The sequence below is a fragment of the Solanum dulcamara genome, chromosome 4 (genome assembly GCF_947179165.1).
Source record: "Solanum dulcamara chromosome 4, daSolDulc1.2, whole genome shotgun sequence".
NCBI lineage: Eukaryota > Viridiplantae > Streptophyta > Magnoliopsida > Solanales > Solanaceae > Solanum > Solanum dulcamara.
The window spans coordinates 74,694,734-74,766,822 of NC_077240.1; the positions used below are offsets into that span (position 1 = coordinate 74,694,734).

The window sequence follows — 72,089 nt, forward strand, 5'->3', positions numbered from 1 at the left end:
ATTATAATTCTATATATGGAAGTATCTATACAAGTAGAGTACATGTACTAGTAGAAAGCCTAAACAACAAATGTAATTAATTACAAACACTTCTAGAAAATAAGAGAATATTTAAAACATATTTTTTCATTAATAATAAGTTAAATTATACTAATATTTCAAAAAACATATCTATCATGTCAACATATATTAGTTAAATCATTTTGAAAAATCAATATCTTAAGCCAATCCATGATCAACAAATGGCCAGTATAGGTCAATTAATGGATTTAAAGATCGTCAAATACCCATACTCTTTTTGTATCTCTGCCTTTATGAAGACATCTTAATCGTATCACTTATTCAATTTTGTTGGATTGACTAAACCTATTAGTAGATATTTAGCTCCTACCTTTTTTTTCTAGTTAAATTCATTGTCTCAAGAAATTTTGATATGTTTCATAAAAAAAAATACTATCACTTATTTCACACTACATTGAAATTAAAAAGGCTAGGGCATAATTATCTTCTATATTATTTTATGAGTTTTGAATTCTAAGATAATTATCTCGATGGCTGGTAATTGATTAATTTTTAAATATATTTAGTGAATTTCTTCATATATAAGAAGTTTGAATAAAAAAATAATTAGGTGCATAATATTATATTTATAGACGAATTTATGAATTCCTGCGAAGACGCATGTTCAGGGGCGGAGCCATCTTACGGTCAGAGGGTTCATCCGAACATCCTTCGGCAAAAAATTATACTATTTATACATGGTTAAAATAATTTTTTATGTATATATAATAGATGTTGACCCCATTCGACTAGTTCATTAGTCTATTTTTTTAGATTTTGAATCTCCTTACTAAAAATTCTGGCTCCGCCATTGCGCATGTTATCGGCCCGGCGAGGGGTATGGAGAAGGAGCTAGGTGGTGTAGGAGAGACATGCCAAACTTTATTCCCTATATATAGTAGTTGGTTTTATTATAAGCTTTCTTTTAATAATTTGCATCCCAATTGAATTTAATTAATTAATTAGCCTAATACTGATCATTTATGTAATAATGAATTAATGAAAAAGGCAAAGTGAAGAGCACTAAGAAATAATGGAATTAGTTGATAGGTAGTTGAATACAATAAAAGATTCATTATATCCAAATGAGAATAAAATAGTTGATTTGATATATTGATTTTTTTTTTTTGGGTATTTCCAACTCTTGACAACTCAAAGGGGTCATTATGAAGAAAAAGATTAATGAGGTGGGCATCCCACACTCCTTTCTCAACTTTTCCTGCAATGTATAATATGATTTTAAGTTAATGGGTGCAGAATTTATTCCACTTGATTTTTTATTTTTATTTTTGTAAAAAGAGTAATTTTTATTTTTATTTTAAAAATAACAATTCTATTACAAATTTGTGATGAAAATGACGATGTATCACAATTCTATCACAAATTTACGACTAAATAAGCATTTGTTCTAATTTTGTTACAAATTTTGATAGACATACTGATCCTCATACACTTTTCATTAGTTTTTCATGACGAACAATTTTGTCACAAATTTGACGGAAATAAGGGTTCTGTCACAACCTTATTTCTGTCAAAAATTCATGTGATGCGTATATGCATGTGATAGCCAAAAATCTATCACAAAATTAAATCTTTGACGAATTCTTCCATCACAATTCTTGTAGATATTTGAAATAAACATGCGTGTAAATATGTACTATATGTGTGTTTTATTTTTATATATATAGTTAGAATTAAAAGCCTATACGTCAAATTGTTGCCTTTCAATCTATATTTATCAATTGTCCCTGTACATAGTTAGATAAAGATGGAGATGATAGAGAAATTCAATACCAAAAAAACCACAAGAATCTTTTTGGCACAATGAAATAAATTGAATGACCAACGTTATTTTTTACCACTCGATATCTGGAGTCCGCATTGAAATTCCGATTAAGTTTGGATCGTGTATTGTAGGGCTCATTCAAGAGTGACGCTCCTAACAAGATTTTCTTCATATTCAAAGCTTGTACTCAAAACTTTTGATTAATGATAAATCAGTCACATCACTGCCCTACAACTTATGTTCGCCAATGACCAAGTTGTTTGCTTGGCTGCAGCAAGCTCCCACTTTTTGTTTCTCTACGGCTGGACACGATTTTGCTACCTATAGTAAATACATGTTTCGTAAACGTCTTGTCTTTTTCCTTTTCTTCTACTTTCCTTTTTGTGCATACCAAATGCTTCTTTTATAGATATAATTTAATTACTACTTAGTCTAATAATTATCTAGCCCAACTTGTGCTTATCCATGCTTACATATTAAAAAAAAATTAAGATTAAAATTATATATTTTTTATGTATCGGAATATATAGTATATGTTAAATGCTTGAATTGAGAGTCTATAGAAAACAATCTATTTATATTCATAACGTAGAAGTAAGGCTGTGTACACATCATCATTCCCAAATTCTATTTTTTGACTATATTGGATATGTTGTAATTGTTGTAGTATCACTACTAGAAAATAAGGAATTAGTGACGGACAAAATTCTATAGCTAAACAATTTAAATTCTATGCTAATCTCATTTAGCTACGGATTAACGACAAATTGTAAGAAAAATCAATCTGGTAGGAGTTCTCTTAATGATGGATTAACTAAAAATTACCGATAAATTTCGTAGCTAATTTCATATTTTTAGTAGTATATATGTTGAATCAACTTGACTTTATATGTTTATGTCTCTATATTTAGAATCTCCTTAGTGAAAATTCTAACTCCACTAGTATTGTAGTCGATATCCACTTTGAAGTTCAACTAATCGAATTCGTATTGAAAAAGCCTTACTATGTGGCATGGCTTAAAACACTCTTTATCAAAGATAATTCCTTTTCAGGATTTAAATCTAGAGCAAATAAGACAAATCCCACTAGTTTAAGATCTAATTATGTGGCTTAACTTAACTTTTCGAAATTACCTTCTGTACCACATTTACTTCGTATTATCTAGCGCACTCAGATACATGTATTTCGGATTAATGCGAGTCAAATTAGGTGTAATTTACTCCAAATACATTGTATCCAAGTGTGATTAGTATGTATCTGGAATACACTAACTCTCGCTCGCTTCTCTCTTCTCTTCCTCCCTCTCTATGTATCTGTATTTCAGAAACATGTATATTAGTGTGATTTGCATGTATCAGGGAAACTCTGACTATCTCGCTCACATCTCTCCTTATGTATATGTATTTTAGAATATATCTGATATCCGAGATACATGTATCTATTATCTTTGATACATGTATCTCACTTGAATTTGAAGGAGTAGTGTATCTGACTTGAAATCTGGTATGAAATTATTAATTAACGAGATAATATGTAATTATTTCAAATTATAGAGTAAATTAGTATTTATGGTAGGAATGTCTGTGTAATTAGGTAATTCTTTCTTAGATCTAGGACTCTTTATTAAAGATTGAGGAATACTTATTATTTTATCGCAATATTTGATGATACATTTCATCTTGTTTATGCTTCCTATTAGGCATCCCTTACACTCGGTTTAGATGGTTGTTACGTATTGTTTCATAATGTATCATATTTTATTATATTGTAGTTACTGTTTTAATGAATACAATGCTTTGATAGATTATAGCGTTCTTTGTCATTACACAATATCATACAAGAACAATTTGAATGATATACCTACAAGAAAAGTAGGGTACGAGGTAAATAAGATTATTAATAATAAGTAAAGATAAAATGAGAAGAAAATATTAAGGTAATGACCGATCACACCAAATCATTACACAAAATGAGACTTTTCGTCATTACCTAACGATGAATTTAAACGATACGATACGATACAACAAAACCTAAATAACAATAAAAATAAATATTATATTTAAATTAATAATATTATACAATACAATGGATAACAACCATCCAAAACAAGGCGTTAGACGTCAACAATTACACCTCGTCTTTCTATAAACAAAAATATAGTTTGTATTAAACTAAAGTTTGTTTCGATTGACTTTTAACTTTTGATTTATAAGTCAAAAGTCATAATTAGAAATTCTAATTTATGACTTTTGATTTATTTTTACAATTTTAATTTAAAATTAAGTGTTTATAAATAATTTTTAAAATTATTTAAAAATTATTTTAACTTAAAAACGATTACAATAAGCCAATTCAAACCGGCTCTAAGTATCCTTTTCGGATATTCTGATAGTCAAAAGGGGTCCAGGTGAATATATATATATAACTAAGATTTTTTTTAAAAATCACATAAGAGAAGCTTCTACTGTAGTAACAAAGGTGGTTCAATATCTTTGAATGACAAGTTTGAATTTTCAGTATAATATATTAGTGTTATTTTTTAAAATTATTTGTTAAAATTCTTGACTCCACTAATTCAATTAGTTCTGATTTGAACTTCTACATATACAGCTTCTTGAATGTCAAAGGATGTTCTTTCCTTTATTTGTTTACCATGATTTGGGTAGGGTTGGGGCTGGGAACAGACATACAATTTTAATATAGACAATTCACATCAATACTTACTCAGAAAATATAAATTACATGGAGCTCGAAATTAAGAAAATCAAGTGCGTGTTAGAATTAGTTGAACATCTCTAATTTGAGTACACTAAATTTTACTGGTCCAATTGCACAGCAATTCCTTTTTTATTTTAGGGAAAAGGGTCAAATATGCCATCAAATTTAAAAGAAGGCTTATTTACGTCATCCATTAAAAGTTTGATTTATCTATGTCATTGCCGTTTGAGAAAAAACTCATCTATGTCATTATTTTTTAACTCTAGTCTTGCAAAACCACCCAAACAACTTTTAACACTTTTCTATTGGAATTTGTATCAAATGTACTCTTTTAGCTTCTTCTTCTTCTTCTTCTTCTTCTTCTTCTTCTTCTTCTTCTTCTTCTTCTTCTTCTTCTTCAAGAACACCAAAAATACATGAAGAATATCAAAAACTCTAAATTTTCAACTTCTTCAATTTTTTACGAAATCACTTCATATTTCAATAGCAACAATCCTCCGACCTAGATATCAAAATCCAATATATTTTGAGCTCGAATTCAACCTAATCCAACAAGACACACTTAAAATTTCTTCAAAAGTTCAAAAACTTAAACTCCTTTAATGGTAGAATTTTTGTCACAACTCCAAATTTTTCTTGAAATTTTAAACATAGACTCAAAAAAAACTATGTTAAAGTTTACTATGTCTATGTTCTAAATTTCAAGTAATTTGGAGTTGTGGCAAAAATTCTACCATTAAAAGAGGTTAAAGTTTTGAAATTTTGAAAATTTTTTAAGTGTGTCTAGTTGGGTTAGGTTGAACTCGAGTTCAAAAGATATTGGGTTTTTATATCTAGTTCGGAGGGATACTACTATTAAAATTTGAGGTGATTTCGTGAAAAATAGAAGAAGTTGAAAATTTGAAGTTCTTGGTGTTCTTCATATGTTCTCAGTGTTCTTAAAGAAGAATGAGCAAAAAAGAGTATATTTAATTCAAAACTCAAATAGAAAAGTGTTAAAAGTTGTTTGAATGGTTTTACAAAATCGGAGTTAATTAAAATAAAAAATAATGGCATAGATGAGCATTTTCTCAAACGACAATGGCATAGATGAGACAAACTTTTAACGGATGACATAAATGAGCATTTTCTCAAAGTTCGATAACATATTTAAACCTTTCCCCTTTATTTTATATACTGAGTCTGAAGAGGATAGAGTATACTCAAATTTTATTCTTATTTTGTATAAGGTAAAAAAGCTATTTCGATAGACCATTAGTTAAAATAAAAAAATATTTTAAAAACAAGCTAAGCTTGAAAGATTGGAGAGTGAAAGAAGCTCTAATGAATGTACTAAGAAAAGAGAAGTATTGACAACAAAAATAGTAAGATAATCAAAGTAAAAGCAATGTCAATAGTCTAATGAAGATACTGATTAAGAAAAGAGAAGTATTGATAGTAGAGGTGGCAAAATGGTTAAATTTTAAAAATGTGTCAAATATGGATCGACATGCATTATCCAACATAAAATATGGATAAGCCATGAGTACCACCAACTACACTCTTCTTTATGTATGTAACCATATAAGAACTTTTAAAAAGTGCACTTATTAATGATGTGTTTGGTATGAAGAAAAAGATTTTTTAAATTTTCTCATGTTTGGTTGCAACGACATATTCCCGTCGTTATGGATAAGCTAATGGGAAAGGAATTTGGGCCAGAAAACTTTTAAGTAGTAACTTGGAAATTTAGAACCTATGTCAAACTTGGACGAAATCTGAGTCAATTGAGGTTTGGGGTAATCCGGTAATGGATGGATGATTAAATATGAGTTTGATAACTTGAGTTGATAACCAAGACATTAAGGAGCTTGTACGGCTTTAAAGAATCGAATTCGGGTGAGTAGAACTTCCGTAATTGATCTTGGAGTAAAGGATTGATTTTAGAACATCAAGGTTTGAGGGTGTGCTGCAAAATAGGGGCTTGGGACTCAAATCCCAAGCTTCTGCTCTAGTGTATCCCATCACGGTGGGATTATTCCAACTATGGTGGGGTAAGTGGCGCCATGCCGGGACAATCGCGAATTTAATTGGGAAAAAGCCCCAAAATCGTCTTTATTTCCCCCATTTCGTTCTTGAGAGACCAGAAGCGGCCGAGGGCGATATTCCTTCAGTTTTCTACCAATTTTCATGCTAAAGGTAAGTTAATTGCTCCCCTAACTTGTATTTTTATTCTTGGAATATCACAACCCAACCTACCAGGTCGTGCGGGCACCTACTCTATGACTGAAGTAGGAGAACTCTTAACCCTTTATATAAAAAATTGCGGAATTTAAATCAAGAACCTGAGTAATTAAGCCAAAAATGTATAAAAATCTGAAGTAATACACTTGTATAAGAATAACACATAAAAAATCCCATAGATACTAGTCTAAAACAGGTACAAGAGCTGCTAAGGGTAGAAATAAACTAAAAGACCAATAACCCAGCATCCACCAAGAGGAAGGAAAAATAGAAGCTGCTGGAGGATCGTCTTCGTCTTCACCTAAAAGACGTAACTGACCCTACAACCAGACTATACCAAGTGGCATAGCAAGAGTAGTATCAGTACAAACAACACGTTCTGGTGAGCGTCATCGTTCAATCTGATATCCACCGCATAATATATGAACAGAAAAATAAGAGATATCATAATAATTAACTTTATCACTTTATCCACCCTAACCAAATAAGTACGCTCCTTACTCCTACCTAAGGTGTTCACTACTCCAAACTTCAGAGATCCACTATCACCCTACTTATAACGTAAGACCTGTGGGTTATGATCTCTACCTTACTGTTGCTCAATCAATTAATAGTCTTCAGCTAACAACCTCAGCCACTCAATGGTTCCACCCAACCATCACTGGTCTTAGACCAACTGTCTCACGACATAGGGCATTGCCCTCCCACACCCACAATTTCTACTCAACTCGATTTTAGGTAACCACTATTACTACCTCAGTTACTCGTTGAAGTCTCAATGATAAGACTCTTGATCAACAAGTATAGAATGCGTTTATAACACATATTTCAGATCACGACTCAGTACAACCCTTACTCTTACCCACCAATAAGTTATTCAAGCTCACAATTCTTTATAACCAACACCTTAACTCAAGAGTTCGTTTATAGGTTCTTAATCCATGGTGTACTTGCCACTAGCCTTATATTACATGGAATTACAGATATCATCAGGTCCTCTCATGGGACCATTCAAACATACACATACTTGTCCCTCTCAAGGGATCCAATCTAGTCATATTTGTGTCGGAATGTGACACCCAATCCAAGAATTGTGTTAGAACGTGACATTCGATCCAAATATGTGTCGGAACGTGATACCCGATTCATATATGTATCAAAATGTGACATCCGATCTAGTTATATAAACCAACCATAAAATATGAACAATATATCACATTATATCAACAGAACAAGTTTATCACAAACAAGCCAGCAAATAATCATTTATATAAGAACTAACTTGTTTCCCCTATCGGTACACATTTAGGCATGTCATAAGTAACACAATTACACACATTAAGACTACTCCGGGAACCAACCAACACCCATACTATCAAACCCTTAGGGTTTATTATCAATCTCTACTTAGTTTTATATTCCTGTAGACAATACTATGTCCATTATAAAATAACTGTCTGTATTCAATAATATAACACCCAACACACTTTCCAAATCATTACAGCTCCTTTTTACCTAGGTCATATTTAAATTAGACCATAACACAACTGAATTTCTGCCCATGACCCCAGCTTAATTATATGATTTCTCAATATGTTTTCTTCTATACTACACAATAGGTATTTACTACTCAGAAAAGAGAAGCCTAGCCTACCTGAACGCCAAGAAACCATGTAGAGATAATGCTTCTGAATTCATTGGTTCCAGTTGTTTTACGGGCAAGACATATTGAAGTCCACTTGTTGAAGCCTTTTAAATACTGAGATTCCCTCCCCTATTCTCCACAGGTGAAGAGCAGCCTTTTTGGAGGGTTTTGCAGAAACCCTCACCACTTGGGAGAAAGGAGAGAAATAAGAAATTCGCGACTTAAGTTCTGTCCCACGACATCCTGCTCTAGCGGCCATATTCCCGCTCTGGCGACGTCGCTGAGGCGGGACCATTCTGCTCTGGCGGGAAAGTGAAACCCGATCAAACCAAATTCTTGCATTTTCTTTTTAATCATAACTAACGATGGTTTCGATCGTTACAAGAAACTTAGAATTCATGGTAAATATTATAGGGAAGGGTTCTTGGCCTGAATTTAATGATTGGAAAAGCCCTAGTTGGGGGAAGATGATCATTAAAGTGGCCAATGGTTAGGATTTTGATATAATTCGGGTATTGTAGGCCATTATTTGTTGATTCCTTATAAATCTTGTTATTTTTAGACCAAGAACAAGCTAAGAGACTTCGGAAAGGGATAGCTCCAACTCTTTAGAGTTCCTAAATCTTGCTTTCGAGGTTGGTGATAGTTTGTTTTTCTGTATGTTTTATATATGTCTCAATTGCAATTGATAGTATTGCATGCATGTATGAGACTAGGGAAAAAGGTAATGAACTTAATAAAATAACTACTGTGAGCAATTGTATGCAATGAACATGTTACTTGATTATGCAAGTATGTGAACTATTCGTTGTGGACTATGATTGTGATTGTGATATTGGATTAGGTGTAACATTCTGACACATATTGGATCGATTACCACGCCGGTACAAACTAACAATTTGAGCATGAATCCTCTGAGAGGACTATTTATCACGACCCAACTCCATAGGCTGTTATTGTTGTCCAAGCTGGACACTCGCGTGTACCCCTGTTAACTATAAGTAAACCATACTTAAATTATAACTTAAGGAGATAGAATGTTATCTCAAACTATCACATGTTCACATATTGGCACAACCCATCTCCTGAGGAGTCACAACTTATCAATAGGTAACATAGTACATAAGCTGACGAGGCTGTTATAGTATGTGGGGTCATCCCATTATATACATATACGCAAGACGAAAAGGCTTCCACTACGAAAAGGAACATCCCAAAACATAAGTCATATGGACACAACTGAACATATATACACACAACCCACACATATGTCTACACATCTCTAAGAGTGTCAACGGTATCATATGGCGGGACAGGGCTCCCACCGTACCCCCAAATAAATGAATATATACATCAAAAGATCAGTACCAAAAATCTAGGCTCTGGCACATACTACTAAAAAACTGCCAAAAAGCGATGCAAAAAAGTGACGGACTACGTCGCTTTTTTTGTCAAACTCGACGGAAAAGCGACGCAGTCACTACCATCGCTTTTTTGCTCGACGCTTTTGGAGGAGCAACAGAAAGGGTCGTAAAAAGGGATGAATTGCGTTGCTCCTAATTTTTTTAATTAAAAAATATATATAAAAAGAAACGACGGACTCCGTCTTTTTATTTTTTTTAACAAAGAAATTATTTAATCCAAAGCGACGGACATTTAGTCTCCGTACGTTATTTTTTTTATCTAAAATTTTTCCAAAAAAGCGACGGACAGGATCCTTTTGTCCGTCACTTTTCTGGAAAAATAGATAAATAAAAAACCAGAAAAGCGACGGACTAAAGAACCCTGTCCATCACTTTTTCTGCAACACTTTTGACAGCAGAAACCTGCAGTTTCTACTGCCCACGTGCAAGAAAAATTCAATTCAATTGTACTCAATTCAGCCCATTCAAACACAAATAACAACAAACAAAATTCACAAAAGATATAATAACAAACATAATTAAACACTTAAAATGAATAAAATCATAATTTAGAACGATTTAAAGTATTTCAAAATTAACAAAAAATATTCAAAATGTTCATAAACAAACATAGGGAACTCTAAGGACTATTTGCTATATATTCATCACTATCGTCGGAATCATCCGGAGTGGACGTTCTTGAATAATGGGGCAGAGGCTGGCGGGCGAGGTTGAACACTTATTTTTTAATTTGCTCAACTTGTTCATTCATATTTTTTTGATCATCAATCCTTCTTTTATCTAATTCTGCCAATGCACTTGTAAGTTCTGTAATTTGCTGAGACATTGCAGCTATCTGAACCCCGTCAATGGTCTCGGCTTGACGCGATGATACAATACCTTATAAACCTGATTGAAGTCGTCGTACATTATTTCTAGAGCTCATTTCATATATTCGGCTCTTGTGGCTGCCTCCAACCACTTTTTCTGTCCAAATTTGAGTGGACTGTTCAGGCGTTAGCTGAACCAAATCTCCCATCTCACGTACGTGCCGCTCATAATCTTGCTACATATTAGAAAATAAAAGTTATAATCAAACTATATATATATATATACATATATATATATATATATATATATTAAAAATAAAACTTAGAAACAAAATATATTATAATATATCTTAAATAACTTACAGAGGCTCATTCGGCTCTTTCCTCCATCCACTCATCTGGATCCAACTCATTGGTCTTTTTCTTCCCATGAGTCTTTTTAAAGACTTCATGGCGATAGGGAGTGCGTCCCAATTCTTTTTCCTATAAATAAAAATACAATTAATGAAATAATATTTTGTGAAATAATTTATTTCAGAAAATGAATTTAAACTTAAAATTTAGAAACCTTACCATCTCCCTCTGAATCGTACCAACACTCTTTGCACCTCCGGTGTGCAACGAGCCACTCTTTAGGCTGGCTCTTGCTTTTTTTCCTTGATCGGACAAGGACTTGAATTCTTCGATATCCTAATACCGGCATAATTCTTCAAATATATGAGGCAGCATCCAACTTGAAGGTGCCCGATCATCCCTAACTTTCTTTAGCCAGCTAGACAGTCTGGCGCTCGTTTTTCTTTCAAACGTGGTCGCAATGACCATATTGTACCTTGGCTCCTAGGTACATAAAGTCTGAAAAAATGAATAACGTAAAATAATTAGTTAAGTAAAGTATACTAAAAATATTAAACGTAACTTAAAAAACTAGATTTAAACATATATATACCTTGAATTCATTAAACATTGTCTGGCGAATATTGTTTGGAATCTCCCGCCAAGAGTGATAGGGATCAGTATATAACCTCCTAACACTCTCCTAAAGAGCCCTAGCAGCATCCTTCGAAGGATGCCACCTTCAAGACACATAATAAACATGTAATTATATCACCAATAAGTTATTAATCTAGCAATAATAAATAAATAAATAAAATATTAAACTTACGAGGATACATCAGGCTTAATCATGACTCTCCCAAGTCTGTCCCTCTTCCCAGGAGCTAACCCAGATACATCATGTAATGCCTCTGTTCTAGCAGCAGAAGAAGGTGTAGGTGATGCTGTAGGAGTGTCAGTCTCAACACTAGAATCTCTAAGTCTTAGATTAGATATGTGAGGAGACTAAGATCCGAGAGATGGAGTAGAAGAAGATGATACTCTCGGGGTCGAGCAATAACCTTTATGGGTAGTTGGTAAGTCTGATCATATGAAGTATATCTGACCTGTGAAGAACCCACCAATCAGCCTTATCTCAATTTCAATTCTTTCCACAGGCTTTGTCTTAATAACAACCCATCAATCAGCCTTATCTCTACGCAATGGATATGGAGCGTAATAGACTTGCTTAGCATTTTGGACAATGATGAAAGGATCATAACTTTTGTATTGTCTGGTGTGCTTAACTTCAATTATATTATGTTGTTGCTCCATCCTTGTGCCTCTGTGTGATGGATCGAACCACTTACACCAAAAAAAATACTATTTTTTAGGTCAACCTGAATATGTTACTTCAATAATCTCTTGAATAACACCATAATATTCTACAATTTGGTCATTACCATCGACATTACCTTGAATGCACACACCACTATTATTGGTTTTCTTGAGCATAGAAACTTCTTCAGTTTGAAACTTAAAACCATTCACACAATATTTATTCATTGTATGAATATGAGATGCAGGCCCGAGTGCGATCTCTCTCACAAATGGCGAATGTTCGACACTTGAGTATTCATCATAAACCTATAAATTGATTTCAAAATAATATAATTTACTATAAGGTTAAAACATTATACCTATTGATTCAATATAAGCTTTTATACTTACATAATTCTTTAGTCATTTGGAAAACCTCGTATATATGGCTTCATTGCTCCATGTGCTTACGAACGTGCTGATAGTGATATGTACAATTTTGATAGTTAGTAATCAGTTATTAATATGTAATTTGATAATTTAATTTTACACTTACTTAAGATATGGCTAAATTTCTAGACAGTTAAGCAATATATGGGTCACAACTGATTGTCTTTTCATGTTAGTGAAGCTTCGTCTTCCACGCTGTTTAGATCCTCGATCACAATGATTAAAAATTGAAATCGATGGATACATCGGATCACTATCACCTTCATCATTGCGATTAGGCCTATTTCTCCTGCATGGAACTTCATCCCCAAAGTAATAGAAATAAAAGTCACCAGTTTCTCTCGCAATATAAGACTGAACAATTGAGCCTTCGATTTTTCCTCTCTATTTAATTGTTTGTTTGCAGCTTCTAATTTTCCTAAATATATGTTAACTAATAATTATAGTATATATAAGAAGAATAAATTAATTACTTATATAAGAAAAACATTACCTCTCAAATGGATACATCCATCTTGTTTGAACTGGACCTCTAAGGCAGGCTTCTTTAACAAGATGAATCGAAAGATGCTCCATTACATCAAAAAAATCACATCGAAAAATCCTCTATAGTTTTGTAGTAATAACAACAATATTTTCCTCCATCCTATGTAAACTACTCTCCAACAACTTTCCAGAACATAAATCTCTAAAGAAAAGACTTACATATCCTGTCAGGTAGATGACTAAAAGCGATAGGAATCAATGTTTTCATGAATACATGTCAATCATGGCTTTTCATACCTATTAACTTTCCTTCATTCAGATTTGTCCACTTACCCAAATTCGAAGCATATCCTTTTGGCATTCTTAAATTTTTAATCCACTCACATATATCACATTTCTCATCCAATGTGAATGAATAACTGGCTTTAGGCTTGACAGTTTTACCATTTTGTTATTTTTTCAACCATAATTCTTTTCTCCTACAGTATTCATGTAAGTCCATTCTAGCTCTTGTATTATCTTTTGTCTTGCCCTTAACATCCATCACTGTGTTAAACAAATTATCAAAATATTTTTTCTCAATATGCATCACATCAAGATTATGTCGTAGGAGATTATTCTTCCAATACGGTAACTCCCAGAATATGCTCTGTTTGGTCCAATTATGTTCAACATTAAATCTAGAAAGTCTAGATGGTGGAGTTTCTGTAACTTTAGGCAATTGAGAAACTCTCTCCCAAATTTGATGTCCTGTCAGTGATGGAGGTGGAGGGTCATTTTCAACCCTGTTGTTTTAATGCATATTTCATCTTTCTAAACTCATGGTTCATTGGCAAGAACTGACGATGACAATCAAATTATGAATTTTTTCTTTCACGCTTTAATGTCTTACTATGTTCCATGCAATGATGAAAAGCAAGCTTTCCAGCAGTCATCCAACCAGACAATATTCCATATGCAGGAAAATCATTAATAGTCCACATTAAAACAGCACGCATAACAAAATTCTGCTTAGTTGATATATCGTAAGTCACTACTCCTTCAAACCATAATTGTTTAAGCTCATCTATCAATGGTTGTAAATAGACATCAATCAAAATTTTAGGATTGCGAGGACCTGGAATAACACAACTTAGAAAGATGTACGGACTTGTCATGCACATTTCAGGAGGAAGATTATACGGGGTAAGAAATACAGGCCAGCAAGAATAAGTTGAGGCAGCACTAGAGAATGGTGTGAAGCCATCTGCACACAATCCTAATCGTACATTTCTTGGTTCACTAGCAAAATCAGGATATATATTATCAAAATGTTTCCATACTTCTCCGTCAGATGGATGAGACAAGACACCCGGCGGCCTTCTATATTCACGGTGCCACCTCATATGTGGGGCAGACCTCATCGATGCATACAACCTCTGTAATCTGAGAATAAGAGGTAAATAATGCATCGCCTTAATTGGGACCATCTTTCTAGTAGGAGTCCTCCTATAATGAACTTGTCTACAAAACTTACAATTTTCTAATTCACTATCAGTCTTGTAGAACAACATGCAGCCATTAACATAACAATGAATTCTATCATACAACAATCCTAACTTGGAAACCAATCTCTTTGCCTGATAGAAGTTCTTAGGTATGTTAAAGTCAGGATTAACCAGTTTGCCCAAAAGATCAACCATTGAGTCCATAGCCGCATGAGGAACACTCCAATCTGATTTAATATTAATTAACCTGACTGCAACTGACAAAGAAGAATGCAGACTCCCTTCACATAGTGGACGACTAGCCTCTTCTAAATGTTGATAGAAGCGTCTTGCTTATTCATTAGGAGTTTCATCAAAATATTATTCGGGTTCCATCCCACCTTGAACCCCGAACGCATCATTAACCATTTCATGAACTCTATTATGTTGAAATGTATGATGTTGAACTCTATCATGTAGAACCCTATCATGTTCAACACTAATTTGACCATATGGTACAAGCATATTATATTCATCCACGGGTAGCAGATTATAAAATATATTATTCAATCCATCTATTTCTCCATGATCAATCCATATAAAATATCTAGGCTTAAATCCATTACCATACAAATGAACCATAACTATATCTAGATTAAAAAATTTCAATCACCTACATTCACGATAAGAACACCTAACCAATTCATTTCGCTTAAAAACATCAAGTGTCATGGCATGATCGATAAAACTTCTTACACCATCAATAAATTCAGGTTTTAAACCACCACCAACTTCATAATGCATGTTATTCATCCATAAATGATGATCCATCTACAAAATTACATATATTCAAGCTTAATTAATTAGTTCATAATGACTACAATTCATCGAGACTACAAATTCTAATTAATTCAAGTTATAATTAATTAATTCATATAATAATTAAGTTCAAGTTATGATTATTTCAATTTATAATTAAGTTGAAATTCTAATTAATTCAAGTTATAATTAATTAATTCATATAATAATTAAGTTCAAGTTATGATTAATTCAAGTTATAATTAATTAATTCATATATTAGTTAAGTTCAAGTTATAATTAATTAATTCATATATTAGTTAAATTCAAGTTATAATTAATTAATTCATATAATAATTAAGATCAACTTATAATTAATTCAACTTATAATTATTAAGCTCAAATTCTATTTAATTCAAGTTCTAATTAATTAATTCATATAATAATTAAATTCAAGTTATAATTAATTAATTCATATAATAATTAATTTCAACTTATAATTAAATTCAAATTATAAATAATTCAAGTTCTAATTAATTCAAGTCAGATGTTCTAAGTTAAATAAGAACAAAATTACATGTTTCCATTATATACAAATTAAAGTTCTAAAATAGGAGTATTCAAGTATCTAATTAAAGTTCAAGTTCATGACAACATAAAGTTCTAATTAATTAGTTTTAAAGTCTAAGTTCTAGTTACTTCTAAAGCTTAAAGAATTCAAACATATACAAACCTAAAAATTTCAAAGTTTCACTTCCAAAATTTCTAAAGTTTAAGTTCATGACTATGAATATGGTCTAACTCTAATTAGCTTAATTTGTTCATAAGTACTACAATTCAACAAGATTTCAAAAGTCAACAAAATTTCAAGTTCAAAGTTTTAAGTTCAAGTTTCAAAATTCAAGTTCTAAGGTCAAGTTCTATATTATATTCAAGTATCGTAAAATTCAAGCATCGAAGTCCTAATTAGTTCCAAAGTCTAAAGTTCACAATTTATACAAACCAAAAAAATATTGTAAGGTCAAAAATTCTAAAGTCCAAGTTCATAACTTGATTATCTTCCAAACATCAAAAATCATTCAACCCAATGTTTTTCTAACTTGAATATCTTCCAAACATTAAAAATCCTAAATTCTAATTTCTAATTAGTTCATGTTCTATCCGTAATTTTATCTTCAAAAACACTTCAAGTCCAACTAACACAATACCCAATTCACAATCTAATTTAAAAAAAACCACAATTCAAACTAAGACCCTAAAATTTTTCATTCACATTCTCACTTCAAGAACGAAGCAACTTAACATAACATTTGAATATCAAAAATACTTTAATTTTAACTACAAAAAATATATGTAATTCACAATTTAATTCAAAAAAAAAATCCCAACTCAAACAAAAGACCTAAAATCTAATTTCTAATATTCACCAATTAAAATCACATATACAAATTAACTATGTTAATAACACACATTAAACAAATTAAATAAAATAAATTAACAAATAAATCAACAAATTAGTATTTTTTTTCAAAATTAAAACCCTAAAACTAACTAACCTTATTAACAATACTGAGAGAGAGAGAGAGGTTGACAGTGGGGAGGGGCGGCGGCAACAACGGCGACAGAGGAGGGCGTGGCGGCGGCAGCAGCGACCGGCGGCGAGGGGGTGGGGGTGGAATTTTTAGAGAGAAGGGGAGGGTTTAGAGAGAGAGAGAGAGAGAACAAAAATGAGAAAAAAGTCGCTTATTTCAAAAAAAAATGATAAATAAAATACGACGGACGGAGATGCAATATTTAAATTATATTTAATTATTTTCAATTAAAAGCAATGGACTCCGTCGTTATATTTATTTTATAATTAATTTTTAAATATATTTTAAAAATCTACCAAAAATAGCGACGGACATATAGTCTCTGTCCATCGCTATTTATAAAAAAAAATTAAATTATTTTTTATAAAAAAAAGCGACGGACTGCGTCTCAAATGCCGTCGATTTTTTGAGCGACGCAGTCCGTCGCTATTAGTTTCGTCATTTTTACCAGTTTTTAGTAGTGACAATGGAGCACCTCCAAAATCGCTGAGTGAAAATCCTAAGCTGGTGGATCCCCGAAATGCGTATCTGTACCTGAGGGCATGAAACACAGCCCTCTAAAGAAAGGGGGTCAGTACGATATATGTACTGAGTATAAAGCATAACATAGCATAAATGAGATCACACCTGAAGTAGAGGTTCCGGAGACAAATATGATACTCAAGAAATCACTGTACCTGTGCCTTATGAAATAAAATCATGCATGACTATATCATATATCATATCCGGCCCATTCTGGACTCGGTGAGTCTGTCATATACATGTATCATATTTGACCCATCATGGGTCCCGGCGCCATCATCACTTCATCATATCATATCATCATATATATATACTGTACCCGGCCCTCTAGCGAGGGACTCGGTGAACAATGTAGTGAAACTGAGCACGATAATGTACTCGACCCGAGACTTGCTGAAAGATGTATTAACAGTAGGCACGAACAGAGTAGTGAGTAAACATATGCAAATTAAATCATCATCTAAGACTCAATAGAATAGTCAAGTGAACCATCACTTGAAGATCAGGGTAGTAATCGTCTCAGGTACCCTCGAAATGTCATTAGGGATCATATCAAATAGAGCCTCAGGAATCATAGACATGTATCAAGATAATGCTAAACATCTTATGGAATTAGAGACATTTGTCATCGTAGAGTCCTTAGGAATAGGAGCTTATACATCCAATTACTATTCAACATATAGAAGGCTTGAGGAAAATAGCTCAACTACCTTAAGAGTATTACCATCAAGAAGTGAATAAGAGTCATGAATCATAGTCGGAGCTTTATGAATGGAATTAGCCCCAAAGCTCATATCATTCATCACATACGTCTAAGACATGCCAAAAGAAAAGAAGGGATAGGCTTTACATACCTATTATAGATCAACCGCAACCAAGCTTGCCTCATTACCTCTTTCCAGCTTCTAAATCTACAACCAGTTACCTATATAAATCATTTTCTCGTTCACACTTCTCAACTAGTATATTGATTAGTTAAGAAGTTAACGGAAATCGGACAACATTTTCCCTATAAATTGCCCTATCCGAACTTCCAATTAACCTCCGATTAGCACAGCCATACCAATAACAACAACCACCATCCATATACAAAAAAATTACTTCAACATTATTCAATACATTCCAAACAGCCCATCTAATACCATGACATCAAAATATGGTTTTCGATTTTTATTTCATAAAATCACAACCACACAGAAAAGAGCATAACGTAGTTGCGAACAGTAGCACTTATACTCATTTATAACCATATTTCCAGCCCTTCAACATATACAAATTACCTTCAAATACAATACCATAGTAACGATAACACTAATCAAACTTTAATCCAACTAGAACGACTTCAATTCTGTCCATTTACAACGTCAATAATAACCGCATAGTTTTCTTACCTCCAACCCTACTTAATACAAAGTAATCTTTTCATTACAACACCATTAACTCCAACTTGAAAAGAAGAAATCCTACCTTAGCATCTTGGCTTCTTAACTCGGCTGAAAGTTAATGGCATCACGTTGGACTTTCTTGCTACCCCAATAATTAATTTACGTTGTTAATCACCTTTCCTTGATCGAAGAATACCTTAGATAATTAATTTATGGATCAAAATTTGAGGCCTTACCTTGCTGCAGCTGTGGCCTTATCTTTCTCCTTCTTTCTCTCAAGAATTTTCAAAGTTAAAGATAAGAAAATAAACCCTTAGTCATTAGTTTATCCTTATATACACCACCTCTGGAAGTGACACGTGTCAGTCCCTAGGGGTGACATATGTCCAGCCCCTACACGTCCACTTCATCCATGCACCCACCTCACGGCTGTCACGTGTCTTGGTGGGGTCCACCTTAGTAAGTGCATCATCTACTCATGCCAAGTAAGTACATCACCTACTTACTCTTTTACGTAGGTTCGTAATCTAGTCTTGCCTTAAGAACCTACATGATCTTTGCTACTCAAGCTTGACATGTACTCAAATAGCTTAATGATGTAAGACATCCAAACCGGTAGCTTACGTGGGTCGATTACCATGACTTATTATTTGACCTCCAACTCCTTTTAAATCCTTCCAAACCTATTTCAAACCATCACTACTCACATAGTACTTCATAGATAACATGGATCACATGACAATTTTTTAGAGATACAAAAAAAAAGGTGTACAAAAGTGGTATAACACTATTGTTGACTATTGTATCGAGATTGACACTGTGAAACTGTGTAATGCTTATGAAATGTTATTGGTAATGTGTTTCCATATATGCCTGTCTTTACTATGTTATAGTTACTTGCACATGTTTCACTTACTAGGCTGGTCACGTAATCTTACTAGTATACCGTTGATTTATATGTCCTAATACTGAACTTGCTCTTTCCTTATTGAGTACATGGCATCTTAAGGCGGCTACTGACATACCTCATCTAGGAGACCAGTGATCACTCTAATTCAAGGGTGAGCCAAATCTTTCAGGCTGCCGTGGATTCTTCTAGGATCTTAGTCCAATCTTTCGGACTTAGACCTTATAGATTTATTCTTATGTTATTGTTTTTGGGGTTGTATCCCCTTACTCTTAGACTTGTTACTTAGTAGTTTTAGTACAATGATTTTCAGGTTGTAGGGGGTTGACTTTCGCATGTTTTGACCATATTTTGCTTGTGATTGAATTTATTCCCTAAGTTTATGGGAATTCAGTTTAAAACTTATGTAAAAACTGTTTTCATATTTTTATGCCTATTTTGTGTTAGGATGTTAGTTTGGAGTGTAGTTTTGGTTCTCCTACCGAAGGATCAATGTGGATACCATTCACAGCCCGATTTGGATTGTGACTTTGGTAACATAAATGTTTTGAAAACTATTTTTCCAATGAACTTATTTTCCTCTAATTTAAGAAAAATGGCTTCCTTACATATATAAATTAGAAAATATTTTTCCAAAACTTTCCTTCAACCTCATGACTACCTCAAAACAGATCTCGACCCGAAAGCTGACTTTCAATCCTGACCCAAGACCCGAATACAACCACATCTGAGACTAAATACCGAACTCCCAATTATGAACTTAACCCAAACTCAAGACTTAAATCCTGACGTGAGACCCACTCCCGACCATGACCTTGATACCTAACCTCAATTTCCATCTCGATTTCTAATCCCAACTCAAAACCCATCTTGCAATTTGGAGGACTTCAAAACCCAACTCCCAACTTGAGACTTGACTTCTGACTCTCGACCTTGACCCCGACCTAGACTTAGGAACCAACCCCCAACCTTGACCCTGACCTCCGCTAATGACCCATAGTGACCTTGATCAATATCTAAAATTTGACCTCAACCTAGGATTCGATTCTTAATCTCGATCCCGACCCCAACTATCGACCCCAACTTGAGACTCAAAATTTGCTTTTACCTATGACTCAACTCTCGACCACGACCTTACCCCAAACCCAACTTCCTATACCGACTCGGGACTTGTCTTTCGATCCAAAATCTGACTCTCGACCTTAAATTAAGATCCATCTCCCGATGCCTATATACATCATTTGATAGCTAATTAAGAAATAAATTATTTATATATAATTAATACATATATAAATTATGAGAAAATTGATATATTATTTTATAGAAGGTCAAAAATAAAATAATTAATACCCACATAATCTATAACTAAAATCTTGCATTAGTAATACCAACCATCATAATTTTAAATAGCTAGGAAACGACCCCAAAATAATTGAAAATACAAAAACTAAAAATTTAATGGATATGAATGCCTTGAAAGTACAAGTAATTAAGGGAAAGGGTACATTGGTGAGATCCAGCTGTTACTTGTGACATAACATGACTTCATCATTACGAAGCACGAAACTCTTTTTTTTACCACTTTTGTGTTTCATTTCATATTTAACCAAACTCCCCTTACATTTCTGGTCCAAAAGTTACCCAATTAAAGCTTCTTAACTCCTCCCACCGTCCACTAATTTCTACCCATACTTTTATTATTTCTTTCGTCTTAATTTATATTATAGTATTTGATTTGATACAAAATTTAAGATAAATAAAAGATTTTTAATTTATATAATATTAAATAAATTATAAATTTTTGTATAACTATATGTTATTTCCTTAAGAGGTAGTTTAATACGCGGATTAAATTATTCTGAAATTATTGCTCAAAAATTATAATCTCTAAACTAATTTATTCCATTTCAAAGATGGAATAATGTGGGATATCCTATGATTTAGTTTGAAACATAAATTTATACCATTAATTAAATATAGTATAAATTTTATTATATATTTAATTATAAAATATTTCTATCTTATTTAGCGTACCAAACGCCCTTACGCGTAAAATAAGAAGTTTAAAATCTTTTTACTATTTTTGTGTGGCCTAATTTTTAACTTCATTCACATTAACAAAACTTCCTTACCTTTTTGGTCCGAAAGTTATCTAATTAAAGCTTTTTAAGTCCTCCCACCGTCCATTAATTTCTCACCACAATTACTATTATTTTTTTCACTTTTACTCTCTTCAATATGAATCTAAAAACGGATACACTCTCCCTTCCATCTCATTTCCCTATTTATTTATCTGTTTACAAATATATATATAATTTTTAAAATAATTTAAATTTGAACTTCTTATTTCACTTTAATGATGTATATTTATAGCTACAGAAATTTCATGATAGGTTTATGATTGATTTCAAAATTATTATTTTAAAATTTTATATACTCAATTAAATTATATCATATAAATTGAAATGGTATAATATATACCTTCACCAAAACAATGAAAAAAATGTGGATATTGTCATATCATCTGAAGAAAACTAGAAAGGAAAAAGAAACAATAAAGAGAAAACAATTAAAGATTACTCCTCTTTTTCCCAAAAAGAATTATAGTATTCGAAATAAGAGAAAAAATACCCAAACTTTAGTATAAATTCCACAATCTATTTCTTTCATTTTAAAAAATAAGTTTAGATACTCTAATAATACATATAATACTGTTTTATAATTAACACTAGACATTTTAATAAATGCCTAGAAGATAACACTTTTAAAAGAAAATTTGTTTTACATCGAGGTTGAAGAGGTTAAGTAGTGATTTTAATAATTAAGATTACCACCAAAACAAATGTCACAAACAACTAATCTCAATTTATATGTGAATTCCTTATTATTAATTTTTTTGTGGCTTATTTCTCTCGTTATTAGAAAATAATTCTCATTTGTTTCCGTAACCCTAACAGAACTTCAACTTGAAAAATCATAATTAATAATTGAGGGATAAATTTAAATCTTTATTCTTCAAGAATTTGAACACTAACAAATACAAGATAATAAGCTAATGGTAAAGCATGAATGAACCACTAAAAATACTGTATCCAAAGATAAAATTACGTAATTTCGTATACTACAAAGTGAATTGACTATTTTCCATAAATTATATTTAATTTGAAAAAGTATTAAAATATAGATAAAAATCAATAAAACAGAATTGCTCGAACGATAAGTATTCTTCCCTTTCAATTCTAAGATAAAGCTATCAACGAGGAGTAAGAAAAAGATTTTTTTTTATTTTAAAAAAGAGACTGAGTGGTCTGAGAAAAAAAAAAGTATAGATAAAAATCCGGACAACTACACCCCTTTCTTCAAATAAACTTCTCGTAAAAAAACTTTAGGGTAGGAGACCGATTAAAGTTATGATGAAATGAATATAATTTTTTTAATTTTTAATCAGAAAAGTTCGAGTTTGAGTTTTAGCTTAATTATAAAAAAATTATGCAGAGAGTGTTTTTTTTTAATTTTAACGTGAATTCACATTAATCAAAGCAGGTTTGAGCCTTGATTATATAAATAAAAAAATCTATTAGAAAGTGCTTCCCTTTAATTATAACATAAATTCAGATTAGCAGAAAGCTCAATACAGATACTAAACACCGAGCGAGAAATCAACGACAATAAAAAAAAAAAAAAAAAAAAGAGAGAAACGTCAAAGGAAATGAGATTGAGTCTATTTTACGCAAAATAGGTCGTCCATATTCTATTCCCTTATCTTTCTAAATTCTAAAATCCCCTTTTCTTCAACATCCCCCAATTACTATAAAATAAATCCACACTTTCCCTTAAAACGTACCACACTTTTCCTCCTCTTCCTCTTCTTCTTCTCTTCAATTAAGTTACAAATGACCAAATATTAACTACTTAAATCTTGTTTTACTTTTTTTAATAAAAATTTTGTATTATGGAGAAGGTTAATTTTGTGAAGAATAATGTTCTAAGATTGCCACCAGGATTCAGGTTTCGACCCACTGATGAAGAGCTTGTGGTACAATACTTGAAGCGTAAAGTCTTCTCTTTTCCTTTGCCAGCATCTATCATCCCTGAGGTTGAAGTTTACAAATCTGATCCTTGGGATTTGCCAGGTTGGTTCATATTATTTGCGTTCCCATAGAATGTCTTATATTATTTCTTTGGTTGCAAACTTTTTTTCAAACATGAGATTTTTCGTGCACCAGTGAAGTTTAATTATCTCAATTGAAAGGAGCCTTGAAAAAAAATTATTTATGTTCAAAGTCTGTATTAGTATTAAATTCGCGCCACGTAAATTCATAAAAAAGGAAAAAAAATTATTTATAAACTGTTTTTTTGGGTAATTATTGAAGTTATGATGATTTTGAGAAAAAGTGATTAATTGACAGATTGAATTAAATTTGAACGGGTGATTCTATTTACTCAACATGTGCACTTTTCCATATATATGGAACTCATGAAGTTTATATTTTTTGAACTTGAATTTAGGTGATATGGAGCAAGAAAAGTACTTTTTTAGTACTAAAGAAGTAAAGTATCCAAATGGGAACAGGTCAAATAGAGCAACAAAGTCAGGATATTGGAAGGCAACTGGAATCGACAAGCAAATCATATTAAGGTACGGTATAAAGTTCAATCTATTTCCTCTAATAGATTATTGAGGGCAGGCGGGGCTCTGACGTATCTACGGTCAATTAGTCTATTATTCTGGTTCTATATAGTCTAATCAGTGATCGGATTCGTGCAGAGGCCAACAACAACAATTGGTTGGATTGAAGAAAACACTTGTCTTCTATAGAGGAAAATCTCCACATGGTTGCAGAACCAATTGGATTATGCACGAATATCGTCTTGCCAATCTTGAATCTAACAACCATCCAATCCAGGTAAAACTTCTATTGATTATTTTTCAAAAAAAAGTTTTTAGCCTCGAAAGAATCGATTACTAAGTCGTACGGGTGGTAAGAAATTCTCAAATACAATCTAACGGGGTAAGAAATTCTCAAGTACAATCTAAAGAAATCGAGTTGAACTACCAATTGCAGCCCACAAATCTTGAAAATGATTCTTTTTTTTTTTTTTGAAGAGAATTGACCAAAGGAAAAAAGGTCAAAAATATCCTTAAATTATTTAAAATGAATAAAAATGTCTTCCGTTTATAATTTGATCTAAAAAGTCTTTAACGTCAATACTTTGATCCATAAATGCTTTTATTATTATTTAATTAGTTAAAAATGCCTTTATTATTATAAAATGGGTCAAAAATACTAAGAAAAGGTAACAAAAGATTCTCCTTGTAAAATTGTTTGTATATGCTAAATTTACTTTTTAGCTTATTTTTTTCAAATCTGTAATTTACACTATACCTGTCCCTAATATTAAATGTCTTTCAAATACTGTCACATAAATGATACGAGACGAATGACGATAACGTTGTGAATCTGGTGTTACAGGGAAATTGGGTTATCTGTCGAATTTTCTTGAAGAGAAGGGGCAATACTAAAAATAAGGAAGAAATTATGACAACTCATGATGAGATCTTTAATAGCAAAAACAGAGAAGTTGGTAAAGACTCGCCCCTTGTTTCAGTTAAAATGAGTTCTCGAGATCATGGGACATTGACTTCTGCCAACGGTGAACTTAAGAAGGAGACGCTGGTAATTTTTTACGATTTTATGGGGAAGGATGGTTCTAATGGAGTTGGAGCTTCATCATCAAGTAGTGGAATCACTGACTTGACTACTACTAATGAAGAATCTGATGATCATGGAGAAAGTATTAGTAGTTTTAATAGTTTTACTACTTTTAGAAGAACAAATTAATTTAATCAATCGCCTTTGAATCAATATCGATAGTCTTTTTTTTTATTTTAACCTTTCAAGTTGCTAATTCGATTTTCTAGTGGCGTTTCATCGGAATAAGTAGCTCAATTTCGATTTTCTACATTTTTATTATTGTTGTACTGGAGTAAGACAGACTCACAATACAATAACAATTGTTAATAATAGAAATTTAAAAAAATTAAAAAAGACTTTATTACCCCTCTGTTTCAATTCAACAAAACTACTTACAAAAAATGGGCACTCCAAGTTTTAACTTAAAAAAAAACTTAAGAAAAGATTTATCTGCATTTGATGTTTAGATCAAACTACGGTACTTAATTAGAATTAAATTAGAGTAAATATTCAACATGGCTAAAAACAATTCCAATTGAAATGTTAATGATATTTATCCCGAAACTACTAATAATTAATATCTCTGCTAAATTCCTCCCTTCCTCCTAAAAGTGGGTCTATGTAGTTGGAAGGGCCATTCTGAGATTTTGGTTGACAATTTGTATAAATATATATATTTGTATATATATATTTATAAAGAAAGTATAAATATTATACATGGTCCTAGGGGTGTTTACGGGTCGGTTTGGATCGGTTATTGGTCAAAATCAAAACTAAATTAATTTAATTAATTTTAAAATTATTAAAATCAAATCAAATCGAACAAAATATACATTCATTGGTTTAGTTGTTATCGATTTCGGTTTGGTTTGGTTCGATTATTTGATTATTAATCATACACAAAAATAAAAGAAATGGTTCATTCAAAAAAGAAAAACAGAAATAGTTCAGTCAATAAATAAATAAATTGTCTTAGTATGATTTTGGATTTTATTATTCAACTTTAATTATATTTAACTTTCTTTTTATATTGCTAGCTAATTCAATTTTACAACATAAACTTACTGAATAATGTATAAGCTAATAATATGGCTGTACAAATAAAAGACGCATCATACCTTAATATTTTAAATTAGTGTGCTGCATTTTTTTTTGCATAAAAAAGTGTTCATAAAAAACAATATATTATGTATATATAATTATAAAAAAAAATATGTATATAATTTGTTGGTTCGGTTTGGTTATTTCTTCGGTTGAATTGAACAAAATTAAAACCAAAACAAATATTATCGATTTTTAAAAATGTAAAATCAAACTAAACCAAACCAAATAAAATTCGATTTATTTGATCGATTTGGTTTGGTTTTTCAGTTTAGGTCGGTTTTTACCCAAACCGTGAACATCCTACATGGTACCCTTAGAAATAATGAGCCTTGTGGTGTTCGTGATTAAAACTCAGGTTTATCATTGCAGGAATGCAAGTTCTAGTCCTTTTGTGGGGTGTATTTTTTTATTTTTTTATCATACAAGACATCATTAGCGAATTTAGACATCAGTAACGAATTTATTGTAAAAAGAATTGTGACCATTAGACCTCTTGTAAGTAAAATCTTAACTGAACCAACATAAAAAATCTAAATTTTATATGTAAATTTGCTAATAAATATTAAGTATTATCTTACTCTACGCTCGAAATGCCATAAGTTGTTGTTTAAAGTAGAGTGACACCCAGAGATTCAAAATTCGAATCCGCCTCTGCCCCTCGCCCCCACCCCCACCCCCCATCCATCCACCACCCCCAAAAAAAAAGGCCATTGGCTCAAAATGGAAAAATTAAACTAACATAGAGGATTGGAAACTTGAAATGATTTTTTTTATTTTTCCGAAGGTATAATATAATGAATAAGATTCCTTATCTTTAAGTCAGATATTTTAGATTCGAATCTTAAAATGTAAAAATTTCTAGTAAAAAGCACTTGCCCTGTTCCCTCATTGGCGGGACTCTTACAATGCAAATATTAATTAGTCCGACGAGTAAGTATCGGATACCAAATTGTATAAAAAGAAAAGAAAATGATTTATTTGAAGATCAACTATTTTACCTTATCGAATTTTGGAACCTAAAAAAAGGCTTCCTTTTAATTCACATTTTTAAAAAATATAAAATTTAAAAATCCAGTACTATGCACGATGCTGATTCCTTCACATAATTAAAAAAAATAAAATCATCTCTTACAAATTCGTCGAATTCCTTTTCCTAAGATCACATATATTTAGGAGTAATTTTCATGGCCACTCGATAAAGTTTGTCTTATTGTATTAAAATCATTAAATTAATTTTTGTACATAAACGTCATTCAACTTTATTTAAGTGTCACATAAGTCATTGAATAATATATTTTTTTTAGCGAAAATGTTACTCAACTTTGCCTAAATATCATAGAAAATGTTTTCTGTTTTTCTTCTTCTAGTGATTTCCTGTGATATTTGGATAAAATTGAATATTTCTTTTTTATAATTTTTAATGACTCTTGCGATACTTATCTTTGTTTCAAAATATAGTACAACTTTGGTTTAGTAAAGTAAAAATTAGAGTGTGTATATTCATGAAAAGAGTCCTTACAACTCATGTCCTGTTATGTTATTCCACAAAGGAGGTGAATAGAGTAGGCGAAAAAAGCGACAGAAAAGAAAAAAAGCTTTTAATGTAAAATAAACGGAATGGTGACCCAATTTGTCCTAATGAACTTTGAAGAAGAAAAATATCTAGACAAATATATGTTTTGTCATGTTGTCTTTAGTATTTTTTTAATACATAGGTAAGCATTATCTGCCTTTTGATTATTTCTTTTTCTGAACTTTTTTGATATGCTTCTTTTTGAATCGAAGATCTATCAATTTTTTTTTTTATCTTCTAAGGTACGAATAAAATTTTGTGTATACACTACTATCTTCAGATACCACTTATTTGATTACACTAAATATATGTTGTCGTGATTTTATGTAGACTGGTCCCAAAATATATTCCATAGCACATTTCAAAGAGGTTGGTAACATTGTTGCTACTAATCTTACTAGCAAACACACAAGACAAAAAAGAGAAAATTAATTAATAAGTTGTATATTTGAGAAGGGGCAGAGTTAACAGAATTATTGAATTTACAGGACAGGTAGGTGAAATTTGGAGAAAATGAAATTTCATATAACAAGGACATCATCTGAAAAATTAAAGAAAGTGGTCCAACGGATTCAAAGAACAAACTTGCTTCATTTTTTCCAAATGAAGAAAGAAGAAAAAAACATTTTTATGGGGCCACTTGGGGAACTAGATGGAGGGAAAGGAGTTCAACTGAATTTCTTTCGTCAAGAAATTATGAAGAATTGATTATTTAAATAATCGCTCATTATTAACTGTTTAAATTAAAAATAGCCTATGAATATATAATATGTCTATAACCATTATATAATCAGTATAGAATTTATGAATATTGATTCAAAAAAATAAATAATGAGCCTGATCTACTATTTGTGTAAAAATTTAAAAATTATAATGCGTGAATAGGATGAAAGCGATTAGTTTTGCTGTTTTGATCTATACTTAAGGTATTAAATCTTCTTGACATAAGAAAAAAGATCTAGTGTAATATTAAAGGAGGTTAAAAAGTTTTATTATATCACAAGTTCAAATCCTAATAATTGTCATATTTTTTTAAAAAAATATAAATTTCTGACTACGTTACTGATCGATTCCAGATTCTTGACATTGCCTTGTATAACAAATAAATCTATATCTACTTCTCTCTTAATTGGAAGTGACATTTTTTTTTTCTTTATTGGAAGTGACATTACCTAACACTCTTATAGTAAAATGTATCTTGTTAATTATTAACTAATTTATATGGAAATCCATAGAGGAAGACTAAGCTAAGAGATTCTCCAACTATCTTCCAACTACATTGAAAATTTGACTTAATTAAGCAAGAAATTTATACAAGTACTTATTTGTTAGCCCTAATTTCTTTTTTCTTACTTTTCAAATGGAAGAGACATGCACGCTTAATACTGACTCATATTTATGTTTTAAAATTACAAACGTATGCATAGGTCATAGGTTGAATGTAGTATGGGGACAATAATTATTAGAAAATATTTCTCGAAAGCGAGTGAAAAGAAATGCCTCTTGATCAAGTGATTAGGCAGGACATGATTCAGACGAGTTTTGGCCATGTGTTCGTATATTGCAAGATGAACATTTAAGATACTATCAAACTGATTACAGAACAAATCTAGGCTACTAAGTTTAAACTCACTATCACAAAGAAATAGTGGATAACAGTAACATTTATTTAAAATTTTGAATTCGTATCTGTTCAAATTTTGACAATCATGGATTTTGTTCGAGCATGTATAAACCATAATTAGCAAGCAAACTAATACATAGATACTCATTGACGACCACTTCTTTTAATCATTTAATTAATGTCTTTATGCAAGGTAAGCAGTAATTAAGAACTATAATAAGTGATTTATTTGGATGTAACATGATCTCAGATTTATAAATAATTGGGTGCATAATCCCTTTCAATAATTGCCAAGTGGGCGTTAAGAGGCAAAAGGGCGGCTCACAGTGAAAACTTGATAGAGGAAACATATGCAATTAAGCTAATTCAATTTATGTGATGTAATTTGATTTTATACGAAGTTTAAGAAAAAAAAGACTTTTACAAGTTGTAATTTAAAATAAGTCAAGATGTTTGTCTAATTATAAATGATTTCATTAAGGATAAAATAGATATTGTATAATTAAATTGTTATTTAATATAGAAATATATCATTCTTTTGTTAAGCTGATTAAAAAGAAAAATGAGTCATATACACTGGGACAAATATAGTAATAATAAAGGATACTCAATTTTCACCAACTAGGTTTATAGTATGATGAATAAAACCTCTTTGTTTTAATCAGAGATTTCAAATTCGTATTGAACACACACAAAAAATCCTATTAGAGAATGCTTTTCTTCTTAAATGTATTTTATACGATGCAAAAAATCTAAATTAATCAAGGCTTTAATGCGAATAAACGAATACAAAGACAAAAAAAAGAGCAAATAGTCCATTTTCTTTTTGGAATTAAAAGGGGGAATAAAAACAAAACATTAACTTTTGAGACATAAAAAAATGCCGACCAGAGTTCCTTGTGACAGTGGTTCAGAATCAGCTAAAAGGCTGTTGAAGTCCTTCACGTCACCTTATAATATATATATTCACACGTAAATATTGATATTTCATTGTCATGGCTTTAAGCACTTCATATAAGGTGGTAGTGTGGAAAGCAGTAGGATAAGACTTGATTTTTTTTGTACCTAAATTTCATTAACCTAATTAATTTGGATACAGCGGAGCTAGAGGGGGGCAGTAAGGGAGTTTGGGGCTCATCCAAATCCTATATGTCAGATAATTATACTCTATATATGGTCAAAGTATGTATAGTTGACATAATAGTGAAAATCCTACCTCTACTATTGTCGATGGACTCATTAAAGAGAATAAAACATTCATATCAAAGAGAAGTTTATTCTCAAAACTCAAACTCGAAACTTTAATTAAGAGTGTCTCAACCTTGCATGAATCTTTTCTTTTTAGGATAGGATTTGATTGGGTGTTAGATTGCTGACTTGACATTGTCAATAGCGTTGGCAAGCCGTCAGAGTAGAATACAAAAAATGAACACAGCTTTTATGGCCTCATATGGGGTTAGGTCAATTCTTATAGTGAAAGAAAGGTACTCTAACCACTTTCCACATGGAAAGGTAATTTTGTAACGTTGACTAGTTCAGAAAGGCGTACAAAATTATTGATGTTCATACTTTTGGGGATTGATTAGTTTCTACACAAGTTGTAGCCTTTCAAGTCTCATCCACATGTGAACTCACCAGAACAAACATAAATTTTTTGAGGACACTAATATAATTGTGACCAAACATTATCCATTTAACTGTCACCACCAAAGAACGTGGTGCAGTGTATGAGGTTATTCCTCCTAAACAAATCTTAGTTTCGAATCCTAAAAATAAATAAGTCCTTTGATAAAAAACACTTGACTTGAATAAGCCTTATGCAACACAAATTCAAATTACTCGAGCTTCAATGCAGGTACTGCACACCGAATGAGAAACCAAAAAAAAATAAAAAATCCTACCTACTACTTGTCAATCTGGATTCGTTTCTTTAGTTTAACAAACGTTAAGCAGCCAAATTTAACCTAAAAGATGACCGTTAGCCCCCACAGAGGAACAAGTAAATCATATGACTTAAAGCCATTGGAGATCAGAATTCAGATTCGACGAAAATACTAGGCCATTCCTTTCCATTTGCCCAAGTCTTGGTGACTAAATTATTCAATACATGCATTTGGGGAACCTAGTGAAATAATCAAAAACTTTATAAGTGAGATCAAGTTAATGATTAAATGGGTAGCAGAAAATTTGCTAAGAAGTGCACCCAAGGATATGGCCGAGGGTACCCTCAATGAAGTGGGTTGAGAACCATCAAATCTCAAGTTCAAATTGCAAGCAAAGGCAAAAATACTGAATAAATTCTTAACATCTTTCTGAACCTTGATGAATAGAGTTACCGAGTTTGCTTGGTTTATACTAGTAGCAGAGTGAAAAAGGAGATCATGAGACTATGTTTAAGGCACTTGTCTCTACCCTACCTGAAAGATTTTAAGGCATCTGAATGCTGATCACAAAGACATCTTTTTGCATGACATGTCCAGACTTGAACAATGATTTCCATTTCTTGTTTCTACACCTAAGCCAACCGTTCCAGTTTTCCCCAATGAATGCAAAGACTACCTAAATACCCCTTCATCAACTGAATCTTAAACGAAATCACCAGTGTAAGAAAGGTGAGAGTTACACCAGAAAAAATGCGAAGACTCCATCAGAGTAAGCATCCATTTCAAACTAGAGGGCCAAACATTGCTCCTGTAGAGGGACCAAAATCACCTAAGCAAAACAATTAGACTTCGACAGGAGCACTAAAATTAGATGTCTCGTACTCTAGCCATCACCAAACAAGCTTGTGATCAAACACAAACAGAGGCACGGCCTCAGGATAGATTCCACGAGATAAATTTTGACATAGATGTAAATACTCAGAACAGCTAAGCTAAGAAAGGTATACTTGGATCACCAAGACGAAGGAGATAGTTGTGTCAGCTCTAAGATGCATGATCTAGAGTAACCCATGTGAAAGTAAGACATCCAAATCACCTCACTAGATACTAACATAATGCTAACAGGTGAAGTAAAATTCAGGGGTAGTCCATTAATGCCATTAACCAGAGGTAATAAAGACCTCGCAAACAGCAGTTTCCCATATTCCATTTTGCCTCTTCATACTCGGTCACCCTTTTCTGAACTAACTCTTACTGGTTTTTAACTGCACATTACTTATTTGTCCAGCATCAATCTCTGAAGTTACGGATGGAAGTGGTTCAGAACATGCCCTCAAGACAGCTTCATTCTGCAGAAAACAAAAAAAATCAAACCTTTGTATATCTAACATATAAAAGATAGGGATATAATTTCACATAATTTGATTCAAAACACAGATCACTGAGAAGAAATGAAGTCAACAAAACAAATAATATCTAATAAAATTAGATCCGAACGCTGGAAGCAACTTAGAAAGGTAAAATCAAACTCAATCGCAAGTCAAAGGCTTAAAATTCTATTATCATTGCTTCATTTGGGTGAGAAAAAAGGATTCTTACTATATAAAGCTAAGAGAATGTTCTCATTTTACAGTTCAGAAAGGTTAGATTTGAAGGGAAGAGCCAAACCAAATGAATCTAATCAACATGCTTTTTTACAACACTAGCATTTCATAGGACTTTACACCATAAGGTGGGTAATATTGCTGGTAGAGATGTTGCTAAAGTACATCTGATCTGAATGACATGAAATAATGTAATATAAAAACTTGTCAATATCGTGTAAAGGTTGGATGAGAAAAAATGAACTGCAAAAGATTGAAAAACAAAAAACATGAAAAGTTTTAATAGTCTCTATAACGGCGCTTCAAGATAGTACCCTCACTGAGAGAGATCTGCTCTTTAATCAGCAAAAATGCTAGATGGATATTCACCTTGGTAATTGAAGACACTGCCTTGATTAAACTCAAATTGCAATTGCTTACTTATAGGAGAGGGCTCAGACAGAGGAATATTTCAGCAGACTGTTGAAGCAACTGAGTCTCAATCCCAATTTCAACTTCCACTCTAAATGCTATCAAACTTCATTTGTTGAATCTGTTAGGCTGCTCTTTGAATGCTTCTTCGCCTTTTCCAATGCCTCTGGCCTTATAGACAATCCTTCAAAGATCGCTGCTACTTGAGCGGGGGGTGGGGGGGTGAACGTGGGGGTGGGGGCAGGACATCCTTCATCTCCTAAACTTTACTGAAGGGCAACTTCCTTTAGATACATTGGAGATTTGGAGTGACACTTAACACCAAAAGAGTGTCAGTACTACAATGTCAGCCCCTGCTCAAGGATGCTGGGCAGGACTAAATCTTGGCCTAACAAATTTTTATCTTATTCAGGAGGGTCTTTTCCATTCAAGTTTTATGGGCATAGGTTCTTGTTCTGCCGAAGAAGAACGTGAAACTTATTGAAGTCACGTGCAGAAGGTTCTTGTGGGCGGGTGGGACTGATATATCAAACAAAGCCATGGTAGCCTGGAATAAAAGTATGTCCACCAAAGACAGCTGGGGGGTTGAATGTCCTAGATCTTGCTACATGGAACAACGCAGCCATAAGTTAAGTGTTGTGGAACATGTGAGAAAAAGGATACACTTTGGTTAAACTGGATACACAGTTATTATGGGAGACAGAAACATTCTAGATGACATTCCTAACCAATCATCTCATTAGACCAGGGTGGTTGAAATGGAGGCTAACATTTGGAGTCTTGAGTGATACGAAGGTGTCATTAAGACTTAGAGGTAAGTTTTATAGAGTAGTAGTTAGATCGCTTTGTTGTATGGGATGAAGTGTTGACCAGTCAAGAACTATCCTGTGTGATTCGGGAAAAGGTGGGAGTGACTTTCGTGGCGGACACGATGCAGAAGGCAACGCTAAGATGGCTAGGGCATGTCAAGAGATGTACAAACACACCGTTGAGGGGGTGTGAGAGGCTGTTTTGGAGGGCTTGAGGAGAGGTATAAGTAGGTCAAAAAAGTATTGGAGATTGGTCATCAGGTAGAACATGGAAAACCTTTAGCTTACCTAGGACATGACCCTTGATAGGAGGGTGTGGAGGGCGAGGATAAGGATAGAAGGCTAGTAATAGGTAGTTTCACGTTTTGCTTTTCCTTACCAATAGTATTAGTATTATTTAATTCGCTCCATATTTCTCATTCCTAGTTTTTTATTACTAGTTGTTGTCTCTTATGCTTCGATTTCTTCTATCCTACTGTTGTTACAGCTTATGTTTCCATGTATGTTGTGTTCATGCTTGCCTTGAGCCATCAAAAACAGTCTCTCTTCCTGCACAAGGTACGGTTAGGCTTTGTGTACACTCTACCCTCGTCATACCTCACTTGTGAGGTTACACTAGGTATGTTTCCTAAACAATCATCCTAGATTGTACAAAAAGTACCGAAGGCCAAGAACTATGTACTTGAAGTTGATTACACCATGGATGAACTTCTGCATGGACAGTTTCTCTAATAAATTTTTCTACCAAAAGCTATGGGGTGACTACCAGAAGGTAATGAATGTGGAGGAAAATTGTGTGCAACAACTATGGACTGCCTCCATGGATTTTCATTCTTTGGCTGCCTGTGAATGGGAAGTTATACACAAGAGGTAGGCTTATTAAATAGGGTGTCATCAGCTCCCAGGCCTGCCCTCTGTGTAAGCAAGAGGCTGAAAGTATTAATCACTTGTTATTCCAATGTGTATCTGCTCTAGTGTGGAAAAAGCATCAGGTATGGCAAGGATTTGCAGGGATCCTGTGTGTTGGGAGGAAGAATTGAACTGGGCTGTACAACATGCTAGAGATAAGAGCACAAAATCTGAAGTGTTTAGAATGTGTCTGGCACCTTGTGTCTACTATGTTTGGCTCGAAAGAAACCAGAGTGTTTATGAACAACAAGCAGCCTGGTGAAATCATTGTGAAGCAGATAGTCCAAGAGCTGCACATCAGAGGTTTTATGAAGAGAAAACTCAAGAGTATGGATGCTGAACCACAACCACTAGTCCACTACACTACTTAGCTTCATTTTAGTTCTGATAGCATGTTTGTGATTAGAAAGCAGTGAGAAGATGCAAGTTTGAGGCTCTTTGTCCAAACTACATTATACTCTGGTTTTGTTCAGTGCCTAGGCCATCTCCAACCAATAACACCAAATTTGACACTAAGAAAGAACTTTTTTTATATTCTTCTCTCTCTTCAATATTGTATTATTTTTTTTTTATTTCATTTATATTTTCTTATTTCATAAAACAAATTTTTTCTCCTCCTTTTTTTTTACGTATTCACATTATATGATTCATATTCTTTTCTTATATAATCATTTGATATAAAATTATTTTATACCACAAATTTTTAAATAATATATATTGCATGTTTAAGGCCACAAGATTAAAGGACATTTTCGTACATTACACGACTTTAATTTACAAGATTGAAAACTCTTCTTGATTGTCTTAAACTCCGTGCCAAATCAAACTAGGTTATTCTTTTTAAAACAAAGGGAGTAAAATTTATTTTAATTTATACATAAATATTCAACTTCCAAGATTAGTTAAGTATTGTATTTTTCAATTTTGATGTATGTTAGTCACTACTTTATTGAATGTTTATTGTTATGTTATTTAAAGTACATTGTGTTATTTATTAACAACATATCATTTTTGCACTTCCATATTTGTGATGGTTATAAAATATTTTTATACAATTATAATTTATAGTAAAATTAACATATATTTTTTATAAAAATAATATATACGGAAATTAATTTATAAAAATTATAAACCAAAATTAATATTGTAACAATTAGGTATATTAGGGACATAATTAAAAACATACAATTTATAATATGTTAATTAAAAGTGTTATATTATAAAAATAAATAATAAAATAATCAAAAATATAAATGGTGTCGATGAGAGCATCTCAACCCAACACCAAATTTTACACCAACACCAAATAGGATTTGGTGTAAAATTTGGTGTTTTTCATCTCCAACCCAACACTAAATTTCACACTATTATAGTGTGTGAATAGTGTCTCACCAAATTCGGCATGAATATTTGCATCTTAAGATCATTAGTTCCTCAATAGCACAGTTAACATAATTGTCTCAAATTTAAACATAACATAGAGTGTCCAACTCAAGGCCAATCAAGTGAAAATCGAATACTATCTGACTCGAGGAACCAAGTGTCCCTTTACTTTTGTCCAACTTAAGAAACCATTAAATGATAAATAAAACAATGCAAATGAGTCTTATCAACCAACACTGCCTAAAAACACACAGTATCATACAAGAAAAGGATATCCAAAGATCAATAAGAACATTTCATTACAGTAACTAATGGTCTCATGATGTTGGAAATAATATTTCAAAGGAAATTCAGATAATATAAGCCAGTAAAATAAAGCTTTGGAATAAGACGATAAACCCAAAAAATAGTTGGAGCTTGTGTGTGAGCCAAAAAAGAATAAGGCAGCTCCCGTGTTCACGCAGGGTCTAGGGAAAAGGCCATACCAAAGAAGACTCATTAAAATTCTTAGGCACTAAAGAAAAAGGATTCACTTTCTCCTCTTTTTTATTGTGAACTGTGATGGTGGTGTCAAGGCCAGTCTGCACGCACTTATCCACCAAGCATTCTGACACAACCCACAAGCACAGGTGTCAAGTACATCTGCCAACTAACTCTGGAGAAGATCAGCTGATTCAGACGAACAAAAATTTTTTGTTTGGACAAATTGGGTATGCAGGAAAAGACATTTCCAGAAGCAAACATTACAATCATTTGATCTCAAGCTGGACTTTTAACATATTGACAAAGTAGTTTTAACACAAAGGAGCTCTTCATAAAGGACTTCGAAAACAGAAGCATCCATAATCAAACATTAATTTAGATTTCCATGTTCTGTCAATTCCACCATCACAGACCTTCTTCCAAACTCCAAACTATGTTTTTTCCTCTTTTAGTTTATATAACTTTACCCAACATATCAATAGTCTCAACCCAATAATGGTCCCCAAAGATTGATTAAATGTTCGTGATATAGAAACAACAATCTCAAGATCTCAAATTAGAATTCCAGCAACAACATTCCATATTTAAACACCGAGCTAAGAAAGGCCAAGAAACATGGAACCTTTAATTACCTGAACTTTAACCTTATTATTATTATTATTATTATTATTTCTTATAACTTATTGTCAGGATTCGATTCTCCACCTTGTAATACACTTTCAGTTTCCCCTATATATAATAAAAATAAAAATAATAATAAAAACCCAAGAAACGGTATTGGGTATAGTTGAATTCATTGAATCCATACACCATCCGCCTTATAATGTTCATCAACTGAGTAAATATAGTATTACGCAAATGAAATCAATATAAAACCCTAAACTTTTTACAAGGAAAAGAAGTAGGAACCTGCCAAACACGGCGAAGACGTTTCTTGGCATTAGCTTTGCGAGTAGATGTGAGCTTTATTCTCTTCCAAACAAGGCCGCCGGAATCATGCTTCTTCACTATTTCCATAACCCTTGTACCCAAAAATGCACCCCATGTCGCCATTTTTCTCTATCTATCTCCGGCTTGAATCCCCCATTTCTCCATCTTTATTTATGCCCCGGCAAAAAGGACACATTGGGCCTAGTACAAACCAAGCCCATTCCAAATCACTTTTTTCTTGGACTTTTATCACTTTTGGTCAATTGGTCAAAATTATTAGCGGAATTTTCATAAATAGCATTATTTATGATCCTAATAACAAAATATGACCATATTATTGAGTTTTTAAAATATAGTTACACAACACAACTAAACTATGGTGAAATTGTTGATTTACACACCTAAACTTTTGATAACCGTTCCCTTTTTTTCTCAACCAATCCCTAAAGGTAGTTAGAAAAAAATTGGAAAATCATTTTTTAGAGTCTGTTTAAATTGACTTATTTTAAGTGTTTTTTAAGCATTTTTAGATTATTTGGATAAATTTAAAAAATGCTTATAAGAATTTGATTTTAAGCTAAAATAATTAAAAAAATAATTAAGTAGTTCTAATTTATGATTTTTGACTTAAAAGTCAAAAGCCAATCCAAACATGTTCTTGATATCTTTCTTATTTTTTTCTTATCTTGACGAAACTCTTTATTTCTTTCTGAAGTTTAAATTTCATATTACATTTTTTTTAAAAGTCTAGGATAATTATACTAAAAGACTACATAGTGTAGTGTTCAAACATTACAACTTTTTCCATTAAAATTCAAAGGTCTGAATCTGAATAAGCATTTGGATATTAAGATGTGCGTTAAGATTTAGATGTCTAGATTTGAATACGCATCTGAATATTAAGATGTGGATTATAGATCTGAACATTGAATGATTAAAACTGTTTGTTTTTAATAGCTGAATGCGCATATGAAATTAAACTTTTTTTACAACAAAATGAAGAAAAGATTTATTAAATAATACTAACATTTATGTACTCATCCCACTCACTATTAGACATCAGAATAGTATTGGTTGTTAAATCATATAAAAAGTTATTGGCAACCAATCTTGTTATTTTTCTTTTAGATAATCATAACTATTCTTCACCTGTTTTGGGTAACAATACTATTTTAACCTTATTCCATGAGTCTGACTTCAAACTGCTTTCAAGTCTCCTGTTTAAGGATATTTGTTGAATACAATTCTCTAAAAAAGTTTTATCTACCTCCAAATTCTTCCAAATCACTCTTGAATTTTAACTAGATTGTTCCATAGTTGAAATATAAAATATAATAAATATAACATATGAACAGATGCAACAACAAATAACTAAACAAAGATAGATCAACAACGATAATATATCTAGTGTAATCTCACAGAGAGTTTGATCAAAGTTTCAATAAAATTAGTGACCTAAATACAATTTTAATAAAACACCTCAAGTACGTACATAGTTCAACAACGATAATATATCTAGTGTAATCTCACAAATGGATTTGACGATCAAAGAATATTAATAAAATTAATGGCCTAGGATTAAATTCTAATAAGAAACCTCAAATATGTATAAAAATCATAGCTAGTATTTTTTCACTTAAAAACTTGATAAACATCAATACACCAAAAATATTATTGAAATAAAAATTCTTGACAAACATCAATACATCTCATAAAAATTGTTAATATTAAAAAAATATTTATAAAGATTATGAAAACTTATTGGTTCAAGAGGAAAAAATTAGTGTTTGATTGAGAAATGAGAGGAAGAAAGCTTGTAGGAGTGAGAGCAAAGTCGTGCAAAGAGCAGAGAGGTGAGACGCTATTTTTTTAATTATATTTAATAAGTCTGAATGTTGTTAAGACTATCCTACAGATCTGATTCGTTTAGATCTTTTCAGATCCATTAAGAGGCTTTTTAAAAAAAAGAAACAAATAGACTTAATGGGCTGAATCTGAATGATTCAGATTAAGACTTAAAAATCAAACACACTTAATGGTCTGAATCTGAATGATTCAGATTCAGACCTTCATTAAGTGCAAACAAAAATGTAACACCCTGTGTTATCCTAACCTAAACTAGGCTCGATGACTAGGAGAAAAATTGAGGAAAGGAACTGACTCTGAGGACCACGAGTGTCCTCTACGATTCATACAGAGTTCTACGAGTTGTAAGGACAACTTGTAGTACCTTCCTACACTTAGAGAAATTTTGAGCATTAAGATTCACTCCTACGACAGACATTATAAGTCGTAATGATATCTACGAGTCGTAGAAATGACTCGTAGAAGCACTTGACACTTTATCGAATTTCTAAAGTTGAATGCCACTCCTACGAGTAAAGTTGACGAATTGTCGGAGTTCCTACGAGTCGTAGAGACGATCCGTAGAGAAGCTTCAGAGACTCAGTATTTCAAACTTCAGAAAAACCTGCAGGACGAGTTAAATCTACGACTCGTCGAGTCTTTGACAACTTGTAGACCTGAGTCGTAGACCGCTACCTTTTTCAGCCCAATTCCACAGTTGCAACTGAAGATTCGTCAGAGTTCCTACGAATTATAATGACGACTTGTAAACGACCAATTTTAATTTTAATGAAGGCCATTCATGTCTTTTTCCATCCTTCTCAAACTAAAACCTTGGCGTTTTGTGATAATTTTAAGTCCCTTAATAGTACCCTAAACACCTACTCTCATTAACACTTAGACTAATTAAGAGCGAGGGTTGGAGAAGAGGAGAAAGGCTAGGGTTCAAGTTCTTCAAGCGAGTTCTTCGAATTCTCAATTGTTCTTTGAGTACAGGTATGTAAGGCTGAGCTAAAATATAGATTTTGTTCCTTCATGTGCTCATGATTGTGATAGGTTGATTGTGAATGGATTGAGTCCCTATTAATGTGTTCTTGAGAATCTCTTTTCTAAAATTTACACATTTTAATGATTATTAATGAGTTTGGGCTTTTCCACAAATGAATTCCTTGAATATATGATTTGAACTACTTGTTTCATAAACCCTAATAGCATGTTGTTTGATGTTGAATTGTATATATCTAAGGATTGAGTCTAGAGACTTGAACTTGTGAATGTATGATTGAGATTGGGATGTGAGTATGATGATACTATTGATGAACTAATAGTCCTGTATACTTTCATAATTCAACCTAAGTGAATGGTCTCAATTGAATGTTGACCTGAATAATTGTCTAAAAACTTCTCTTAATTAAATGATTGGGAATGATTTGGAAATTGATCGGTTGAGAAGACTGGTTTGATAGAACTAACGAATTGAAAAGAGTCCTATAGAGACTTATTGATTTGGCTTGATCTAGATTGATTGTCTTATGAGCTTTGAGTCTTGGAAGAAGTATTGAACACCGAATTAGGTAAGAGAAAGTAATAATTCAAACCTAATAATTACGTCGCCAAATGTAGAAGAGGATTGAACCGTTAAGTCAAAAGTTTCCTAAATTATTGTCCTGACATGATAGGACTTGATTGGTTTTGGATCAATGATTGGTTGATTCGTTCTTACCTTGGCAAGGTATTGAACGGACGTGGCAACAACATCAGCTTGTTATACTATCAATGGCTCATAAGTGATGATTGTCGGATAAGAGAAACTCTCATATTGGTCTCGATAGTAATCTAATTGGATTGGATTGGATTGTATATGATTGGTCTCTGTCTAAATCTTACTCTTGTTTCAGACTTATGACATCCTGATTGAGTTACTTGAGTTGATGTTATTCTACCTTATACATGTTTCATTCTGTTACTTTACATACTCATATATTTCATAAATTGACATCCATTTGGGTTTGCATCATTTCATGATGCAGAGACAGGTACTAGAGATCATCAATAGGTGCATCGTTGAGGATCTATTCGCATTCAGCTATTTGGTGAGTCCTTTCTGTTTTCGGAAGATATTACATTTATCTTTCTACCTTTTGAGCTAGCTTTTCTTCATTTGATTTGAGGTAGCCATGAACCTGTCATTGACACCATTTAGACAGTTGATAGAAACTTCATAGACTAGATTGCTGATATTATCGGTTGGTTTTGTTATTGAATAGTTTCATTCCTACTAGTCTTGTTGATTTGTTTGATTAGAAAGATTGTTGGCCTTTGGCCTTATTTATGAGTAGTACTCTTAAAGAGTTGAGTCTTCCGCTGATAGAATGTGATTAAATTAATGTGTGATTGGACTAATTAGTTCGCTTGAGGACTAACAATGGTCTTCGAGTATCGGCCATATCCAGGATACCCTCCCGGGGCGTGACAACAAATGAGGCCTAAGATGCCCTTTTAATTCAGTGGTATAGTAATGTATGATAATCACTATTCAGAAGATAGTATGAATTTTAGATTCTTCTAGATTCCTATTTAGTATTTCAAGGAATGCTGATTTTTTCGATTGCCCTCGATGCATGTAATGTAATCTAATAAGCTAAATCTTGTCTATTTCAACCCTTCTAGATTCGCCAACTTCTTCAATTATTTTATAGTGTAATTGTAGAGAATTCCAACATCATATCTATAGTAAGCCCATTCATAGCATGACACTTCGAATTTGATATGCATGAGAAATTTTTGTATTGCTTCTTTTTACTCCGATAGTAGTATTGATCATGTCGAATGTATTTACCAATTATATCTTCTGTAATTGGTTGAATCTCACGATGTTCTTCAAATAAATCATATACTTTATTTAGATAGGTAAAGTATGAAGAGATTAACGATACTTTTTCATCTTTTGAGTTGTTCTGCGGGGTAGGTCACTGAACGTATTGATTTGACCCCCTAAGTGAGAGGTCGATTCCATAGCAAATTAAATAAAGAGAAATTCAGGCTGATTATCCTTAAGCTCAATGTGAGTTTTTCTAGTTGGATCCAATTTCTTTGATTTGAATTATTCAGAGAATGCAATGCTTTGAGTATCAAATATACTAGCATATTAGTCTCCTTCTTCTAGTAAGAGATTAATAGCTTGGTTACTCACACTGTCATTAGCTATATGCTTCTTTGTTAACCCTGATGACCCCACCCCAATAACTACCCTTTTGTGATTCTCTGCTTCTTAATCTTAAAGTTGTCATTTCATGACTTGATGCCACAATCAATTGCATAGTATTACATCACTTTACGCTACAATTTCACGATAAGGCCTCACGAAAATAATTCTTGTTGTTATATATTGAAGATGTACAAAAATTAAACTACAAAAATTAAGATAAAGGATATTGAAAGACTATTGCGCTTGATGTCCATAAAGCTGAGATTATCATCAATAGCTCCTATTAATTATTGTCATGCATTCAGCTAAACGTTGAACCAGCACTGGTCGTTAGAGATTTCTCTGTTATAGAGATAAAGTAGTTTACAATTGAGAAAGCAAAGTTTTGTGTAAGGAGTTTTTGTAAATAACCTTCTACTACGTTGTAGTTTTACTTTAAACTTGGTAACATCCCAAGTTAAATGACCAACAATTATGCCAGAAAAAAGAAAAGATTTTTTTTTGGAGACTTTCTACATAACTATAAATACGATCGATGTATCTCTCTTTAGGAAGCCCCGACCCTTGATTTCTAATTCTCTCCATATCTTTTTCATGACATCGTAACACAAATATAAATTATCCAATCTTAACTTCAAATGTATACAATCACCCCCATCACGATTTACAGGTCGTGCAGGATGATACAAATCTAGGTTGTATGTCGTTCCATATTTAAGAAAATTAAGCGAATAATTTCACTTTTCCATTGGAGTCTGTTCTAAAATCCTCAAGTGGAAGTATTCCCATTCTTCACATCCCTTTTGCTGATCAGTAGTGAAATAAAATTCTCTTCTATCCAAAAAGAATTTTGTTCCATCCTGACGGGTCGTAGATCAACGTTTATGGATATCTGTGAAATGTTGATTAGTAAACAAGAGAATTAAAGAACATACTTGAAACGCATTATTGACTTGACAGAAAGCCATGAGAATATTTCAAATATTATTTCTTGGGGAATTGAGAGAGAATGAACAAGATTAAAGTAGAAGTAAAAGGGAAAAGGTTGTTTTGGAAATATTATCATGGATACATCTGAAATGTGTGCCATCAGCCCTCGGGGATTTCTCAATCATAAAAAGAGAATAAAAGAATCACGAATGTACAAAGCAGAGTTTTGTATAATTAAGAATATGTAGTTACAGAGTTGCAACCGATAGATATGAGATCTTTTTATGCTTACAAGTAAATGTTTTCACCTGAGGCTTGAAAGAACTCTCTGTTCTGTTAGTCATCTTGGTGGCTATATACTTTTTGAGATAACTAATAACGCATCCCTTTATAATTCGTGGTTGATATAGTCAATAAATTGTCTATTGATATGATTTTCTTGTGTGATGGTTGACCTATTTCACTTTGATAGCTTAGTTGTTTTTATTCTAATTCATTCCTATAATTTCGGTTGTAATTCGTATTGATGTATAGATATTTGAGGATAAAATAGAACAAGTTAAAAATATAAAGATTTTTTTAAAATTAACAAATCCCATAAATAGGAACTCACAATCATATTACTATCAGTATATGAGACTCTTAACAATTAAGATACACTAAATGCTACGATCTAAAGCCCCCACATAACTATAAATGCCTTCGATGCGGGTCTCCTCAGGAAGCCCCTTCATTCCTAATTTTCTCCATCTCCTTGTAATGACATCATAACACAAGCATAAAGCACCTGACTTTAAGTTGCTGATGAATACAATCTTCCTATCACATGACGTGCACGATGATATAGGTCCATAAACTCTGTACTTCCATATTGAAGGAAATTGAATGATGTGTTTCTTCCATTTTCTTTTTGGAGCCTGCTCTAAAATCCACAAGTCGAAGTATTTACTTACCCATCGATAATTTGCTACTGCTAATTTTCCCTTCACCTCTATCAACTTGTAATAGTGCACCAAATGAGATTCATTCCACAATGCAATAATTTTGAATTTTTCAGATTTAACATCAAATGCAGCTATAACACATTTGGGAGCCCTAACAAACAGATAGATAACTTCGCTAATTCAAACACTAGGCTTACCACATGGAATAGAAGGGAAAATGCTTTGATTCTCTCTCCACGATTCATCTATGCCTAAAGTTAAAACCTATTATTTTATGTACCCTTTTCACAATTCTGACAAAAACACTTTGTACTTGTTCTCTTCTGGCTCAAAACCTAATAAATAGTTACGCCAATAAGTACTATCTTTATTTGGGTTCGGAAAAAATCTTACTTCTATTGTATTGGGATTGAAAACCGCAGCACGTCGCAAAGATAATGGTAATGATTCCCAAACGCAAAATAAACCATTCGCGCAATTCAAACTAGAAGATGCAGGGCCATGGTTGTAGCGATCAATAAATCTCAGTTTGAAAAAGGGAGGTCAGAGATATTTCCATCTTTCTCTTGCTCATCTGCGTAAAAACCTTTCCTTTCATGGAGAAAGAACTTTGTTCCCCCGGGCACGACCGACTCAACAAGATTGGAGGCCTAAAGCCAAACTTTAGAGAGGGGCTCTAATATTTATTTATTTAGATTTTTTTTAAAAAAAGAAAGATTGTCGCATTTATTTTTAAGGATGCAACTATTTAAATTATTTAGGATTTCTTAATTATCGGGACTATGTCATATGTTTCGCCCAACTTCTTCTAGATACTCTTCTTGGATGTTACTATCATCTAACTTAACTTTATTGTAACACTAGAATTGTTTTAGCTAAAACCAAGTCATCCTTCATAGGGGTATGGGGTTGTATCGAATGATTCATAATTGTGTGCATGTGTGAAGGTTCATTCTTTAGTGTGAGGATAGATTTGGAGATGAATTAAAGTCATAAGGATTCTCTAGCACAAAGTTGAGTTGAAAGCTAACTTATCGATTGAGTTTTGGTAAAAGATTTTACTTGGGTCAACTTCAAACGATTATATCTCCTAAATTATAAAGAATTAGGTGGTCCATAACCTATTAAATTAAAGGTCTTTGATCCCTCTTTCCAACGCTACCAAGTTTACCTCATTCAGAGTTTGGAGTAAAAGTTTATAACTGTTTTAATAAGAGGCTGTTAGAGCATAAAAAGTTACGACTCAACTCTACGACCAGTAGAGTTTTCTACGAGTCATAAGAGTAAAATTCTTAGAAAAATCTTACACGTCCTCCAAGGCTATTTTGGTCATTTTTCAAGATTTTTAGCCTTATTCTAAATTATTTTTAAGTGTCTTAACTGAGTATATCATCCAATTAACTTGTTTTCCTCTCATAATCATCAATCTAAACAATCTAGTCTCAAGAAACTCTCTCAAAACTAACCTAGTTCCTCTTCTCCATCAAGATACCTAAGGCTTTAAAGTCAAAAATTCAAGATACGAAGAGAAACTTTTCATACAAATTTTTCCCAAGCTCTTCCACTCTAAGAACTTCGTAAAAGTGTTTCTTTTTTCGAGACCAAGCATTGAGGTTCCAATATCAAAGGTTTCCTCCAAGAAAGCTATTGTTTTTCGAGTTTCAATAGTAATATCAATCTTCCAGGTATGTAAGGCTATTCATAGCATTGGATTGAGTTCGTCCACGCGCCCTACATCTAATTCTATCGATTGTTGCGAATGAGTTGAGTCTAACCTAGTTTCTTGAATTCAGAATGAGTTAATTCTTCTTCTATTGAGTTCTGTATAATTATGTATGAGATTATTGTTGTTTCATATCTCTCACTTAATTAGAATTGTTGTTCATAGCTACTTTTCTGTGAACCCTAATTGATTTGATAATCATAATTTTTACATATATATTTTTGAGTAAAAATGATGGCTTTTATGCATTGATGAAGAGAGTGATTTGAACTAATATTATATATACATATATTTTATTGAGTCTAAATGAGTATGAAAGTCGAGCATGAGTGATTGTGTGACACACTAGAAAATTTTTCGCGATGAATCAAACATTTCTTCACGTGTGGGTAGACTCGAGCCTGGGGACTTGTAATTCTACATGTGAGTTAGGATTAATTCATAAGTATTTGAAGTGTTTTAGATGTGTTTAGGGGTCATAAGGGATCTCTAACACCAAGTCGAGTCCAAAGAACTCCAATCGATTAAGTTTTCGGACGAGTTAGTATAAGGGTCAACTTCAAACGACCCTATCTCCTAGAATATAAAGAACTGGGTGGACCACGACCTACCAAATTAAAGGTCTTTGAGTCTTCTTTCCAACTCCACCAAGATTGCAATTTTTGGAGTTCAGAGTCAAAAGTTATGGCCATTTTACTACGGACTAGTACTGCAGGAATATTCAGGCCTGGGCGAAATTCAGGCTTGGCGCTCCAGTGGCGCCCCACGCCACTATAGCGCTAGAAAACAGCCTCAGTAGTTTAGGGCTTAGCGCGACGCGCCACTATTAGATGTGCAGGTTTTTAAGCCTATTTTGGCTTGGCGCTGCAGTGGCGCGACGCGCCACTATAGCGCCAGCAAGACTTTTGCCCAAATTTCCAGATTTTTGGAAGAGGGGCAACTTGGACTTTTTCCAAATTATATATACGCCATCCTTGAGCATTTTGGACCATTATTTTCAGCTCCTCTCTCTCTCTAAAAATCCCTAAATATTTTCCCTCTCTTCTTCTTTTTCTTCTCCAAATCCATCTCCAACAAAGGGTGCCTTCAAGAGTTTCAAGGATTCAAGTCTTCCATTGAAGACCTAACATCAAGTTCCTTCAAAGTCTTCAAACAAGGTATGTAAGGCTAACCTAAAATATGGATTTAGTTCTTCCATATGCCCATATATGTGTTGGATAGAAGTTGTGAAAGAGTTGAACCTTCTAAGAAGGTTTTCTTGAAAGTTTTCCTAAACTATGGAATGTTTTTAAGTACTATTAGTTGATTGATGTTTTAATGACTTGAGTTACTAAATAGTTATCTTTCATATTTTTGGCTACAAATATATCTTTGTATATAGATTTATAGGTATTGACGATATTCTTGAGTCGAGTTTTGTTGAGAGTATGGGTCCATGTTTCATTCACATGAACTCAAGATGAGATTTCTTGTCATAAATGTCTTGAGGTTGAGATGGATAGTTGTGTGTATATATATGTATTGATTGGAATGGAAGGAATGAATTGGTTAGTTAAGAATGTCCCTTTGCTTCTATAAAATGAACATAGGACAAAAATAAGGATTTTGGAGTAGATGTTTGATGATTGATATGATGATGATACTTGACAATGATGTGATGATGATGTTTTGGTGACGATGTGAGTGATGATGTGAATGGTGCTTATTTAATATATGTAGAATGGTTGACGAAGAGGTATATTGATGAGGATGTTATGTGATGAAGTGGATTGGAGTCTAATGTGAGTTTGTGGTATGTGATGTGCATAATTTGAGTTGATTGGAGTCTTAGGAATGTTTTGAAAATAAATGATCTTTTGAGGAGGAGCTTTAAATAAATTAATTGTGAACCTTTTTTGCATAAACTACTTATACACTATTTTGAGTCTAAAGAATTATTAGTTTTATCTTTGATTTAGAAAAGAGTTTAAGTATGAGTTGAGTATGAGGAGCCTTTAAATGAGTTGAGTATTTTTACATTAAAGTATCTATTTTGAGTTTGAGTTGAGGAGTTGAAATTATATTTTTATGTACATAATATTTTCTGCAATCATTGAGTTGAGATTGTATAAATTTTTAAAGAGAAGAGTTTGATGATTTGAGAGGAGTCGATTTGAAAGAAGGTCCAATTAGACTCGTCATTATGAGTTAATTGAGTTGAAATGAGAACAGAGTTGATGAGGTGGCAATGTTCCACATGAAACTAGCCGTGAGGGCTTATTTGAGATGATTGGAGGAGTTTTGTAAGCATGGAGTCATGGGAGGAGTATCGAGCACCGAATTGGGCAAGAGTATAGTCCATACTCGAACCCAATACCTGTGTTGCCAAACGTAGGGGGGATTGAACCGTTAAAGTCGGATACTTTCTTGAGAGCTTTTGTCCTGACATTATAGGACCTGGTTGGATTGGATCCATGAGTGTTCGTCGTTCATGCCCTGGCAAGGTATGAACGGGCGTGGCAACGACATCGTTTCGTTGTACCTTCACTGGCTCATAAGTGTTGGTTGTCGGTTAAAAGAAACTCCCATTTAGGTCTTGATAGTACTCTGAGTCAGTTGAGTTGAGTGAGTTACTCTATGCTTATGAGTTAGTCCTATCTAAACTATTTCTTGTTAGACTTAGGACACTTGAGTGAGTTGCTACATATTTATTGAGTTGAGTCCTTTGAGTTGAATTGTAAAACGTTGCATAATTTAATTTGCATATTTACTGAGTTGAGTCCTTTGAGCTGATTGTTGAGTTGAATGTTGAGTAGATTGTATACGGTCGGATTGGAGTAGATGAATTGTGATTGGATTGAATGGAATGGTATGTGACTAGATTGGATTTGATTATTGAGTTGATTGTTGAGTTGAGTGTTTATAATCGGATTGTACATAATTGAAAGGGATCGAATTATAAATGAGTTGATTGAATGGTATTGTGTATGATTGGATTAGACTGTATGGTATATGATTGATCTTTGTCTAAAAATGTATTATTACTTTAGACTTATGATGCCTTGTTGAGTCTCTCTTATCTTTTTTTTAATTTGAGATATTTGGACCGCTGCTATTCTTCCTTGAGGTATGTTTCATTCTGCCATTTTACATACCAGTACATTCCACGTACTGACGCCATTTGGCCTGCATCATTTCATGATGCAGAGACAGGTTTAAGAGATCGTCAATAGGAGCATCATTGGGGATCTATTCGCACTCAGCGTGTTGGTGAGTCCCCCTACATTCGGAGGACACCGTTTGTGTATTCTTGCATTGAGTTAGCCCTTTTCATTTTGATTTGAGGTAGCCATGAACATGTCATTGGCACCCATTAGATAGTAGTGATAGAGGCTTCATAGACTAGATAGTGATGAGTCGATTGAGTTATTCTTGTCAAACTATTTTTAAATGACAAATATTTTAGTTGATCTGTCGTCCCATGGCCTTTATTCTTTGAGTTGGATGGGTGATTTGAGTTGCCCGCTAAATTATCCTTTATTTTTAAATTTTCCGCTGAATGAATGAATGAACGGATGTGTGATCAGGCTATGTGGTTTGCTTGGGAGCCAGAAATGGTTTCTGAGTGCCGGTTACGTCTAGGGTACCCTCCCAGGGCATGTCAGATTGAAATTGAGAAAGAGTTTTGACGAGATGTGAATGATCTTGAAAGCATATTTTACTGAAAGAACTTGATGATTTGAGCATGAACATTGATTTTACATGAGTTTGAGTTTTCATATGAGTTAAGTCTAAGAAGTCTCTAAAATTATTATTTAAATATGAATATTTTGAGTATATATGATTATTTGAGATAGAGTTTTGAGGAGATCTGATTGAGTTTGAAAGCATGTTTTTAAATGATAAAGCATGATGATTCCAGATGAGATTGAGTTTTGAAAAGGGTCGAATGAGACCAGATGATATAATTTGAATATTTACCTGATATATAACTCGAACCACATAAACTACGTAGCTAGTTTAGGATGGAGGGTTAAACCTCTTAAGTCCCAAAACGATGGACTTTGATTGATTGTGGATCCAATGATAGTGATTCATCCCTTATCCTAACAAAGTATTGGACGGGTGTGGCAACGACACCGCTTTGTTGTACATCACTAGCTCATATGGTGATGGTTGTCGGTTAGAAAAACTCCCTAATAATAATACAAAATGAATGATTTGATTTAATTAAGATTGCATACAATTGGGTTGATTTGAAAAACTATGATAGAGAGGATTGAAAGACATTGCATATTTTTGAACTTGCATCTGTATTGAGTTGAGTTATTTTCAGCGTTGAGTCCCTTGAGTTGAGTTGAGTATCTTTGAGTAAGTTTTCTTTCAAATATATTACATACTCGTACATTCCACGTACTGACGTTATTTGGCCTGCATCGTTTTATGATGCAGATACAGGTGCTAGAGATCATTAACAAGCGCATCGTCGAGGATTCTTCCATTCTTGATAGGGGTGAGACCTCCTTACTTTTTGAGGAATCACATATATTTTAGTCATTACTTAAGAATATTTTTTTGAGGTAGTCGTGGGCTTGTCTCGGCACCTTCTTGATAGTTGATAGAGGCTTCATAGAGTTAAATTGTGTAGATTGGAGTTGATGTCTCATTTGAGTTTGTTTTGAAAAATATATTTTTATGAGATGAGATTTACTTATATAAGATTGTTATTTAATTTTTTTTTTCTTTCGAGTTATATTAAATTTTCCGCTGATGTGACTGAATGAGTGATTGAACCAAGTGGTTCGCTTGGGGCCAGCAATGGTCTCCGAGTGCCGGCACTCCTAGGGTACCCTCTCGGACGTGACATTTATTGCCGACTTGTTAATTTAAAGATGATCATTCCTTATTTTTCGATTCAAATTTTTTATTGTTCGTTAAAATCTCTCAAGGGATCCTTTTGAGATTTACTTAATTCTTCAAGTTTTCTCTCTTTTTGTAAAGACGAATCATATTTTCTAGTTGATATATTTAAATTAAATAAATTTCAATAATGACTTAGAATATATATCCTTATGAACTGAGAGTATCAACAATAACAATTTTTCAAGAAAAACTATAAAATAAAGTTAGAATAATAACCTGACTCAAAAACTTAATAAGTTGATATAAAGATATCAAAATAATGTTGTGCTTCTTCAATATAATGATTACTTGTTGGCTTGTTGCACTTCATAAAATTTTAAAACGATACCAAAAAATAAATTTTGTTCTTTCAATGAGTTTTGTAAGAGAAAGTTTAATATTGAAAATAAAAATAATAAAATACGGAATAAAAATGATGAATATAAAATAAATAATAATAGAGGCTCAAATTATTAGGAGATAAATAAGAAAATACAATTTTCCACTTAAGAAAAACTATTTCGAAAAATTATTACATTCCCCTAGAAAAGTGGAAACTAACAGGCACTTTAAATATTAGATTTTTTTACTTCATACATGTTTTTTTTTTAAAAGAAGAAATGTAGAAGTACATATGATTTTTTTTAAAAAATATGTATAAGTACTTTAAAAAAAAATGTATTGGATGCTCAATGTAAGCAACCATCTTAGACTGAAACGATTTTGTCATGAGCCGTTCTCTACAAAAGGTTGTGACCCGCACCCGGTGCCCTACTTGACCGAGCGAACCAGCTTGATTGTTCTAACATGTACCTCATATCATTGACTCACATCCATATATAAAAACATATAACTAATCCCTTTGATAGAATAAAAATCGAACTTAACAATTCTTAAAATAATCCAAATAAAGATCGAAATCAATAAATATTAAAATGTACTTAAAATAATCCCAAGTAACGTGATCAACCATAAAACCAACTAAAACACGTCTATGAAGCTTCTATGGAGTTGCTAAAAGGAATGCACAAGACATAAATCTCCTGACTATTCCCCAAAACAAATACTGAATAAAGCAATAAAATTATTTAACTGAAAGAGAAGAAACTCCTCATTCAAAGGTGGAGCTCACCAAATCAACTTCCGAAATAACACGGCCTAGCCCGTAGTCTTCTCGTCTATAACACCTGCGTCTACATTGGCATAGGTCAATGTAAGTTCCACAAAGAGAACGTCAATACACCACTAACGATACTCAGTAAGTATCAACATTCTCCTTACTAAAGTCTAAATGAGATCTTGATATAAAATCATAATTCATCATAAAGTGTTTTACAAGTGTGAAGCAAGAAAACAATCACTAAAGCTTATAACTTTGTGCATAAATTTATTCTTTTCACATGTATTAGTCAATTGAATTCCTCTTATGCTCAATTGTGACAATTAGTAACCCTTTATACGGTTACTCGTGGCCCTTTATACAACCACCAAATCTTTTGTTCCTCGTAATGGTAATATTAGCAACCCTTTGTACGGCTGCTCGTGACCCTTCATACGACCACCATTCATGTTGTGACTCTGTCACAATCCAAGAACGGAGGTCATGATGGCACACATTCCAAATCCCATTCCTATGTTTAAGCCGAAAAGCAAAACCATATGAGACTCCTAAAGGAAAGTTAGGCCACAAATAAACGCAATAAAAGAACAAAGATGAAATTAACCCAAAACCGGGTGTCATTAGTGTAAAGAGCATCTAATAAAATGATCAAATCTGACAATCATAAATCTTTGAGTAATAATAAAGACTAGAAATAAAAGCTAGAAATAATGGCGGTCCGAATCACAAGACCTCACCATTAATCTGAATGGTGATGTGTCCGCTAGAATCAACTACCGTGCTGGATACCCTGACTAGTATATGCATCAAAAGGGACACTGAAGTAGGGGTGAGTACACTCCACATGTACTCAGTAGGTTTAACCGACTGAGTATAAGAAATTAATTAGATACTATGAAATAAACTAAGGAATGCTTCCACCTGCACGCAGAAAAGTCCTACTCCGACTATGCTACTGCCAATTTATATAGAACGACACAAATAAAGTAAACACGTAAATATAATTCAATATCACAAATTAAACAGATAGAAAAAATATCACAGGTATCAATGCAATGCAATGCATTATGATGATGAAATAATATGAGGGTACGGTGGGATCAAGGTTGTCGCACAACTTGTCGTATACACCCGTCGAGCTGTGCTACCAAGCAGGACCCATGGGAGTCTCACAAACCATACACCTCATCACAATCTCAATGTATCAACTATCTCGCCACCCAACTCATGGCCAAGGATTCATGATACTAATATCTCATTTGCTTACCACCTACTCATGGTCAAGGACATATGAAAGGTGTCACATTTTCTTTCTCAAAAAAGGTTTTCACAATTCTCAACTTCCCCATGATCAATGATAATATGAATGAGGATGAATGCATTTACAACATATAAGGCATAGAAGTAATATTCAACTCAACATGTAATACAGAGTTCAAAGTTCTCAAAACTTAACCTAAGCATGATTTTCACCCTCAATATCTAGTAATAGGAAGGAAATACCTCAAATTAAGTATTCACCAATCTCTCAACAATATCTCAATCCTCAGGCATGCTCAAACCATCAACTCAACCCCTCAGATGGGCATTACAAGTCAAATAACCTTTTCACATTTTTACTCAGTTAAGTCATAAATTACACAGTCTCAATCACAGATAAATTATCACATAAGGCCCCCACACGGGTTACACATCACATATAAGCCCCACACGAGCATCACAATAGAAGTTATCAGTCCCAAACTACACTACAACACCATCCAAAGTCTAGAACATAGAATTTGACTAATTACCCTAACTCAACCCCAAGAAGGATAGCCAAACCTACCTCAATTGTCAAAACCGCACTCGACGCTCTACCAGATGAACGACCTCTGAATTCAACGCTCGAAATGATAACCCACTATTAAGAATGAAACATATGCGTCATAAGGAGCCCAATGACACCCATATTGATAGATTTCAGAACCGTGGATAAAACAGTCCAAAAATTAATTAATTTTGAAAATGGTCAAATCTAAAATTTTATTGCAAAATCACGTTCTACTCATTGAGGGGAGTTTGTGAGTGAAAACCCCATAAAAATAGACCAAGAAATCATCAAGAAGTAAAGAAATCCAAAATCAAGGTTTTGGGGGGTAAAATCTTCATTTGAAACTTAGATTTTTGAATTAATTAAGAAGAGGAATTTAGGAGAATTTGATAAAAGATAGATAAGAGGGCTTACCTAGACAAAATTCTCCACGAATTAGCTCAAAAACACATTCTCCCTAGCTCCTAAATGAGTAACAATGGTGGAATTGAGGAAAAATGAGAGAAAATCCGACTTAACACTGTTTAGGTCAAAAATGACCCTCACGATCGTGATCCATTAAAGTTCGGGATCACAAAAGACACGATAAGAAAAAACCCATTGCGATCGCGAAATAATCTTTGCGATCGTGAAGACCATTTTCCTGACTCTACGTGATCCCGTGACCTAAGGTCGCGATCGCGATGAACAAAAATACCTGCACCAGAAACCAGATCACAGTTGAATGCTAAGTCTAAAAATGTTCTTGGTTGGACCCTTGAAAATCATTTGGGGTCTGATAAAAATAAATCGGATATGCTACTATACTAAATTTGATATTTAGGACTCAATGGAATCATTAAATTTCCGAAAAAAGTTTTTTTGACCAAAATACCCTTCCGAACCCCTTATTGGCATAAAAATCAATTTTTGGCCTAAAGGTTCGAAACGACGATTAAGGTCCCGGGGCTCTAAGTCAATGTTCAATCAGACCAAACTCGATATTTCGAACACAACAGAACTGATAGAATTTTTATCCGACACTCAGATCTTAAAATGTTGACCGAAGTCAAACCAATTCATTTGAAACCTCACTTTTCAAGTTAAGACCTCAAATACACATATCAATCCCAAATCTATTTTCGACGATTCTCCTAGACCAATTTCCATATTGTGGAGATGATGAAATTGATGAAATTTCATTTCGAGACCCGTAGAATTAATGGAATCATCGAAAATCACTTTTTTACATCATAACTCTATAAAAACTCAGGAATTTGCCCAATCCACTATCTATTAAGGCTTTAACACATTTAACTGCACAAACTTAAACAAATAACATTCGGAGGCACTAATAATAGGGGTAAAATGGCAATTTCTTGCAAATTTTTGAAAATGACTCTCAAGGTCATTACAATATCCACTAATAAAAAGGATGTTTGTCCTCGAACATATGATAAAGGAAAGTACCTGGAGTCTCAAAAAGCTGAGGGTACTAGGCTCGCATATCAGACACTAACTCCCAAGTCGCCTCCTCAACAGGCAGATGCCGCCACTACACCTAGACCGAAGCGATCTCCTTGGTTCTGCGCCTATGAATCTGTCTGTCTAGGATAGCTACCGGCTCTTCCTTATAAGTCAAATTCGTACCCAACTCTACTGCATCATAAGAGATTATATGAGACTTATCCGATATGTACTTGCAAAGTATAGAGACATGAAACACCGGATGGATAGCTTATAGTCTAGGGGGTAAGGCCAACTCATAAGTCACCCCACCCATTCTTTTCAGAATCTTAAACGGGCCAACAAACCCCGGACTAAGCTTGTGCTTCTTCCCGAACCTCATCACACCTTTCATGGGTGATATTTTAAGCCATACACAATCACCTACCATGAACTCTAAAGAACGAACCCTCCTGTCAGCATAGCTCTTTTGATGACTCTGAGCTGTCAATAGTCGACCCTGAATCAAACGTACCCGCTCTATAGCATCTCTGAGTAAGTCAATATCTAATAGATCAACCACAACTGAATCAAACCACCCAATGGGTGATGGACATTTAGGACCATACAATGCCTCAAATGGTGCCATCTGAATGCTAGAGTGATAGCTGTTATTATATGCAAACTCTGCTAAGGGCAAGTGTTGGTCCCATCGAACACCAAAATCAATCACATAGGCCCTAAGCACATCCTCCAACACTTGAATAGTCTGCTCGGACTGGCCATCAGTCTGGGGATGAAATGTTGAACTGATCTCTAGTCGCGTACCCAAACCACGTTGCAAGGCCTCCCAAAAATAAGAGGTGAATACTGAACCCCAATCCGACATAATAGAGATAGGCACCCTATGTAATCTAACAATCTTACGAAGATAGATCGTAGCTAACTACTCCTTATTGTAGCTAGTCTTCACCGGAAGGAAATGGGTTGATTTGGTCAATCGGTCCACAATCACCCAAACAGAGTCATACTTATCCAATGCCATAGGTAATCCAGACATAAAGTCTATAGTAATACGCTCTCATTTCCATTCAGGAATGGGCATCCTTTGTATAGGACCACCCGATTTCTGATGCTCATACTTGTTGGAATTTTAGATACTTAGCCACAAAATCAACAATGTCCCTCTTTATGCCACACCACTAATAGTGTTGTTTCAAGTCATGAAATATCTTCGCCGCTTTCGGGTGAATATAATACTTGGAGCAATGAGCCTTCTCCAATATCATCCGTATCCAATCACCGACCTTGGGCACACAAATGCGACCATTAATCCTCAAAACTCCCTCTGAATCAAGAGAGACTGATTTTTCTTCACAACTCAACACTTTCTCTCGAATGACCCTCAACTTGTCATCCTTAAACTGGTGGGTGCGAATCTGATCCATCATAGTAGATCTAGCCTCCACAAAGGCTAAAATGCTATGATGTGTAGAAATGTCAAAGTCGGACCAACTGTCTAGCCAATGACTAAACCTCCAAAGCCAAGGGCCTCTCATTCGCCTTAAGGAAGGCCAAACTACCCATACTATGTGCTTTCCTACTCAGGGCATCCACTACCACATTTGCTTTGCCCGGATGATAAAGGATGGTGATGTCGTAGTCTTTCAATAACTCCAACTACCTACGTTTCCTAATGTTCAAATTCGATTGAGAAAATATATACTTAAGGCTATGGTAGTTAGTAAAAATCTCACAATGCATACCATAGATATAGTGCCTACACAATTTTAGAACAAATACCACCATCGCCAATCTAAGTCATGGGTAGGATAGTTCTTCTCATGTACCTTTAACTATCGAGAAGCATAAGCTATAACTCTACTCTTTTGCATCAATACGCCATCTAACCCTACTCCCAAAGCATCACAAAATACAATAAAGGTCACACCCTCTTCGGGTAAGGCTAAAATAGGTGCTGAAGCCAATAACTCCTTGATCTTTTGAAAGCTTGCCTCATATTCATCAGTCCACTAAAATGCCACGGTCTTTTGAGTTAGGCTAGTCAATAGGGCTGCAATAGAAGATAAGCCTTGAGCAAACCGACGATAATAGCTTGCCAACCCAATAAAACTCTGAATCTCGATAGCCGAAGTAGGCCTAACCCAATCACGAATTACAGCAACCTTGGCCGGATTGACCATAATACCATCCTTGGTCACCACATGACCCAAAAATGCCACAGACTCGAGCCAAAACTCACATTTGGAGAATTTTGCATACAACTTCTCCTCTTTCAATCTCTGAAAGACTTCCCTCAAGTGCATAACATGATCCGCCTCATTCTTGGAATAAACCAAGATGTCATCAATAAACACTATCACAAATGAGTCTAAATAAGGTCGAAATATCCGATTCATCAACTTCATAAAAACGGTCGGGGCATTAGTCAACCTGAAGGTTATAACCACAAACTCATAATGCCTATAACGAGTCCTGAATGCAGTCTTCAGGATATCAAATTCCCAAACTCTCAATTGGTGATATCCCGACCTCAAATCAATTTTGGAAAACACTGATGCACCCTGAAGCTGGTCAAATAAATCATTGATGCAAGGAAGAGGGTACTTGTTTTTTATGGTAACTTTGTTTAAATGTCATAGTCAATGCACATCCTTATAGTACCATCATTTTTCTTCACGAATAAGACGGTGCACCACACGGCGATATACTAGGCTGAATAAACTCCTTCTTCAACAAATCTTCCAATTGTTCTTTTAACTCCTTCAACTCTGCCAGAGTTATCCGATAAGGAGAAATAGAGATGGACTTGGTGCCCGGCTCTAAATCAATCATAAAATCAATATCATGGTCAGGAAGAACACCCGATAAGTCTGTGGGAAACACATCCATAAACTCTCTCACTACCCTCGTAGTCTCTAAAGGAGCCGACTCTATAGTGAGATCATATGAATGAGCCAAATAAGACAAACAACCTTTATCCATCAAATGACGAACACGAATATAATATATCACCCCCTTCGAATACGAACTCGGATTACCCTTCCATACTAAGTTAGGCAAACTGAGATAAGCTAAGGTCACGGTCTTTTCATAGCAATCTAATATAGCATGATAAGGAGATAACCATTCCATACCCAATATCACATAAAAATTAAGCATGCTAATAAAATCAAGTCTACACGGGTCTCTATACCCAAAAATATCACCAAGCACCTCCGATATACCCGATCCACCACTAAGGACGCATCTACCGAGGTAGAAACAATAATAGGCACAGTAAGAGGCTCACACACATAGTCACTATCCACATCAAAATATGTCGACACATAAGAATAGGTAGACCTTGGATCAAATAATTCCGAAGCAGGATGGTGGCAAATTGGAACAATAACTGTAATAACTTCATCAGAGGACTCTGCCTCAGATCTACCTAGTATAGCATAGCATAGCATAACATAGCTGACAGTCACCTCTGGCCTGTGAACCACCACGAGTGTCACCTCTAGCTCCACCCTTGGCACCCTTGGTGCCACCTCTAGTGCCTTGTGTAGTACCTCGAACGTTTGGAGCAGGAGTAGAATGAATAGCCAGTGTCCTGGACCGTCTAGTAGAAAAAGTATGTTTGAGGCAATGTTGGGCCTTATGACCAAACTCATCACACATAAAGTAGTCTCGAGGTCCTGAAATGCGTAAAGGATAACCAGAAGTATCAATATGTCCTCTGGAGCTCAAAAAACCACTATAACCAGCCTGACCCAATCTAGATCCACTGGTACCATCTGAACCCTAAATAGCTGCCTGAACCAATCTGCCCTAATAACCATGGGCACTTGAACCCGAATACTCCCTACCTTTGGAGGAGTGACCACCAAACTGACCCTATCGACGGAACCTTTTGGTCCTTTTCTAGCATGCCGAATCCTCTCTATCATCCTGGCGTGGTCAATAATACTCTAGAAGGTACTGCCGGATAGTAAAAAGAGAGTTGTAGCCTCTTGAAGATAACCCGCAAATCCTTTCACCAACTTGCGGATCCGCTCAAACTCAGTAGAAATACTAGATATGGCATAACGAGACAACTCAGGAAAGCGATCCTTGTACTCAGATATGCATAAGGGCCCTACTCTAATCTATCAAACTCATCTTTACTCTGGTCACGAAGGATATAAGGCACGAACCTCTCAAGAAATACCTCTGAAAAATACTCCCAACTTATTATAAGGGAACCAGCAAGCCTACGGGCAATAACCGATCTCCGCCACTACTTGGCCATCCCTGTGAATTGGTACGAAGTTGTAACATCCCTCAAAATTTTTCCTAAAATTCGGACCCTTCTTGTATTCGGGTAGGGTCGAACTCGAGTATTGTGGAGCATTTGCATGAGTTAAGATGAGTATTTGAGAAATTGAGCAGCGTTAGAGGTGATGTGGGGTCATGAAGGACCCCTAAGACCAAATCAAATCCAAAAGATTCATCGTGGCTAAGTTTGAGGAGGAGTTCGCATAAGGGGTTGACTTCTAATGATCCTATCTTTTGAAGTACGATAATCTGGGTGGACCATGACCTATTAAATTAAAGGTCATCGAGTCTTCCTTCCAACGCCACCAAAAATATAAATTTTGGAGTTCGGAGTCAAAAGATATGACGATCCTAAGACGAACTAACATGACAGAAATTTTAGGCCTGGGCTGCAACTATTGGGGATCTGGGCTTGGCGCCGCAGTGGCGTGACGCGCCACTATCGTGCCACAAAATAGCCTCAGTAGTTTGGTCCCTGGCGCGACGCGCCACTATTGGGTTGCAGGGTTTTTACGCCTAATCGACTTGGCACTACAGTGGCGCGCCACTATCGCGCCAGGAGCATTTTAGCCTATTTTTCAAAACTTTTGAGAAGGGGCAATTTGAGAATTTGTCCCAAATTATATATGTATCATCCTTGAGCATTTGGGAACATAACTTTCAGACTCTCTATCTCTCTAAAAGCCCTAGAAGTCTCTCTCTCTCTCTCTCTTCTTCTTTTTCATTTCTAACAAGGAATTACCTCCAAGAGCTCCAAGATTCGAGTTCTCCATTGAAGACCCGACATCAAGGTTTTCTCCAAGTATTCACTAAGGTATGTAAGGCTATCCAAAGCATGGGTTGAGTCCACCCATGTGCCCTACTCTTGCTTTGAGGTTAGAGGTCCATGAGAATAGAGTTTCTTGGTATGGTTTATGTGTGAATGAGTTTTGTCTCCTATTAAATTGACTTTATTAGTGTTGATGTTATTGAGCTAAGAAGTTCCTAAAACCTTCATGTTAGTATGAGTTGATGGAGATGACTTGTTATTATGTTTTGTTGATCTCTTTAACCATATGATTATGTTGCGTAAGTCAATTTTTCTTGAATGTGCTATTCTACTTGAATTGTTGGGTTAAAGCCTTAGAGTTGTGATGAGTCCTAAGGAGGGGTTATAAATGCTTATCTAAATGAGGCTTGATTGAGTTGATTGGAGGATAGAATTGATGAGTGGACGAGGTCCTAAATGGGACTTGCCATTATGACTTAATTGAGTTGAAATGAGAATAGAGTTGATGAGTTGGCAATGTCCCACATGAAACTAGCCGTAAGGGCTTATTTGAGATGATTGGAGGGAGTTTTATGAGCATGGAGTCATGGGAGGAGTATCAATGTCTGATTGTTGTACTATCACTGGCTCATAGGTGATGGTTGTCGAATAAGAGAAACTCCCATTTAGGTCTTGATAGTACTCCGAGTCAGTTGAGTCGAGTGGCTTGTGATTGGTCCCGTCTAAACCATTTCTTGTTAGACTTAGGACACTTGAGTGAGTTGTTATATATATATGAGTTGAGATCCTGAGTTGATATTGGTGTTTTCTTGATATTTGTTTCATCCGGCCATTTTACATACTCGTACATTCCACGTACTGATGTCATTTGGTCTGCATCGTTTCATGATGTAGAGATAGGTACCAGAGATCATCAACCGGCGCACCGTTGATTATCCACACACTTCCAGCTACTTGGTGAGTCCTCCTAGTTTCGGAGGATCTTGAGCTTCCTGTATAGTTTCGTTTTATCTCCTTATTTTGATTGTTGGTAGCCATGGGCTTGTCATTGGCATCTCCTAGACTTTGATAGAGGCTTCATAGACTAGAGTGTGGGGAGGTGGGACTGTTACCTTGAGGAGTCCTATTATACTTGTTTTGTTGAGTTGATAATGTTTGGCCTTCGGTCCTCATATTGTGAAAAGTATGTTATGATTGAACCCTCCTTTGAGTGAATGTGATTGAATGATAGTGTGACTGAATCAGGTGGTTTGCTTGAAGGTCAGAAATGGCTTTCGAGTGCCGGTCACGTCTAGGGTACCCTCTCTGGCCGTGCCATCAAATCTAGGAGGTGCCAACCGAATAAATCTCTCAAAGCTTTTCTATTCATCTACCAACATGGCAATACTAGCTGCAAACCTCGAGAGTATGATAGAAGGCACAAAAGAAAATCCAGGAGTCTGGAACCCAACACTAGGCCCCTGAGCTGGTGACGTAGTACGAACTGCGATAGAAGAGCCTAAAGTACTTGGAAGAACATCGGGAGTCAAAGCACCATCCAATCTAGCCAATAATATTATCAATAACTCATGAATCATCGAGGCACTATCGGGGACCGCAAGAGGCCGGGATGGCCTCTGCTCCTCAATCTGCTGCTCATAATCATCCCCGTGCTCATACACCAGCTCAAGCAATGTCTCTCTAGCTCGGCCATGAGAAGGTGCTTCTCCCTTAGCTCGGCCTCATCCTTTGACTACACCGCGTCCTCTGCCTCGCTCATGAACTGGGGCTCAAGTAGCAAGTATGGCCTCACTCTTGGCGACTTCGGGTCTAGTCCTCACCATTTGCGCAGAAAAAATAGATTAGAGGTATACAACACTTGATTTAAATAACTCGCACGAAAGAAATCAAAAGAAGGAATTTATCCTAACAAGTATCTTGCAGCCTCTCGAAGATAACTACAAAAGTCTACGTATTGATCCGCAAGACTCTACTAGACACCTGCTCTTTAACTTATGAGATCGGTGAACCTGGCTCTGATACCAATTTGTCACAACCCAAAAATAGAGGTCATGATGACACACATCTCAAATCCCATCCCGCTGCTGAGAAGTAAAATCATATGAGACTCTTAAAGGAAAGTCAAGCCACAAATAAATGCAATAAAAAGACAACGATGAAATTAACTCAAAACATAGTGTCATAAGTGTAAAGACTATCTAATAAAATGATCGAATATGATATAAATCATAAGTCTCCAAGTAATAATAAAGACTAGAAATAAAAGCTAGAAATAATGACGGTCTGAATTCTAATACCTCACTAGTAATCTGAATGGTGATGTGTCCGCTAGAATCAACTACTGCGTTGGACATCCTAGTTAGTATCTGCATCAAAAAGGACACTGAGGTAGGAATGAGTAGACTCCACATGTACTAAGTAGGTTTAACCGAATGAGTATAAGGAATTAATCAGAAACTGTGAAATAAACAAAGAAACGCTTCCACCTATACGCAAAAGAGACCTATTTCGGCTACGCTGCCGCCGATTTATATAAAATGATGCGAATAAAATAAACACATAAATACAGTTCACTATCACAAATTAAACAGATAGAACAAATGTCACAGGTATCAATGTAATGCAATGCGTTATGATGATAAAATGATATAAGGGTGCGGTGGTATTAAGGCTGTCGTATACACCTGTCGAGCTATGCTACCAAGCAGGACCCATGAGGGACTCGCAGATCATATACCTCATCACAATCTCAATATATCAACTACCTCGCCACCCAACTCATGTCCAAGGACTCATGATACTAATATCTCATCCGCTTGCCACCTACTCGTGGTCAAGGATATATGAAAGGTGACATATTTTCTTTCTCAAAAAGGGTTTCCACAATTCTCAACTTTCCCATGATCAATAGTAATATTAATGAGGATGAAAGCATTTACAACATATAAGGCAAGGAGGTAGTATTCAACTCAATATGTAATACAAGATACAAAGTTTTCAAAACTTAACCTAAGCATGATTTTCACCCTCAATAGCTAATAATGGGAAGGAAATACATCAAATTAAGTGTTCACCCCTCTCTCAACAATATCTCAATACTCAAGCATGCTCAAAACCCTCAAATCAACCCCTTAGATGGGTATTACAAGTCAAATAACCTTTTTACATTTCTACTCAGTTAAGTTATAAATTACACAATCTCAATCACATATAAAATATCACCTAACCCCTACACGGGCTACACATCACATATAAGCCCCCACACAGGCATCACAACATAAGTTATCAGTCCCAAACTGCACTACAACCCTATCCCAAAGTCTAGAACATAAAATTTGACTAATTACTCCAACTCAGCCCCAAGAAGAATAGCCAAGCCTACCTCAATTGCCGAAACCACACTCGAACTCTCTACCGGATGAATGACCTATGAATTTAAGACCCGAAATGATAACCCACTATCAAGAATGAAGCATACGCGTCATAAGGAGCTCAATGACACCCATATTGATAAGTTTCAGAATCGGGAGTAAAACAATCCAAAAATTAATTAATTTTGAGAAGGATCAAACAGAAATTTTATTGCAAAATCACGTTCTACTCAACAAGGATAGTTTGTGGGTGAAAACCTATAAAAATAGACCAAGAAATCATCAAGAATTAAAGAAATCTGAAATCAAGGTTTTGAGGGTAAAATATTCATTTGAAACTTAGATTTTTGAATGGATTAAGAAGAGGAATTTAAGAGAATTTGATAAAAGATAGATAAGAGGGCTTACCCAGATAAAATTCTCCACGAATTAGCTCAAAAACACCTTCTCCTTAGCTTCCAAATGAGTAACAATGGCGGAATGGAGGAAAAATGGGAGAAAATTCGACTTAACACTGTTCAGGTAAAAAATGACCCTCGCAATTGCGATCCATTAAATTTCGCGATCACAAAAGACACGGTAAGAAACAACCCATTGCGATCGCGAACCAATCTTTGCGATCGCGAAGACCATTTCCTGGCTCAACGCGAGTGCGATGAACAAAAATGCCTGCACCAGAAATTAGATCATAACTGAATGCTAAATCCAAAAATGCTCTCAGTTGGACCCTCAAAAATTATTTCAGATCCGATAAAAATAAATTGTATATGCTACTACATTAAATTTGACATTTAGGACTCAATTTTTGGCATAAAAATTCAAAACGACGATTAAGGTCCCAGGGTTCTAAGTCAATGTTCAACTAGACCAACATTCCGGAGCAATGAAACTAACAAAATTCTCATCCGACGCTCGAATCTTAAAAACGATGACTGAAGTCAAACCAATTCATTTAAAACTTCACTTTTCAACTTAAGAGCTCAAATTCACATATCAACCCCAAATCTATTTTCGACGACTCTCCTAGATCAATTTTCACATTTCAAAGCTGATGGAACTGACAGAATTCCATTCCGAGTCTCGTAGCTCTGTTTGATACCGAAAATCACTTTTTTACATCTTAACTCTATAAAACTCAAGAATTTTCCCAATCCACTATCTATTAAGACTTCAACACATTCAACTACACAAACTGAAACAAATAACACTCTGAAGCATAATGATAAAGGTAAAATGATAATTCCGCACAAATTTTCGAAAATAATCCTCAAGATCATTACAGACTCATAGTGGCAAAGTTAGTAACCCTTATTAAGAATTTAAACTTCAGTTGTTAAGATCACCTAATTTAGATCACAACAATTAACTTCACCGATGGTATAGAATCATAGCAGCGACACATTTGGTACACTTGCATTCCAGCACTTTGGCATTTAGAATCACAACATTTACAATCACATAAACTATCAATCAGTTAGCTAGTTTTACAACAGGCATCCCAGGTCATAAATTTATGAGTCTAGAACAGAGAGCACATAGTGCACCGAATAGACTAATAATAAGGAAATATGAGCTTACTCGTTCCAATTAGACTCAATTAACCTTAAGAAACATTTATTTATGAGCATGACTTCGTAGGGAAAGAAATTTGGTATGAACAAGTCTTAACTCACCTGAAAGCTTTAAATTCAGTTCCCTTTCTTCAAGTTTCGAGAGTATTCAACAGCTCACAGTCTACAAATATAGAGCTAAGATCATCAAGACATACTCAACTAACAGTAGCAAGTTCCGAAACTACTTCAGTGCTTAATTGAGAACTTCATTCACTTTTGTGATTATGGTTCTAATCTAACTTTAGTTTCCATTCTCAAACACCCAATAACGTTCTTAATACCACTGACTTATGTTTATTTTAATAGACCCAAAAGATATACTCGACCAATTAGAAGTTCTGTCAAGGTCCGAAATTCGCCAAAATATTTGATGGTTTCGTCCAACACAGAAAAGAAGTATCTTCTCCCATTTCTTTGATATTTTTATTAATCTTAATCCTAATCTCAACTCACCAAATGAACTGGAAGGAAATTCTAGTCGATTTTTCCATGACCACTACGGTCCAACAATCTTGTCATCTTTACAAGAAATTTTAATCAATAAGCATAACAGAGTATATACCTATTCCTCGATTTAATTGCAACAGAAGGATGTTTCCTAGTCTCTCGGACCCTCTTCTCCGTTTACTAGAATTGAAAGACTAAAACACATATCCTTTCCAAACCCTCTTTTCATGATCTCATTTAATCACACTTTGGGCTTTTAATAAAAGACATGGGCCAGGGTATACAACCCAATTATCTTCAAAAATAATATTTGGTTACTTCACTTATATATGTATTATATCCTTCTAGCATCTTATTACGTCATTAAGTCTGTAGTTACTGAAATTGAAAGCCTAGGAACCAATATTAGAATACAAATTAAGCCATAAAGTTTAGTAAAAAATAACGGCACTAAAGTTGATGAAGAAATAACAAATTTGGAATCAAATTGCATAAAGTTTAGTAAAAAATGGCGGCACTAAAGTTGATGAAGAAGCAGCAAATTTGAAATCAAACTGCATAAAGTTTAGTCAACAATGGCGGCTAAAGTGAAGAAGCAAAATCCATTTTGAAAACAAATTTCATAAGGCTTCATATGACGGTCTATGTTAGCTATAAATGTACTCATATATTTTGATATGTTGTAAGAAATAGCGTATAAGAAAAGAAAAAATAGAGAGCAAAACTCTTATGAAAAGTGAAGTGCTGAAGCACCTATTGTGAAAAAGTTCTTAGAGTTTTATTTTGTGTGTGTAATATTTTATTCCTTGTGTATTAAAAAAATATTTTAGTCTACTACGCTTTCAACAAGTGGTATCAGAGTTTAGGTTTTATACATGCCACAATGTCAAATATGTTCCAGTTTCAAGTCCCAAAATTAACAAAATCAAATTATGACAACTGGAGTATCCAGATGAAAGTCCTACTTGATGCAATTGATTGTTGGGATCTGGTTGAAATCGATTACGATGTACCAATAAATACAGCAGCTGAGGCATCTCTATCAAATGAAGAAAAATGAGTGCTAAGAAAAAATCAAGAAAGAGATAGCAAAGCGTTGAACGTAATTCATCAAAATATTGATGAGTCAACCTTTGAAAAAATCTCTGGTGTAAAGACATCATAGGAGGCGTGGGAGATTTTGCAAAAATCTCTTAAGAAGCAGAAAAGGTGAAAATGATACGTTTGCAAACCCTTAGAGCTGAATTTGAGATGATAAAATAAAAACGTCAGAAAGCGTAGATGATTATTTCACCCGAGTTAAATTGGTGGCAAACGAGATGAAAAAGAGTGGAGAAGTTCTTGATGATGTTAAAATCATGGAAAAGATTTTGTGGTCATTGACATGTAAATTCAATTACGTGGTTGTCGCCATCAAAGAATCAAAGGATCTATCACAGATATCCTTTGATGAGCTTGTGGGTTCTCTTCAAGCCCATGAGCAAAAGGTAGAACAAACTGACGATTCTAAAGGTCTGGATCAAGCTTTGCAAAGCAAGTTATCCGTAACTAAAGGTGGAATGATCAACATCTCATGACAAAGTTCAAACAATCGTGGAGAATACCGTGGAGGATATCGAGGTGGTCGTGGACAAGACAATTGACCATATGGTAGAGGACAGTCAAGTGAAGACTTTCATGCTACAAGTCATGGACGAGGAGCTTGAGGTAGAGATAGATCTCACCAGAGATATAAATCTTAGGTACAATGCTATAATTGTGATAAATATGGTCACTATAACTATGAATGTAGATCAGCTCCAAAGCATGAAGAAAGAAGACACGTAACAGCTGTTGAAGATCAAAATAGAGAATCTCGCATATTCCTTACCTATAAGGAAGATGAAAAATCCAAGAGGAATATTTGGTATTTGGTAGTAGCGCCAGCAACCATATGTCTGGCAAAAATGAGTTATTTTCTGAACTGGATGAATCTGTTAATGGTAAAGTAATCTTTGGCGATGAATCATAAGTTTCTGTTAAAGAAAAAGGTAAAATCAGAATTACTTATAAAAATAGGGAAAATAAATTTATTTCGATGTTTACTTTGTACCAACTTTGAAAAGCAACATCATCAGCCTTGGTCAACTTTCTGAAATAGGATACGAAGTGCTGATAAAAGATTGCTTAATGACCTTGAGAAATAAAAATAAAGATTTTTTTTCCAAGATTAATATGATGCAAAATCGCCTATTCACTATTGATATCGAGTCTGGCGATGTGAAGTGCATGAAAACATCTATAAAAGATGACTCGTGGCTTTGGAACTTGAGATATGGACATCTTGGATTTTCTGGTCTAAAGCTATTAGCAAAAGAAAAAATGGTGAACGGTCTGCTAGAAATAAATTCACCTGATCAACTATGTAAAGCATGCATCAAAGGAAAACAACACCGAAAAAGTTTTAAAGTTGGAAAGTCTAGAAGAGGTAGAAAACTGCTCGAGATAGTGCACTCGAATTTAGATGGTCCATTTGATATACCATCACTTGGTTGAAACAGGTATTACCTAACTTTTATTGATGATTACAGTAGAAAAAGTTGGGTATATATTTTGAAAGAAAAATAAAAAATTCTTGAAAGATTTAAAGAGTTTAAAGCGATGGTGAAAAAAATAAAGTGGGTATTATCTGAAGATACTCAAATCTGATAGAGGAGGTTAATACACTGTAACTCTATTTGAAGCTTTTGTTAAAAGACATTGGATTATTCATCAGTTGAAAGATAGATACATACCTCAACAAAATGAAATCGCGGAAAGAAAGAATCGTATCATTCTAAACTTGGCAAGGAGTATGGTGAAAGGTAAGCATTTATCAAGAAATTTCTAAGCTGAAGCTGTTCAATGTGCAATTTATTTGTCGAATCATTGTCCAACAAAGAGTGTACAATATATGCCACCAAGTGAAGCGTGGAGTGGTTAAAGCCCGAAGTTGGACATCTCAAAATATTTGGTTGTATTGCATATGCTCATGTTCTTGAATAGTTAAGAAAGCTCAATGATAGAGTAGAAAAGTGCATCTTCGTTGGATATGATAAAAGAAGCAAAGCCTACAGATTGTATAATCCTCTCACGAAGAAGGTGATTATCCCAAGAGATGTTGAATTTGATGAAGGTGATTATTGGAAATGAAGTGAAGAAGAAAAGAAAGTTGAAGGATTATTCTTCCGTGATGAAGATGATGATGATTTTGTTGATCAAAATGAACAAGGTGACGGAAAAAGTTGACCACAAAGCTCTCTTGCAACAACTCCTTCAACATCTGCATCACCAAGTAGTAGCAGCTCAAGTGAAGCTCTAACAAAAATGCGTAGTCTCCGTAAGGTCTATGATGATACTGAACCCATAGAGACAACTCTTTACTATTTCTTATTCTTTTTAATGGCTGAATGTGATTCATTAACATAGGAAGAGGCAACTGAAGATGTTAAATGGAAGAAGGCAATGGATGAAGAAATTGCTGCCATCAGAAGAAATGACACATGGAAGCTAACAAGTCTGCCAGAAGGACATAGTCCTATTTGAGTCAAATGGGTGTACAAGACGAAAACCAACAAAGAAGAAAAAGTGGACAAGTACAAAGCAAGGCTCGTTGCAAAAGGATATAAGCAAAAATATGAAATTGATTATGATGAAGTGTTTGCTCCAATAGCAAGGATTGACACCGTGAGGCTTCTCACAATAATTTGCGCACAAAATCAATGAAAAATTTATCAAATGGATGTGAAGTCAGCATTTCTAAATGGCTACTTGAAAGAGGAAGTTTATATTGAGCAACCGCCTGGATATATAAAGCAAGAACATAAAGATAAAATCTACCGTCTGAAGAAAGCTTTGTATGAATTAAAGCAAGCTCCGCGAGCATAGAATATCAGAATTGATGAATATTTTTAGAAGAATGGATTCATGAAAAGTCCATATGAGCATGCACTATACATGATGACATCATAATTGTATGCTTATATGTGGATGATATGATTTTCACAGGAAACAATCCAGGTATGTTCAATGACTTTAAGAAAGCTATGACTAAAGAATTTGAAATGACAAACATAGGTAAAATGTCATACTTTATTGGAGTCGAAGTGAAACAAATGAGAGATGGCATATCTCAAAAGAAATATGGAGAGCAAATTCTAAAAAAGTTCAGAGTGCAAGATTGTAAGCCTGTAGCCACATCAACAGAACCAATCATGAAGTTAAGCATTGACTCAATAAGCGAGCCAGTAAATCCAACTTTTTTTAAAAGCGTCACTGGAAGTTTAAGGTACTTTACCATCTCACGGCCAGATATTATGTACACAGTTGGACTAGTTAGCAGATTTACGAAAAAGCCAAAACAAGGTCATTGGATTGCCACAAAGAGAATTTTACGATATATCAAAGGTAAGGTGGATCACGGTCTCTTTTATACACACTTTGAAAAATCAAAATTGATTGGTTACTTAGACAGTGATTGTGGAGAGACTTGGATGATCGAAAAAGCACATCCGTATACTTATTCCATTTTGGATCAACAATATTTTTATGGTCATCAAAGAAACAAAAAACTGTTGCTCTTTCAATATGTGAAGCAGAATACATAGCCGCTGCAGCATGTACCTGTTAAGCAATTTGGTTGAAGAATCTTTTGGAAGAATTGACTTTTACACAAGAAGACCCAATCACAATTTATGTCGATAACAAGTCTATCATATCACTCGCAAAGAATCCAGTGTCTCACAGTCGAAGTAAGCACATTGATACAAAGGAGCATTTTATCCGTTAGCGAGTGAAAAACGAGACAGTGGAGTTAATCTATTATCGCACAGAAGATCAGTTGACAGATATATTTACGAAGCCATTGAAAGCAGATGTATTCCACATGCTCAAAGAGAAACTCGAAATGATAAGCTTAATTTGAGGGAGAATATTAGAATTCAAATTAAGCCATAAAGTTTAGTAAAAAATGGCAGAACTAAAGTTGATGAAGAAATAGCAAATTTCAATCAAATTGCATAAAGTTTAGTCAAAAATCACGGCACTAGAGTTGATGAATAAGTAGCAAATTTGAAATCAAATTGCATAAAGTTTAGTCAACAATAACGGCTAAAGTGAAGAAACAAAATCTAATTTGAAAACAAATTTCATAAGGCTTCATATGACGGTCTATGTTAGCTATAAATGTACTCATATATGCTTGATATGTTGTAAGAAATAGTGCATTAGAAAAGCAAAAATAGAAGTAAAGCTCTTATGAAAAGTGAAGTGCCAAAGCACCTAATATGAGAAAGTTATGAGAGTTTTATTTTGTGTGTGTAATATTTTGCTCCTTGTGTAATAAAA

General features: G+C 34.0%; 2 protein-coding genes and 2 long non-coding RNA genes across 6 annotated transcripts in view; 1 reads left to right on the forward strand and 3 right to left on the reverse strand.

Annotated features, from left to right (window-relative positions):
- The first annotated feature begins 23,685 nt into the window (after positions 1-23,685).
- Positions 23,686-25,771, forward strand: LOC129887599 (NAC domain-containing protein 83). Its single transcript, XM_055962763.1, has 4 exons — positions 23,686-24,037; positions 24,414-24,543; positions 24,673-24,811; positions 25,379-25,771. The coding sequence occupies exons 1-4, from the start codon at positions 23,857-23,859 to the stop codon at positions 25,745-25,747; spliced, it is 819 nt and encodes a 272-aa protein (XP_055818738.1). The 5' UTR covers positions 23,686-23,856; the 3' UTR covers positions 25,748-25,771.
- A 7,001-nt stretch (positions 25,772-32,772) lies between these two features.
- Positions 32,773-38,513, reverse strand: LOC129887600 (uncharacterized). The gene is made up of 2 exons (XM_055962765.1): positions 38,293-38,513; positions 32,773-33,133 (listed from the first exon to the last, which is right to left on the reverse strand). The coding sequence occupies exons 1-2, from the start codon at positions 38,434-38,436 to the stop codon at positions 33,029-33,031; spliced, it is 249 nt and encodes an 82-aa protein (XP_055818740.1). The 5' UTR covers positions 38,437-38,513; the 3' UTR covers positions 32,773-33,028.
- Positions 38,514-52,804: 14,291 nt separating this feature from the next.
- On the reverse strand, positions 52,805-66,931 carry LOC129885089 (uncharacterized). 2 transcript variants are annotated; one of them, XR_008766052.1, is made up of 4 exons: positions 66,841-66,931; positions 66,339-66,399; positions 63,592-63,677; positions 52,805-53,037 (listed from the first exon to the last, which is right to left on the reverse strand). It is a non-coding gene; the product is annotated as an uncharacterized LOC129885089 (long non-coding RNA). The 2 variants fall into 2 exon arrangements; XR_008766053.1 differs by lacking the exon at positions 52,805-53,037 and adding an exon at positions 53,175-53,475 and having other exon boundaries at positions 63,592-63,660.
- A 5,071-nt stretch (positions 66,932-72,002) lies between these two features.
- LOC129885090 (uncharacterized) overlaps positions 72,003-72,089 on the reverse strand; it is a 1,566-nt gene continuing 1,479 nt past the window's right edge. The window contains exon 4 of one of the 2 annotated variants that reach the window (XR_008766054.1): positions 72,003-72,089. This exon is cut by the window's right edge and continues 471 nt beyond it. This is a non-coding gene — a long non-coding RNA (uncharacterized LOC129885090). The other variant, XR_008766055.1, reaches the window with a different exon arrangement.

Coding starts and splice junctions, on each gene's coding strand:
- LOC129887599 (XM_055962763.1), top strand. CDS start 23,857: ATGGAGAAGGTTAATTTTGTGAAGAATAATGTTCTAAGATTGCCACCA. Junction 24,544..24,672: donor GACAAGCAAATCATATTAAG/GTACGGTATAAA, acceptor GGATTCGTGCAG/AGGCCAACAACAACAATTGG. Junction 24,812..25,378: donor CTAACAACCATCCAATCCAG/GTAAAACTTCTA, acceptor CTGGTGTTACAG/GGAAATTGGGTTATCTGTCG.
- LOC129887600 (XM_055962765.1), bottom strand. CDS start 38,436: ATGGCGACATGGGGTGCATTTTTGGGTACAAGGGTTATGGAAATAGTG. Junction 33,134..38,292: donor GTCTTCGCCGTGTTTGGCAG/GTTCCTACTTCT, acceptor TGTTTTCTGCAG/AATGAAGCTGTCTTGAGGGC.